We start from the raw sequence: 72,089 nt of genomic DNA, 5'->3' as shown, positions 1-72,089 counted from the left end.
TCGATATCATCATCCGTTAAGCAGCAGCTATGAAAATCTGTTGCTAGAAATGTACAAAGATAAGGGAATATCTTATCTTTCCATTTTTCTGAAACAGGTAGATTTCTGTAAATGAAATCACATTAGGCAAACCACTATTTTAAAAAATGTTTTCTATAGCATTTATCACTTCCTACCACGGTACAGAATTGACATTTACTGTTGCATTTACTGTTTATTGACTCTTTGCATATGGAGGCCGCTGCTGCAGCTGGAGCCAACAGGCCCAGGACCCAGCTAACAGCTCCTGCCCAGGGCTTCCTACTCCACATCTGCAGCCCTTCCTCTCTACCTTCCACTCTGCAGGCCTGGGCGCTAATGCTAACACGTGATTATCTGAAAGGTATTACAGGCTTTCTAGTCCCCAAACAGGGGAAAGCTTCTCCCTTTTACCAGCCCCTCCACCCAACCCTCCATCCCTGGTTGGTGTGATATTTCCCACACACGCCTTGACTTACCATTTCAATCTTAAAATGTCTCAACAACTCATACTTATTGAACACCTACTATGAGCCACACGCTGTCCTGGTTGCTTGGGATACAAACATAGACAAAATAGAACCGCCCCCCCTCCCAAAAAAAAAACTCCTTAATCAATTCAACTAACATTTCTCAAGGGCCCGTTGAAATTGGTCCTGTGGGCAATGCCTCTCCATAAATCTACCCCATATCTCGAACCCTATGTTTTTAGAATCAATCCCACTGAAATCTCAACCTGCACCAATTTCTGGTGTTCGTCTTTAAGATAAGCAGGCAGGAGGGGTTATCAGACTCCACATCTCCAGGGTTTTTATCAGAACATCTGACTTCACGTTTGCTGTAAATGCGCAGGCGCTCACCTCCCAGAGGGCCCTGGGAAAGCGATGATGGAGTGCACACATCACAGGTTGCACAAACCCCATTGTCATTTCAAGGAGACTTCTCACACTCCCAAAGTCCCCCAAACACCGACAGAACAATTATAGAATTCTGGAATCAATCCAACCCTTTCAGAAATCCCTGTCCCTCTGCCTCCTTCTGACCACACTGGTCCACAGCCTACCCAAGGGGAGATCTTGCTCCGGCAAACCACGGGAGGTCTCCAGTCAGAGTGTAATTGATGCGCCACGTCAAAATAACTATCTTGAAAATATTAGAAAAAGTCAATACAGTGAAAAGCTTTCCCTTGTCTCTTTCTTGAAATTCTTTCTCCAGCTTAACCCAATTGCCGAAGTCACTTAGAGGCCTTTCACCAACGTGAAACCCTAATGATGTCTCTGCCATGAATAATTAATTGCTCTCATACAGTCTTCTCAACAAAATCCATTCTCATTAGATTAGGGGTTTCCTCGAGGTATTCGAGTTCATTATGGACATTTTTACCTCCTTCCTGCATCTTCCTTTGTCCATCTCCTCAGTGTCTGTGATCCGGGATCCCATCACCTGGGCAGCCTTCCGGGGGGAACAGTGGGAAGGCTGTTAGAGCCCGGTGAGAAGTGGCCGCCTGTCTTACTGCTGCCAAGCACGGTGGCTTACCCGGAGCTTAAACAGCAGCTGGTGGAGGGCAGGACTCACCTGGGAAGGACAGGCCGGGTCTGTCAGTGGGAAAGGGGGACGGCACAGAGGGTCTGTATGCTTCACCATCCGACTTCCCACCCATGAGTCTCCGTCTTCACCAGGAAGCCTTGGGGAGGAAGGGCCATGAAACAAGAGGGCATCTTGTCATTTCCCTTCAGGTGATGAAACCCAAGGTCTTAGACACGATGGGGACATCTCCGGAGGTCATCTCCCAGTCACTGACAAAGAGCTGAGCACTGCTCTCCGTTACAGCGCCAGCCGCTGGACCGTCCTGACCCTTGTCCCTATCCCCTCCCAGCCCACCTTCTCATCCTCCCCTCCTCCTGCCTCACAAATGCGTTCCGGGCTTCCAACGGAGCTGCTGAATTGTATCCGATTTGTTAATTCTGTGTTCAGATGTTTAAAACTAATCTAGGAGAAAAGGGCCTCATCTATCATTTTAAACATGGCTTCTATTTTCCTCCTAAACATAAGGTTGGACTGTGCCTAAGTTACCATTGTGTTTCAAAGGAATGGTCGAAAGGACACTTGGTGCAGGATGAACTTGGCAGATGCTGGGCACGGGGCTTTTGGTTTCCGCTGTTTCCCACGGCTCTGCTCTCCCCGTACACAGACGGTGGGTTCTGTCCTTCCCCTCCCAGCCTATCAGACGCCCTTCGAGGTTCCGGGATCGGCTTCACACCATCACTTAGGAAAGCCCGTGGCCTTCCATTGAGGGGATATGCCCTGCTTGGATGCAGCTCTTTCCATTTGTCACTGCTAGTTATCACTTGGCTGCATAAAACGTTTCCGACATGTAGGGTTATTTCCACAGGTTCCACTCTTAGAAGTGGAGCTACTGCATCAGAGCGTAGTGTTTGGGTTGCTGAGACATATTGTGAAAAACTTGCCCAAAACACTGCTCCCATTGAAACGCCTACAGCTCATGTTCAATCAACAGGCTCAATTAACCTTTGATTTAAATAGCCTTTCGTCTAAAGTGGTCATAATGAAAATATAATAATCATAAAATAAAGTGGTCATAACATACAGAAAAGAGTGACTTTAAATGTTTGCCATGAAATGAGTCATACATACAGGAAAGTATATAACAGACATACAGTTTAAAGAAAAATAAAATTAACACTCATGCAACCCACCACCCAGTTTAAGAACAAGAATATCGAAAATACTTTAGACGTTGCCTTAGACCAGTGGTTCTCAACCTTGGCTGCACATTAGAATCACCCAGGAATCCTTTTAAAATCCTGATTTCTGGGCCTCATCCTCCGGAAATTCTGTTTCTTTGTTACCAATGTTGTGGCCCCACCCCATAACAAAGAAACAGAATTTCCGGAGATGAGGCCCAGAAATCAGGATTTTAAAAAGATTCCCGGGTGATTCTAAGGTGCAGCCAAGGTTGAGAACCACTGCTATAAAGGCTCCTGGAAGAAAATAAGTGTCTGAGTCATGGTCTGGCTTTAGCTTCCCTGAGAATTTGCAATTGACCTTTGTGGGATGTCAGCGGGCAAGGTCATGAGTGAGTCTTAGGCATCACAAGGGTCAACAATGTTGGAGCGTGTGACAGAATTACAGTTTGGGCCATGCACTGGACGTTCATCAGAAATGTCTTCAGCCCTGGCCAGCTCTCTCAGTGGTTAGAGCGTCGGCCCGCAGACTGAAGGGTCCCAGGTTCAATTCCAGTCAAGGGCATGCACCTCTATTGCAGGCTCCATCCCTCGCCCTAGGCAGGAGGCAACCAATGGGTGTGTGTCTCTCACATCGATGGTTCTTTTTCTGTGTCTCTCTCCATCCCTTCTACTCTAAAAAAGGAAAAAAAAATCAATGGGAAAATATCCCTGGGTGAGGATTATTAAAGAAGAACAAAAAGGCTTCAGAGGCAGGAAGCTGCCCTGTGGCTTTCCTCCCAAATTCACCATCACCCTCAGGAGTGGTTTTCAGCGAACCCGAGCATCAAGGCAGAGAGAACACGCAGAAAGGGTCACGGTCCGTAGCCAACACCAGCCGAGTGCTGAGAAGAATGCGGGCCAGTCCTGACCGGCCCCAAGTCACAGGAGGTGCCAAGGCAGCAGCGGAATTCAGTCTCCACATGCAGTGGCCGCCCCTCTCTGCAGACGCGGCCCTCCTGCAACCTTCCTCAGCCGTCCTAGGCCAGTGGTTCTCAGCCTTCCTCATGCCGCGACCCTTTAATACAGCTCCTCATGTTGTGGTGACCCCCAATGTCATTGTTACAAATTGAACATCATTAAAGCATAGTGATTAATCACAAAACAATATGTAATTATATATGTGTTTTCCGATGGTCTTAGGCGACCCCTGTGAAAGGGCCGTTCGACCCCCAAAGGGCTCGCGACCCACAGGTTGAGAACCGCTGTGCTAGGGACGCCCTTCCCGCTCTCTGTACTGATGTCCTGACCCCAGCGTCCCACGGTGCCTTTTCTTCTTTTCCCTCTTTTGGTTTCCTCCTATTTTTTTCCCTCAAACGCAGTAAGCATAGTTGTTTTAAAATCTATGCCTCTTAACCCTAATGTCTGGAGTCCTGAGGCTTTTCTATTGTCTGGTTTGGTTTTTGTTTGTTTGTTTGTTTTTGGAAACATATCCTTTAGCAGCTTCTTAAGAAAAGATGCATAGAGGTCCCTTTTTTCAGGAAAAAAATATGCATGTTTGGAGTTACAACATAGTCTTCACACCCATCACTTCGAGAGGCGGTATGACATTCCATGGAGCGGGCACACCTCGCTTACCAAGCCAGGCCCTTCCCTTAGACATCTGCATTGTTCCCGCCTCCCTCCTGAGCACTGCGCAATGAGCATCCTTCTGCCAGTGCCCGCTGCGGACCAGGCGTCTGGTGGGCACTGCAGTCACACAGAGCCCAGTGGGCACACACCAGCAGGGGGCAGCAAAGGGAAGGGAGAGGTGTGTCTGTTCAGCCAAGAAACCAGGGCTTGTTTCCCTAAGAGTCTGGGTATAAAATGGCCTTTCTCTGAGGTCTTTTTTTTTTTTTTAGTAATTCTATATTGTTGAAAGTTTCCCCCCTCTTAGAGGTCTTTATTCTAACTTAATTACACATGCAATTTTGCATTTTTAATACATAATTACGTCTGATTGTTTTGACATTAAGTAACACTCTCTTACCTTACACTGGTAAATGACCTCATCTGGCCCCCCTGCTCTGTGAATACCCCCCATCCCCGCGCCCCCCCCCCCCCCCCCCCAACCCGCCTCTCAACTTCCTGTCAAGCATCCAAAGCTGTCCGGGCCCCTGCACCAGAAGTCTGTCTCCTGCTTCCCCTCCCCCCTCAAACCCGGCACATAAAGACCTGAGCTGGTCATCCTTATTCTCCCTCAGCCCGGCCGGGGGGCAGGAGGTAACGTTCCCATCATCCACCTGCCAGGCACCAGCTGACTAATGAGGGGACAGTGTCACTCACCGGGGACTGAATCACCCGCTGCCCTCTGAGGAGTGAAGGAGCGCCCTGGGCCATGCGAGGGTGGCCAGGACCCAGCAGTGCCGTAGGGCTGATCGCGTCTAGAAAGGGGAAAGAACGGGGGACGGGGGATGGTAAGGAAGAGAGAGTCGGACTGGGCTTTCTCCAAACGTGACCTGTCGCAGTGCTGGGCCACCAGGAGCCCAGGCGTTTCGTTTGAGGTTGATTACTTCGTGCCAGGCACTGAGCCTGTTTTCTCTGCTGCAACACAGAACACCATCTGTCACAGGTTCAAAGACGTGGTATTCGTTGTTTAATTTCTTTTTCTCCTCAGATTTGCATTGATTTTTAGAGGGAGGGAGGGGAAGGGAGGGACAGAGAGAAACACTGATGCCCACCCCCCCCACTAGGCATGTGCCCTAACCAGGAATCAAACTGTGACCTCCTGGTTCATAGGTCACCGCTCAACCACTGAGCCACACCAGCCAAGCTCCCCAAGTAGTTTTATTAATTTTTACGTTTTATTAAAGGCAGCTTGTCAGATAGTTGCCAGCACATCAGGGAAGAGCCCTGGTGAATTCTAATCACAGACGATCCCATTACCCCGAGCAAGTCCCCAGCAGGGGCCCGGGGGGCAGAAAAGTCGGTTAGCAGGACCAGGACTTCACTTCCAGACTCAAAGACAAACCGAGTTTTTAAATCTAAGGCCTCCCGGGTACCTAACCTCAGTGCCACGCTCCTCGCTGCCCACACACCTCACCCCACTCGCAGGCACATCTGCTGGGCCGTGTGCCAAGTGCAGCCTCCAGGACGTGGTGGAGACAGTAAACCCCTCGCCTGTCTGAGAAGCCCAGGCTGTCAGGACCGCCCATCCGGGAACTGCTGAGGTCACTGCCTCCAGCCTCCAAGGACCAGAATCCCAGGGCCAGCATGCTGCCCTCCTGTGCCTCCAAGCTGGGAAGGAACCCCGGGACCCACAGCAGAGGAGCTAGGTGGTGTTACAGCGCCATCTGGTGCTGCAAAGAAGAAAGTGCAACAAGCCTGCCCCTGCCTCCAGCCACAGGTATTGGAGGAATGTAGACAACCTGAAGAAGCCGCATGCCAAGATCTCAGCAGCGTACTCTGCCTGCGCAGTGGGATGAGCCACTGTGGCTTCCTGGGAAGAGGCCCTGGAGTCAGGCAGACCAGGGGAGACTCCTCCTCCACTCCCACCCAACGCGACTTGTTCATCCCCAAACCCTATTTTCCTCATATTAAAACACAGGCCCTGCCCGGATCGGTCAGTTGGTTAGAGCATCGTCCAGATACGCCAAGATTGCAGGGGGGACCCCTGGTCAGGGTACATACAAGAATCAGCCAATGAATGCATGAATAACAACAAATCTCTCTCTCTCTCTTCCTGTCTCCATCTCTCTCAAATTAATAAGTAGATAGATAGATAGATAGATAGATAGATAGATAGATAGATAGCTACACTGAAGGTTGTTATCATGTTTGAGTCCTGGGTTCACAGCGGCCCCCAACAAACACACCCCCATGCTCTTCTCTAACCCTGTGCACAAGTGTTTCCATGACAACCTAGAGTCATGAGTGGTATGCTAACGTTTACCCAGAAGTGGGGCAGGCTGTAAAACCGGAGCCAAGCTGCGGTGTGTGGAGCAGGGGCTCTGGCCGTGGACAGCCTGCCTCGTGCTGAGTACCAGCTCTGGCGGCTGCTTGTCTCCCATCTCTAAGGCGGAAACGTGGTGAAGAGTCCTCACCCTAGGGCTGTCGGGAGGATTGAGTAAATGAATGCCTGCAAGCACTTAGCACAGTAAGCATTTACTAAGTGTGGCCTACTATCAACAGTTCTTAATGATGCTGACCCAAATAAGGGGGGTAGGCTCAGAGCCAGCATTTATTTAATTTATAAAATGTTAGGTTTTTAACTTTTTAATTATATTGATTAGAGAGAAACTTTGATTTGTTGCTCCACTTATGTATGCATTCATTGGTTGATTCCTGACCAGGATCAAACCTGAAACCTTGGCTTATGGGGACGACGCTCTAACTAAGCAACCTGGCCAGGGCCAAGCTTACATTTCTTTCCTTTGGAATGCTTGTGCTGCCCCTAAACCTGCCCAGGCACACACTGTATCTTCAGATACCTACTTGAGTCTGGTGCCTCGGCACTGCTAGCTTCCTGGGCCATCACCAAGATGAGCCAAGCCTGGGCGGCCTCTGAACATGACAAGCAGCTCAGCACCTCAGCAACGCCTGTTCCTAGTAAAGTAACCTTCTTGTCAGCATGAGACGGTCCCTGTACCTAGCAATGCTTCTTACCTTCCAGTCTGCTCTAGATACTACACTCCCAAGAGAAGCCTTTTTCCTTCTCTCGGGGTTCAACCTTCCTGCATCGCTCTGCCCTTGGCCTTCCTGTCCTAGGTCCCACACCCGCAGACCCCACACCGCAGACCCCACACCGCAGACCCCACACCTGCAGACCCCACACCGCAAACCCCACACCAGATCCCACACACCAGCCACCTGGGCTCCCAGGACTCTCGGACTTGAGAACAGCACATTCCGGGGCCCAGTGCAGTTCTGCAAAAGCAGCAACAAGTTCCAAATACAACAGGCCCCCGGGTCTGACTTGCCCAGACTTACAGAAACTGGTCTTCAATCAGCACACCTTCGTCTTCAGTGAAGCGACAGCAAAAATGAGGCTCCAAATGAGGCCTTTCCCTCTAATTTGAAAAGCCAGATTTCCACAGGATGCGGGAGTCAGAGCCAGAGGAATTAGGACAATGACAAGTGATGGCACTGAACCAGGCCACTGCACTGTGGTGAGCTGTCTCCCTTCTCCAGTCCTTGGGATCCCCCTTTCCTTTCACCCACCTCCGATCTGGCTCTCACCAGTACTGCGCGATGCAGAAAGCCTCATCTTTCCTGATTGTAAGGCAAGCAGTCCTGGGAAGTGTTTCTAGCCCATGAACCCCTCCCGGTGTTGCCAATTGCTATTTGGCCCAGAGCCCGTGTCTGGGCTTCTGTGATGCACCTTCTGCCACTTGGAAACCATATCCAGGCCACCCCTGCCCTCCCGGCCGCCCCCACTCTCCAGGCACCATCTGGCCCCAGTATGGACACAACTCCTTTAATTATCATTTTTTAAAATATATTTTTATTGATTTCAGAGAGGAAGAGAAAGAGAAGCATCGATGATGAGAGGGAATCGATTGGCTACCTCCTGCACGATCGAGCCTGCAACCCGGGCATGTGCCCTGACCGAGAATCAAACCGTGACCTCCTGGTTCATAGGTGGATGCTCAACCACTGAGCCACGCCGGCTGGGCCTCCTTTAATTATTTTTGACCAAAAAAAAAAAAAAATTACCACAAGTGAGACTAATATGAGGGAATTAGCAATGTACGGAAAACAATTTAAAATCGGGTAATGCACCCTAGCCAGTTTGGCTCAGTGGATAGAGGATCAACCTGTGGACTGAATAGTCCTGGGTTCAATGCCGGTCAAGGGCGCATGCCCAGGTTGCGGACTCAGTCCCCAGTATGGACCATGCAGGAGGCAGCTGATCAATGATTCTCTCTCATCATTGATGTTTCTATTTCTCTTTCCCTCTCCCTTCCTTTCTGAAATCAATAAAAATTGAGTAATGCATTCATTCATGTCCTTAGAACCAGCCGCACCATCCACAACTAGTATTTTCCTCTCCTTAGGCCCAGCCTGCAGCTCCAACCAGATACCTGCTCCTCCGGACGGTGTGCCCCAAGGGCTGCTCCCCACTATGAATTCTGTGGCTCCAATTCTCCCACTCCGACTCCCAGAAGACTAATGTGGTGATTATCTTTGCCTTCTTACTCTGCCCACGGCTCTGCTTTGGATCTGACCTACACAGTATTTCTTCTAGCTCTGATAGCGCATTTAGCTCCCAGGTTAAAGCCCAGACCCTCCCTCTGGATGTGATGAGTGCACCAGCCTGGAAACAAGCCATCCCTAACCATGGACCCGAATGGGAACAAATGTTTGTGCAGAACTCATCATGCTGACTACCAGTCAGTTTGAATGTTTTCCTATTATAAGCAATACAATGAATATCCTAAAAGCTAAATCTCTACCCCTTCAAATGTTTGCTGATCCAAAGAGAGTACATTTAATCACTCTTTCAGTCTTGAACTATCTCTAAGTCTGAAAATACAATAAGGAGCATAAACACACTCCCCAGCCTCACAACCCTGCTATCTTGCAGGAAGAGACAAATAAGGAAATAAACTTAAACTCCAAAAATGTTAAATGCAAACAGTAGTGCGAGGGGGGGGGGGGGCTTCCCTAAGGGACTGGCCATGAGCTGAGGGCTGATAAATGACTAAGTAAGTGTGAAGGAGTTCCAAGCAAAAAGCACAGCTACAGTGTGAAGTCCTGGGGCTGGAAGGAGTGCTGGGGCCGGGAGACCAGCCTCGCTGCAACAGGTAGGTTAAGGGGAGTTCAGACAGAAAGGGGGCAAGGGCCCTGCCTGATCTTGACTCTAGGAACAATGGATGACACTGAATGACTCTGCAATTTTAAAACCTGATACCCTGATACGTCCTGGATTACTTGCTGGTGAAGCTATAGGCCCCGTAGCTTCCCCAGCACTATTACCTTACAATGTTTTAACTTGTAAACATTACTTTTTTCCTGGGGTTATTGCCCATGCTGATATCTGTTATGTACTTAGTGTCTGTGATGCCCCCACATCTAACCCCCAATGTGACAGTATTAGGAGGTGAGGTCTTTGGGAGGTGAGGCAGGAGGTGGAGCCCTCATGAATACGATAGTGCCCTCATGAGAGACAGGAAAGACCTTGCTTCAGCTCTGTGCAAGCCAGGAAGAGGACCTTCACCAAACACAGAATCTGTCCGCACCTTGATCTTGGACTTCCCAGCCTCAAGAATTACTATCCTATCCTATTTAATAAAAGGCTAATATGCAAATTGACCAAACAATGGAACAACTGGTCTCTATGATGCGCAGTGACCACCAGGGGGCAGGCACTCAATGCAGGAGCTGCCCCCTGGCGGTCAGTGTGCTTCCACAGTGGAGAGTGCCACTCAGCCAGAAGCCAGGCTTATGGCTGGCGGTGTTGAGAGCCTCTCCCGCCTCCACAGCAGCACTAAGGATGTCGGACTGAAGGCTTAGGCCTGCTCCCGGTGGCCTAACCCTTCAGTTGGACATCCCCCAAGGGCTCCTAGACTGCGAGAGGGCACAGGCCGGGCTGAGAGACCCTCCCCTGAGTGCACAATTTTGTGCACCAGGCCTCCAATGTTTAAGTCGCCCAGTCTATGATAAATTGTTACAGCAGCCTAAACTGCCTAAGAAAGTATGCTTGTCCATTTCTTACCAGGGTACTATCCTTTTTAAAAAAAGTTTTTTCTTACTGAATGACCTATTTTTTAACTTAATGAATTATCTATTACCTTTTCTTTAATCTTCTTTTCCTAATTGTTTGGCTTTTAATTATGTCAAAACATTACATACATAGCAACCTTTGTTTTTATGGATAAAGTTATTTTCTCACCCCAATATTATATAGGTATCATCTATATTTCCTATTTATATTTTTACTAGAGGCCCAGTGCACAAAAATTTGTGCACTCGGGGGGAGGGGGGGGGTCCCTCAGCCCGGCCTGTGCCCTCTCCCAGTCTGGGACCCCTCGGGAGATAATGACCTGCTGGCTTAGGCCTGCTCCCGGGTGGCAGAGGGCAGGCCCAATCCCTAGGTGCAGCCCCTGGTTGGGCTCAGAGCAGGGCCGATTGGGGAGTTGGGGCGCCGCCCGTCATGCACAGAGCAGGGTGGATCGGGAGGTTGCGATGCCACCCTCAGTCACGCTCAGGGTAGGGCTGATTGGGGGGTTGGGGCACTGCCCCGTCACACTCAAGCCAGGGTCGATGGGGAGGTTGCGGCGCCACCCTGTCACGCACAGAGCAGGGCCAATCAAGGGGGTTGGGGCTCCGTACCCTGTCACGCACAGAGCAGGGTCGATCAGGGGGTTGGGGAGCTCCCCCCGTCACGCACAGAGCAGGGTCGATCAGGGGGTTGGGGAGCTCCCCCCGTCACGCACAGAGCAGGGCCCATCAGGGGGTTGGGGAGCTCCCCCTGACACGCACAGAGCAGGGCCGATCGGGGGTTGGGGAGCTCCCCCATCACTCACAGAGTAGGGCCGATAGGGAAATTGGGCACCGCCCCGTCACACACAGAGCCGGGCGGATCAGGGGGTTGGGGTGCCGTACCCTGTCACACTCAGGGCAGGGCGGATGGGGAGGTTATGGCTCTACCCCGTCACACCCAGAGCAGGGCCTGTGGGGGGCGGTTGGGGCGTCGCCCTCTAGCATCCACAGAGCAGGGCCGATCATGGGGTTGGGGCGCCGCCACTGTCACACTCAGGGCAGGGCCGATGGGGAGGTTATGGCTCTACCCCGTCACACACAGAGCAGGGCCCGTGGGGGGGGGGGGAGGGTTGGGGCGCCACACCCTGGCACCACACCCTGTCACATACAGAGCCGCAGGGCAATCAGGGGGTTGGGGAGCTCCCCCCTATCAGGCACAGAGCAGGGCTGATCAGGGGGTTGGGGAGCCTTCCCTTGTCACAAACAGAGCAGGGCAGATAGGGAGGTTGTGGCCCCGCCCCCTGTCACACACAGAGCCGCAGGGCGATCAGGGGGTTTGGGCGCTGCCCCGTCATGCTGATCCCGGTGCCAGGAGGCCTCGCGGCTCCGCTGATCCCGGTGCTGGGAGGCATATTACCCTTTTACTATATAGGATAGAGGCCTGGTGCACGGGTGGGGGCCGGCTGGTTTGCCCTGAAGGGTGTCCTGGATCAGGGTGGGGGTCCCCACTGGGGTGCCTGGCCAGCCTGGGTGAGGGGATGATGGCTGTTTGCAGCTGGTCACACACCCTTCAGGGTGGGGGTCCCCACTGGGGTGCCTGGCCAGTCTGGGTGAGGGGCTGAGGGCTGTTTTCAGGCTGGCGGGTGATGTAAGCTCCCAACCGCTCCTTTTTTTCTTTTTTTCTTTATTCTGGGCCAGTTTTAGCTCTGGCTCCAGCTCTGAGGCCTCTGCTGCTGAAAGCAGGTATCTGGTTTGTTTCGGTTCTATAATCGAAACAATGTATAACTCCAGCTCTGAGATCCCGGCTCGCTGAAAGCAGGTTTCTGGGGTTTTGTTTAGCTTCTATATTTGTTACAATGTTTCAAACTGCAGGCTCAGAGGCCGGCAAGGCAGGCGGGGAACGTTGGTTTCCTCCGTCACTGAAGCAAGCAAGCCTGTTAGTTTCAAGCTGCCTGGCTGCCGGCCGCCATCTTGGCTGGCAGTTAATTTGCATATCGCCCTGATTAGCCAATGGGAAGGATAGCGGTTGTATGCTAATTACCATGTTTCTCTTTTATTAGATAGGATGGTTCAGCTGCTCATATTCAATCGTGATGTCTTGATTGACATATATGAACAGAAACCTAATTTTACTTTTCAAAAAGTAAACCAGTTATCCCTTGAAATGTCACCATTATCATTATGAGTAAACAACCTAGAGAATAATTCATAGATGCTTCTTAACCTTCCATTTTGTTCTACCATTAACTGTGTAATACATTTCCTGAATAAGTTTGCCCATGGAAAGTCCTCCTATCCTCATTTGTTCAATTTTAATTAGCTTCCCGTAAGAAACTTACTCCTTTCATCTGAAATACTGAATGGGCTCACACAGGGTTTTGTTTTGTTTTTTTTCAGAGCTATCTGAGAACTAGATATCCATCTGAAATGGAACAGGCAAAAATGTCCTTGAAGACTTTAGCAACCCTTCCCAACAACTACTTACGTTTATATCAAGTTTTGTATCTACTGTGTACATTACTGAAGAGTTTAAACAAATATCCCCTAAGACAGTTTAACATAGTTGACCTTTTATTTTAAAAAATTACAGGGAATGATTTCCAGCATATCTTATTTTATAAAAGTACTGCTTATATCAAACATTTTTTATCACTATTAACTCCATTGAAGAGCTGCCTTTTTTTTTTTAAGGTACTAATTCCAATTGATGGGACACTTACCCTTAAAATAGAAAAGTTTCCATTATTTATTCAAATGTCAAAATTAAGATCATTGAGAAGTTTATTGCTTTATGGCTGGGCAAGATGCTACTAGCACATTTTAGGTAAATAATAATCTTTTTAGAAACTATGAGGTCATTCTGTTTAAAACTTTTAGGGTAACTCACAGAAAATAGATATTTATTCAAATTATACACTGGGGCTGGGCTATTTTAACACTTGTATGTGAAGCAGCTCTTTAAAGAAATAAGATGCACATAGAGGCCTGTCTGATTTAATATACATAATTAAAATTAATAAAACCTGGAAGATCAATGTTGTTGCACTATGTTCTGTTAGGATTTCTTTTTTTAATCACACATTTAGTAGTTCATTTGTGCTTAAACTATTCATATGCATGAGAAGCTTAAAGAAAAAAACACCTCTGTACATGATGATGAAAAGGAAGTAATAAATTTTTTTGAAATTGCACTGTTATTTAAGTCACGTTCCTAAAGCCAGACCTTCCTTTGCAGCTGGCAGAGTTTTCAGATCTAATTGGCGACCTGGGGAGGCCCCTCTGGTATGAGTGAAGTGAAGAAGCTGGTGATGAAAGCCCAAGCGGACGCCATGAGTCCAGGCCTGTGGAGTGCACTGCCGTCTTCACCCGCCTCTTCTCCATGCTCATCTTCAAGCCCATCATCCATGAGACGCTCCTTTCAAACAAAACAAGAAATGTACTCCTAAGTGAGTAAGCAGCTAGCACGCACGCGTGCCAAAAAGGAGAGTTAAGTACTTCCCTAGAGAAGGAAGGAACGTGAGAGTAAGAAAATGGTACAGAGCTGGTCATTAGAAATCTTTGTTAAATCCAAAACTGATAAATTCCTTGGTGTTTGAGTTCAAAGGGATAACTGCCAATTTAATACAATAAATTCTCACCATGTGCATAATTTTCTTTCTAGGCTATTTTAAGGAAGAAAAATATTAGTTCTTCCCACTTAATTCTAATATGACTAAGTTCTTCCAGATGAAACCACACAGCTTATATGTTAACTTTTCTTCATGTGCTATTCCTCGAATACTTATGGAACACCCAAGACTGTTTTATCATGTTGCCTCATACAACGCTGAGGACAGATCCACACTGAAAACATACAAAACCTCATTAGCATACCATTTCTTCAAGTTCTAGGTTGTCTGCATTCTGCCCATGATTAACTTCAGCATTATTGTTGGGAGCCTGCTGCTGACCTCCTTCTTGCCTAAAAGGAAACCATCCAGCTTGGTGTCTGTTTGGTAAAATAAAGAAAAAGAAAATAAGTCACAACTGTTTTTCTTTATAAAACTATGAAGCATTAGTGTCCTACAAGAGAAAAATGATTAGAACTATATTACATGAAAGGACCATATTGCCTACTTTAGGCTGAGAACTACCCCTCTCAAAGCAATAACAGCAAAACAGAAACCAATTTAAGGCAAAAAGTCTATCATGGGCTTAATTGCGTTTATGCTAGATATTAAGACATGTCTGGAGTTATAAAACCTTTTTGTTATTTTTTAAAATGAAATTCAACTAGATAATTTGCTTGCCTCTTGTGGCAAGGCAAAGTTAGTCTACTTAGGAAGAAAAAAATCTGACCTGTACCTAAAGGACTTACTATTAGTAACTATAATTAAAAAGAACATACTTGTACAAGAATGAATCATATACTTCCACCAGTTCTAAATATTGTTAATAGCTGAATTAATAGTTTTTATAATTGACAATAAAGGAAAAATTTGCTTCTAGACAATTCTGATAAATGTTCTCACTCAACATAACCTGGTCTGCTTCTGATGCCAGACCTACGAAACCCAACATTCTTATTTCCTCATCTGACATTCACGAAAGACGACCATATGCCAGATTCTGTGCTGACCAGTTTGAAAAAGTCATTAAAAGGAACCACAGAAAGGTAATGAACATCACTCACAAATAAACCAGTAGCATGGCTCCCATGACCATGACAAAGCGACTGAAAGAGGAATAGAAGTACACGATGCTGAGGAGGATGGCGGCTCGTGAGAACGTATACATCCAGTCTAGCCAGTCTCGATTGAAGTCTTCTTCGTTTAGCACCGGGCCTCCCTGGGCATTCATCTGAACATTCTCATTCATGGGTCGATTTTCTCGGGCCACTAAGTTGGGAGCTGGTGGAGGTTCTTCTCCAGGAAGACGTGCCAAATTTAGAGGCTGTGAAGGCGCAGGCTGGGCAGGGGTGGCATCTGATGTGGCCTGAGCTGAAACTGCAGCTTGACTGGAAGAGTCACCAAAGTAAACATTAAAAAGGGAAGAACTTGATCACACTATGTATTTTTTCAAAGCGTCCTGGATAAGCCATATGTGTTTTTCATAAACCTGATATGGACTATCACTACCCCTGCCCCCCATTTTTTAGGTAAGCACAAATTTCAGTGGAAAGTGGGACCAAGATTGTGGCAGGAGTAGCTCAGGGAAGGAGGCTCTCAGCCTGGTTTGGGGGGATGGAGGGGAGATAAGAACAGCCACATGAATCACTCTCTTCTCCTTTGCACTAAATACTTTATAAGGTAACAACCAAATCTCTTTCCAATCTCTTCACTAATGGCCCCTTTTGTCACTCTACATAGTACCCACCCCCTCCCCCTGAGACCCAGGTTTTGAAGGATTTGTCTAAAAAATGTACATTAGTCATGACCCTGTGTCCAGTCAGTGATAAATGATTTGTATTAGCATTTTAAGATATTAACCCTTCAACCCCAATCCTGACTTCTGGGAACTCCATCTGGGGACCACTGATAGAGGTCCTTTATTAACTTGCAAAGAATTGTGGTTCTAAAGTTTGCTTATAAATTAATTGCTGGAAAATCAGGAAAATTTTTCTATAATATGCTCCTAGTAAAATAATATATATAGTATTTAAATTATCCAGCCTAGGGGGAAAGTTATAGAAGATGGTCATGAATTGATAAATGCTGAAATTGGGTGATGGAACACAGTGTTCATTTTATATTCTATCTTTCTATATGTTGAAATTCTTCTACAATCAAAAGTTTAAAAATCAAGATAGCAAAATACAAAATAGAAGTTTCCTAGGCTACAAAAGCCTATTTAAGCCTGTATTCTAAGATCTTGCATCTATACAGGTTTTTGGTTCCAAAACACTTACTACACCTCATATTGATTCAGAAGTTGAGCATCTTTTCATATGTCTACTGGCCATCTATATGTCCTCTTTGAAGAAGTGTCTATTCAGGTCCTTTGCCCATTTTTTAATTTGTTTGGGTTTTTTGGTGTTGAGTTTTATAAGTTCTTTATAAATTTTGGGTATTAACACTTTGTCAAATGTACCAGCAAATACGTTCTCCCATTCAGTGGGCTATCTTTTCAATTTGTTGATGGTTTCCTTTGCTGTGCAAAAACTTTTTATTGTGATGTAATCCCATTTGTTTATTTTTTATTTTGTTTCCCTTGCCCAAGGAGATACATCAGAAAAATATATTATTATGAGACACTCAGTGAAAGGATTGTGGAGAACCAAGATGGCGGCATAGGTTAACGCCGGAGTTTGCTGCTTTGAACAACTACTTCAAAAGTGAAACCAAAAAACGGAAGGGACATCACCCAGAACCACAGGAACGCTGGCTGAGTGGAAGTCCTACAACTAGGAGGAAAGAGAAACGCATACGGACACTCAGAGGAGGCGCAGTGCTGAAGTCAGATTCTGAGGTGCGGAGTGCGCGGAGCGGGCTGGCGGCAGAGGGCGCGGTTGGCGTTTTCAATCGGGAGGGAGTCGCAGACTCTGAGCTCCAGATACGGGCGAGTCTTTAGGGACCCAGACTCAAACGGGAGAAGCGGGACTGTCTGGCTTCGGTCAGAGCGAGTGCAGCTTTCTCTCTGAGCTTTGCAGCGGGTGCTGGGACTCAGAGAGGCAGAGCCCCTGGGGACAGGACTGAGAGCCGCCATAACTGCTCTCTCCGGCCCACCCTGTTGATCCTGTGCGACCCGCCCCGCCCAAGCCCTGCACACAGGCATTTGCCGGATAGCCTCAGGCAAACGCCAGATTAGCACCTCCCTAGAGGACAGAAGTTCTCTCACTGCTGACACAGCTGATTCTCATAGCCACTTGGCCTGGAGGTCAAACCCTCCCTGGAATTAGCTACAACAATCAAGATTTAACTATAAGACTGCGAACAAAGACCACTAGGGGGTGCACCAAGGAAGCATAACAAAATGCGGAGACAAAGAAACAGGACAAGATTGTCAATGGAAGATATAGAGTTCAGAACCACACTTTTAAGGTCTCTCAAGAACTGTTTAGAAGCCGCCGATAAACTTAATGAGATCTACAAGAAAACTAATAAGACCCTCGATCTTATATTGGGGAACCAACTAGAAATTAAGCATACACGGACTGAAATAACGAATATTATACAGACTCCCGACAGCAGACCAGAGGAGCGCAAGAATCAAGTCAATGATTTGAAATGCGAGGAAGCAAAAAACACCCAACCGGAAAAGCAAAATGAAAAAAGAATCCAAAAATGCGAGGATAGTGTAAGGAGCCTCTGGGACAGCTTCAAGCGTACCAACATCAGAATTATAGGGGTGCCAGAAGATGAGAGAGAGCAAGATATTGAAAACCTATTTGAAGAAATAATGACAGAAAACTTCCCCCACCTGGTGAAAGAAATGGACTTACAGGTCCAAGAAGCGCGGAGAACCCCAAACAAAAGGAATCCAAAGAGGACCACACCAAGACACATCATAATTAAAATGCCAAGAGCAAAAGATAAAGAGAGAATCTTAAAAACAGCAAGAGAAAGAAACTCAGTTACCTACAAGGGAATACCCATACGACTGTCAGCTGATTTCTCAACAGAAACTTTGCAGGCCAGAAGGGAGTGGCAAGAAATAGTCAAAGTGATGAATACCAAGAACCTACAACCAAGATTACTTTATCCAGCAAAGCTATCATTCAGAATTGAAGGTCAGATAAAGAGCTTCACAGATAAGGAAAAGCTAAAGGAGTTCATCACCACCAAACCAGGATTATATGAAATGCTGAAAGGTATCCTTTAAGAAGAGGAAGAGGAAGAAAAAGATAAAGATACAAATTATGAACAACAAATATGCATCTATCAACAAGTGAATCTAAGAATCAAGTGAATAAATAATCTGATGAACAGAATGAACTGTTGATTATAATAGAATCAGGGACATAGAAAGGGAATGGACTGACTATTCCTGGGGGGGAAAGGGGTGTGGGAGATGCGGGAAGAGACTGGACAAAAATCGTGCACCTATGGATGAGGACAGTGGGTGGGGAGTGAGGGCGGAGGGTGGGGCGGGAACTGGGAGGAGGGGAGTTATGGGGGGAAAAAAAAAGAGGAACAAATGTAATAATCTGAACAATAAAGATTTAATTAAAAAAAAAAAAAGAAAAATATATTATTATGAGAAATGTCTGAGATTTTACTGCCTGTTTTATTCTAGGATTTTTATGGTTTTGAGACTAACATTTAAGTTCTTAATCCATTTTTTAATTTATTCTTGTGTGTGGTATAGGATGATCTAGTTTTATTTTTTTTGCGCGTATCTGTCCAATTTTCCCAACACCATTGATTGCATAGACTATCTTTATCCCACTGTGTTTTTGCCTCCTTTGTCAAATATTACTTGACTATAAAGGCATGGGTTCTCTATTCTGTTCCATTGATCTGTATATCTGTTTTTATGCCAGTACCATGCTGTTTGGTTACTATGATCTTCTAGTATAATTTTGTTCTTTCTCCAGATTGCTTAGACTATTTGGGGTCTTTTGTGGTTCCATATAGATTTTTGGAATATTTGCTCTAGTTCTATGAAATACGCCATTGGTATCTTGATAGAAACTGCATTGAATCTTTAGATTGCTTTGGGTAGCATGGACATTTAAATGAAGTCAATTCTTCCTATCCATGAACATGGTATACTAGATGCTCAGTGCATGGATTCGTGCACTGGTGGGGGGCATGGCCTGCAGGGATCGGCCTGCTGTGGGGGCGGCGCTCATCCCGATCAGCTGAATGGCACTCCCACTGTGGGAGCACACTGACCACCAGGGGACAGATCCTGTGTTGAGCGTCTGCCCCCAGTGGTTAGTGCATGTCATAGCATCTGGTCAACTGGTCGTTCTGCCGTTTGGTCACTGGGCTTTTATATATAGAGAGGCTTCCACTTGCTTGTATTTTCTTTAATTTCTTTCTTCAGTGTCTTGTAATTTTCTGAGTTCAGGTCTTTTACATCCTTGGTTAAATTTATTCCTAGGTATTTTATTCCTTTTTGAAGCAATTGTGAATGGGACTGTTTTCCTTAGTTTCCCTTACTGATAGTTCACTATTGGTGTATAAAAATGCAACTGAGCCCTAGCTGGTTTAGCTCAATGGATAGAGTGTCAGCCTGCAGACTGAAGGGTCCCAGGTTTGATTCCGGCCAAGGGCACATGCCTGGGTTGCGGGCTCGATCCCCAGTAGGGGGCATGAAGGAGGCAGCCAATCAATGATTCTCTCTCATCATTGATGTTTCTATCTCTCTCTCCCTCTCGAAAATCAATAAAATATATTTAAAAAATAATAGTAATAAAAATAAAATTAATTAATTAAAATGCAACTGATTTCTGGATATTTATTTTGTATCCTATTTTACTGAATTCATTTATCAGTTCTAGTAGAATAAATCCAACTTGATCATTATTTTTAATGTGTTGCTGGATTTGGTTTGCTAATCTTTTCTTGGATTTTAGCATCTATGTTCATCAGGGATATAACCATTTGATTTTTTTAATAAGTATCTGCTGAGATGTTTGTGAACTCCTTATAATAATTTTTAAAAGTTAATGTAATACATCAGTAAATGTAATCCCAACTCAAGTTACTTAGGATAAAAGCAGAAAATAAAGTAAATAACACAGTGAGTTAAGATACTGAAATTCACTTACTATTGCATATAATACTGATGAGCATACATCTGCTGCCACCACAGCACCTGCAATGGGCTGAATGCGGGGTACACTGGGAATCCGGCTGGAACAGCTTGTCCAGGAAGCTGGTTGTCTACATTTCTGCCATAAAGAGATAAAGAAATGTCTTTGAATGCTCCGGAATTGAAAGCATTTCTCTAAATTTTCATTTCTGAACTACAAGTCATCCTACTGAATCAGAACCTGCATCTACACAAGATCCCCAGGTGATTAGCACAAACATTAAAAACTAAAAAATACAGCCCTAGATGATTCTGATACATGAGCAGCTTTCAACATCACTGCTCTACTTCACCTTCTAATTCTCAAAATATGCACTCAGGTAATGGAATAAACTTCAAATGCACTCTGATCACTGCAGAGGGCTACCATGGAAGTCAGGAGAAACAGATTTCGAAGAGGCCCACGGCTGCCAGGTGTTCACTCACCCTTGCATTACGTATGGGAACTGATGACTCTGTGCGGGGTCGGTCTGTGCTTGGGGAAGGGAACGCTGCCTCAGTCCTTCTGAGGAAGAACTGACAGCTAACGGCAAGGTCTCTTGACTGGATGATGGAGTTCTTGATCCTGACTGATCTGAACTCTACAAACAGAAATGTAACTATTTTTTCAGGAAGATTTAATTCATTGCAATCATGAGGTTATAGACACCGTGCTAAAAACGTATTGATGAAATCCCTCTGCAAACAGTGAATTTTAGGAATTTACTCATTTGAATCTTGTGCCCAGCATAGTAAGAAGATACTTTAATTCTGATGAGACTAAAGAGTTCAGAAAAATCAAAGCTTCTTAATTACACAACAGTTCAATTATCAACTAGAGAAGGCTAAGTAGTGAAGTAATTGTATACAAAAAGAGCATACAAAATTGTGAGGATTAAATTACATGAAAAGTTCTTTTCATGATGCCATAAAACATAGAAAGTGCTCAATAATGGTACCAATTACTGTGCCGTTTCCTATGCGCCAGGTACTGTATAATGTGCTCTTAGTAACACACTGTTTTAAAATTATGAGGAACATGCTAGAAATCAGAAGATCTAGAATCTGGTATTATCTCTGACATTAGCAAGGAACATGACCTTAAAATTTCACTTAACCTCCGAGTCTCAGCTTCCCTACAAAAAATAAGATTGAGCTACATTTTCAAGATTCCTTTCAGTTCTAAACTTCTGTTAGTTTAAAGATACCAAAAATATTGTTTTTAAAAATATGAACAAGGTATCAATCAGGATTTTAAAATTTTCATGTTTCAATGATGTCAGTAACTCACCAGACTCAACAGCTTTAAACAATATAACGCCTTGAAGACCGTCCATTTGTTAGGATTTGAAAATAATTTATCATGTCCTATGCAAATGTGAAACGCAATTATATTTTATATAAATGATAGCTCTTCCATTTAAAATACCTGGGTACAATATAATCTGAACATCCTTCCAGGTTTGCTAACGCTGTATTTTAGCTGCACTGCCTTCCTATTGACAGGATGTCTTTTTAGCGTATGTACCCGTCCTACGTCCTGCCATGTAAAAGGTCCCAAGAACACTGGTCTTTTGCAAAACTAACACAAGCTTTCTTTAAGATGTTATTCCACACAAAACAGATACCAAATAACTCACTATGGACTCTGATTCTTAGGGACATTACTCGGAAAGGCTTCTTTTTTGACAAGATTTCTCATTAAATGAAGCATAACAAGGTGGTTAATTAAAAGTTAATAGGAGAAAGGCCTAGCCATTTGGCAGCCCAGCCTTATTTCTTTAGAACTCAGGATTTCTGACCTTATTAGATAACTCTCTCATGATTAGATTTTTAAGACATTTTCAAATCCTACTGAAATTTCTTAGTCATAAAACATTAAGGGGAATTCAACTTAATTTTCCTTTGACACATTTCAGATTTTCATACTACACCTTGAAAACTGAACATATATATACTAATGACAGGAAATCATGGCTGAGGAACCACTGGACAAGTAAAGGATTCTAAAAGTAAACTAAACAAAAACTAAACCAACACAACTGTGCCAAAGACTACATAAACTTCATGCCACTGCCAATGACTGCCCTTCTGGTCCAAGGTGGGAAACAGATCCAGGCCCTTAGGTTTATTGACAAAACATATTTCAGTTTAATATAAGCTAAATTCCCACAACTGATACTACAGAATACTTACCATTGAGGACATATAATTAAATACAGCAACTAGAGGATCTAGATCTTAAAGAAGCATTTAACTAGCATCTACTGGAAGATCTTTCATCTAGTTATCATCTGCCACTCATCCCCTTCCTTAGAGTTTCGGCTCAATTCTTGACAAGAAGGAAAGTATACTTAGAGCAGAGGTCCTCAAACTTTTTAAACAGGGGCCAGTTCACTGTCCCTCAGACATTCCACACATGCGCCCTGCGGGCCCGGGACAAGTCGGCTGCTAAGCAGGACAGGCAGCGGCGGCAAAAACACCCGGCAGGCCGGATAAATGTTTTCGGCAGCCGCATGTGGCCCGCGGGCCATAGTTTGAGGATGCCTGACTTAGAGTATAATAGTCTCTGCCCAGGAAGTTTAAAGCAAGCTTCCACTCATCTAATCCTTTTCTCTCACCTTCAAAGCTTTTATGGGAAACCAAAAATAATTTAAGGTAAAAGGATTTGGGACAGTGTCTTTCGTACATGTAGAGAATGCCTAAGTTGAAAAGTTTAAGAAAAATTTCCTGAACAATTTTAGGTAAATGAAAAACCAAGGTAGGAGAAATGAATACCCAAGTCTGAAAGAGCTGAGTAGGTTAAGTAATTTTTCCTCCTGCAGTTGGAATGTATACCCAAATCTAGTCATTTTTTAAAAAGTAAAATTCTTGTCCCAGACAGTATGGCTCAGTAGATTGGGCATAATCCTTTGCACCGAAAAATTGCTGGTTCAATTCCCCATCAGGGCACATGCCCGGGTTGCAGCTTGACCCCCAGTAGGGGGTGTGCAGGAGATAATTGGTCAATGTTTTGTTCTCACATAGATGTTTCTTTCTCTTTCTCTCCCTCTCTCTCCCCACTTCCTCTTTCTCTAAAAATCAATAAAAATCTTTAAAAATGAAATAAAATTCTTGACCAAGCAATCTACTTCAAGAGGATTTAGCATATTTAAAACTGAAATAATGTAATCCACCTTGAATAAAATATACTATATTCAACACCTTATTTCTGAAATTTTACTGGCCTTGGAGTTTATATTATATAACATATGATAATTCTGTTTTCTTGGAATTTTAGTAATTAAACTCCTGACTATTACTGACCTGCATACAGGGGAACAGCCTTCAAGGAAAAACACTGTATAATGGACTTCTAAAAACAAAGTTTAAATCCCTAACTCAAAACATCATCTCACAACCCACAAGCTCCAACTGATCTGTTTTTTGTTTTTTTCAATTAATTTTTAGAGGCAAAAAAAAATATAATGAGAAATCATCATTTACTCTTCCCAAACAACTCACAGAACTGCTGCTGGATGCCAACGCTTCGCGACCTTCTCTACTGCTGCTGGGCTTTGGAGAACTGGGAGGAGTCCGGGAAGTACACACTAGATGGACCATATGATACTCATCTTGCTAAAAGTAAAGAAGGTTACATTGAAAGGGTAGTACTGGAAATGTACAGTCAAAATGTCAATAGCAACTAAGCTGAAATACTTGACTCAAAACTTAAGTTCCTTTCTGGCATAGCCATTTATTAGTAAGAAATTGTTGTCATTTGAAAGTAAATTTACCATTTTAGAATTTGGAGCCCTTCTGAATTCTACTTTTTCTCCATGCCTGGAAAATGGTCTAAACCAGGGGTGGGCAAACTTTTTGACTCAAGGGCCACAATGGGTTCTTAAACTGGACCGAGGGCCGGAACAAAAGCATGGATGGAGTGTTTGTGTGAACTAATATAAATTCAAAGTAAACATCATTACATAAAAGGGTACGGTCTCTTTCTTTTTTCAGTTTTATTCATTTCAAACGGCCGGATCCGGCCCGCTTTGCCCGCGGCTGGTCTAAACACTCAGTAATTGCTATATGAAAAAATGATTACTTTGTATACAAAGGAGTCTTGAAGCAAACATTGCTGTAAAGCTGTGTCATGCAACCTATTATTTCAATATAAAAACATCTAGCACCTTAATATCAGAACGGCAATAGTCGCTGAAGCTTAGCCCTGCAAACTTTGAGAAGCAAAAATATTTTCATTACTTAGACTTTGCAACTATAATAAAGAAACTCAAATAATTTCACCATAATCTCATTTGCCTTAATTTTAGCAAGGTGATGTATAGGTGTGTTGTTGTTTTTTTAAGTCAAAAACTGGTTTTATCTATAATACTTATATTTAAGTAAAAGCATATGTTTGAACTATATTCTATAAATATTTCATGTGTTTCCATAACCTGTTAACTATGAAGAAAAAAATTCTAGAAATGATTAGGAATGACATTTTAGCTTAGCAATTACATGAGTATATTTATACTTAGGCATGAAGCAAGCAAATGAGACAGAGAAAGGAAAGAGAATAAAGAAGGGCAGAGAAGCACACAGGACAGCTCAGCCACTCATAAAAAGAAAAGAAAAAATGAAGTATGATAAAGGAAAGGGGCAGGAAGACAAGGGAGATGCCCAGTTGTGAGAAAGAGAAACAAAGCTACTGGAAACTAAGAATTTACCCACTGCCAACCATAAATCTAGAATTGTGCTGAATTCTGAGGTGAAGCCCAGAAAGGTAAGAGTCAGCCCCTCCCCTAAAGAGGCTCATGACACTGTTAAAAGATCAGACGCGCGCATTAGAGCACAATTAGAGAACTATACGAAACAGTCTTCTGCACAGATGGAGGCGCACAAACTACCAGCTCTAGGAGTTTAAAGAAAGAAGTTAATGGGGGTGGCTAGTAGAATGCTAAGAGGAGGAACTTGCAGAGATAGTCTGACATGAGATGTGCCCAGTAAGGTAGACAGAAGGCACTCCTGATTTACAATATCCCCCGTAGCTTCAGAACACAGAGCATTAAAAAGCATCAAGTACAAGATATTTACCCTTAGAAACCAAGTTTCAAAGGTCATACTAATCAAATTAACTATAGCATTTGTTCACCTTTTGGGAATGTTCCTGTAAAACATTTTATAACTAAGTAGGTAAAGCTAATGGCAGCACTTAATTGAAAAAAAGAAGTGGTTCACTGACTTTAACAAAAACAGTTCAAAGATCTATTCATAATGTAAACATATTATTCAAAATGTTTTATATAAGAGGCCAACAGTCCTTCGACTGAAACATTTTTATTTTAAGTCTTCTGGTCAGAAACCATTTCTGGCAGCAAGAACTTTTTTAAAAAACAGTCCAGTGCAAACTAGCTATCTTTGGGTTAAAATAATAAAATAAATATCTACTTTGAAGAGGTGTGGCACTGAGGATTTTTAGGGCAGTGACACTATTCTGTACAAGACTATAATAGTGAATATATGTCATTATACATTTGTCCAAACCCACAGAATGTACACCAAGAGGGAACTCTAATGTAAACCACAGGCTTTGGGTGATAATGATGTGTCAATAATGTAGGTTCATCAACTGTAACCAATGTTCCACTCTAATATGGAATGTTGTTGTGGGGGAGCCTGTGCATGGGGGGCGGGGGGGGGGGAGTAAAAGTGAAATCTCTTTACTTTCCACTCAATTTTGCTATGAACCTAAAACTGTCTTTAAAAATAGTCAATTAAAAAGAGAGAGAGAAAACCTGCTGCAAATTCCACTATTTTCGAGAAAGAAAGAAGTTATTAAACCACCTTGGCAAACTGAAACTACATAGTTAAAATGAAAATGACAGCAAGAAGTCACACTGGCAGAAAACGTCATCTATCTGAACAGGAGGAATATGCTGGTATAAGATGTCTTAGTTTCCCTAATGATCACAAACAAAAGGAGAGGATGCAGATTTCCTAAATCGGTCCAGACAACATTAAGAGTTAAGTCAAAGATCTAAGGCAAAATATCAAAGCTATATATTCACAACCAAAATGTAGCATCACAAATGCAGAAAAGTTATAAAAGTATAAATTCCACAAATAATCATGAGTTAAAAGTTTCCGTTAAAAAACAAAACAAAACAGTATTCCAGCTGATTATCAAAAAAGCTACACTGAAATATATTTTAGCTCTAAGCACCAGCCTTCAAGGTTGCTAACTGATGGACCAATAGGGCTTCCTTCTATTTCTTGCCCTGAAATTAAACTCCTAACCCAAGCAACTTGTATTAAAATGTCATACAGTTTGGCCAAAGGGGATATAGGAGAGGAGACTGTCCTCAGTGAAAATCCTGCACCACTCCTTGAACTCTCCACTCCTGCACTACTAGTACGTTGATTGAGTTTTCCTACACAAAATGCCAATCACCTGAACACAATATGTAATCTTAGTTAGCTATCAGATAGATATACAAAACTGCTACCTAAACTAACTGGAATCTATCATTATGTTTTTTACTTTCTAGCTCATGTTTACATGTTATGCTACCCAAAGGGTTGATTTTAAGTATCTGAAAACTGAACTGGTTGGATATTGATAAAATTTCAGAACAACTCTCCGATCACACTCTGACTGTGACTGGTACCGAGTAGTGGTAGAAATCTGCTTACTTTTCTGAGAATGTCTTTCAGCTGCAGATGATCGGGAAGCAGTCTGCCCGAATACACCAATCTCTGATCCTTCGTCAACTAAGAAATGGGACAAAGAAAATAATTCAACTTTTCTAATTATACAAAATAAAGGTTGGGAATAACATGCCTAAATATGGGCAAAGTAAACTCCCTTTAGGCATAAATAAGCAGAAAACTGACATATTTTAAGAATTTTGTTTTTCCAAATTCCACTTAAGACATTAAGAGCTCAGCAAATGGTAGCATATTTATTATAGATATAATACAGATAATTACCAAATTTCCAAATGACATTAACAAACAAAATTTGCCATCAGCAAACTTACGTATATGCTTTATCCTACTATATACAATCTCAAAATAAGAATAACAATATTGGATGAAGTTTACCAGGTCTTGTGGCTTTCTTCTGTCCTTACATATAGCCCACTAGAAATACATAGTTGAAATATTGTTTCAAAATTACTTGGGATAATTCTTCTTGCAGTTATGTCACCATTCTGACATGAAGTTACTAAATTATTGTGTTGCCATTTAAGGATTACTTTTTTCTACTGAATTTTTAAAATTATATGGCAACAGAGTAAAAATTATAGAATGAGATATGTTCAGAGAGGTTTAGTTTATGTCCCTGTTCCCTCCCTACCTAATTTTTTAAAGTATGCTTTTATTGACTTCAGAGAGAGGAAGGGAAAAGGGGAGAGAGATAGAAACATCAATTTTGAGTTTCCCTTCCACCATTTCTTTTTAACAACACAACAAATCTGAATATAAACAAGTATCTCCCTTCTTTTCTCACATAAAAGCTAGTACACTCTACCTAATATTTTGTGCCTTGTCCTCCCACTTAGTATAACCTGGAGATTATGCCTCAGCACTATTACGATGTCTTCCCCATCCGTCTTGACAGTTCGCGATGCTCCATTACATAGAAATGCTACCGTTTACTAATAGGTATTTCAGTAGTTCCAGGCTTTTGTTATTACTCACAGTGTAATTCATTCATACTATTCTATTTATTTCTGTACTCCCTGCAACATGGAGATCCCTAGTGGTCTTAATAAAAGCAATCTTGGTGGACAATAGGGTAAAAACTTATTTGGGATGGATATGAGAGAAAAGGAGAGGAGTACAGTTAGAAACATCTTTTAAAAGTGTAAATCAACCCTGTCACTCGGCTGGATTCCCACCACACTGGGTGTAATTCTAATGCCTTACCATCGCCAGACAGGCCCAGCAGATCTGGTTTCTGTCTCTCTCCAACCTCCTCCGATGGTATTCTTTCCTCCTCACTCACTAGCCAAACTGGCGTTCATTGAGCTCTCCAATAAGCTAAGCTCCTTCCTGACTCAGACACCCTACCTGCATATCCTTCCCCAGCGCTTGCATGGCCATCTAAATTACCAAGCTGGAAACATTCTGATGGTGGTCCGCACAGGCAGAGAGAGAACTACACCACCCTAACACACAGCTGCTTGACCAGCTGACCCCAAAACTCTGCCACCCACTAAGCAGACACTGCTAACAAACCAAGGTGAGGAAAGCTCGCCGGCTAGTCAAAACTGCAAAGATAAATCCTAAATTGGGGAAAGACCTTTCTCTTTCTAAAAGAGTTACATATTATTATCTAAAGTGACTGACTTCTCAACATTTAATCAGACATCAAAAACAGATAAAATACTATATGCATCCCTAATGGATTTTAAATATTCACAAGAGTTTGGTAGTTGACTTTTACAAAGTCAGCAATACTTTACATTTCTAGAAGTCACCTAGTTGGTATCAAAAGTTTAAATTTTTTATGTGAAGAACTAAGTGAGTCTCATAATTATGCATGGCTTTAAGAAAGCATGTCCTTAGTATATCCAACTTCAAAATAATCAAATAGCTCAGTAAAAGCAATCTACAACTTATATGTTAGTTCAAAGAACGCTAACCAGAGTCCTCTGAGAGTAGTAACTGTTAACATTTCAGTACTACTTGCATACAGCCGTCACAAGGGTCAAATAGCTTTGAAGAGCTGGTTCCCAAGACATGCACAAAACATCATTTCTGTGGGAAATGAGTGGTGCGGATCTGTACTGGAACATATCCCCCACTCCCACTAGATTCAGCCCACCTAAAGCCCTAGGAAATTCACAAACACTATAAATGGAAGCATAGTTTACCCAAACTGTCTCTAAACCTTATCTCCTTGCAACAACTGTAAGCAACACCAGCACACAGAGCTTACAGAAGAATTTCCTCTAGAACTCCACAGGGACATTCCCTGCTTAACTGTTTCCACTCACAGGCCATGCACAAATCAGGTATAGATACAGCAGGGACTGCCAAAGTACATGCCTGCTACGGTTCACACAAACATGCAGGAATGTGAGAAGATAGGGCAAAGCAATGTGCTTTGAGGTCTTAAGAGAGTATATCCCCCATTTACCCCATCATTTATCAAAATCAGCAGAAGTAACCATACACTAAGTTGAGATGCATTAGAACAGTATTAAGGTTATGCAACCCATTCACCTGTAGCCATTAAATGACAAACCATCTAAACACATACACCTCTTTTTATAGTTCTTTTAATTTGCAAGCATACAACTGAGATGGCCAAGTCCCTAAAATTCAAATTCTACTACATAGAATTCTATTAACTTGGGCAAAAAAAAAAAAAAAAGAGCTAATAATAAAACTTAACATCATAAGGTATCTCTAAGGCATAAAAGTGATAAAACAGACAAAGTGCTCAGCAGAATATCTGGTACACACGGTAACCACTTAGTAAATGGCAGTTAATATAGTTAAATAGTAGTTAACTATTATTTAGTTATACAACTATAATAGTTAAATAAAAGCATTTGAGGCCATCAAATGAGTATGTACTGCCCTGGCCGGTGTAGCTTAGTTGGTTGGGCGTTGTCCCCTGCCCCAAAACGCTGCAGTTCGATTGCAGGCAGGGCACGTGCCCAGCTTTTGGGCTTGATCCCCAGTAGGGGCTCGCAGGAGGCAGCAATCACTGTTCCGCTCTCACACTGACGTTTCTCTCTTCCCCCTCCCTTCCTCTCTAAAAATCGATTAAAAAAAAATCTTTTTAAAAAAAATAAAACCTTTTAAAAATTAGTATGCATTTATTATGTAAAGGAGAGAAACATAAACTGAAGTTCTGGAAAAATCCTATTTTAAAAAGCACTGATTCATGATTAAACGAACTTGTACTGTTATTTTCCCATAAAGACATTAGGAAAAGGCTACAAAGGAATTACATAAAACAAATTTTAACCCACATTCATTCAAAACTTTTAACTTTTCATCAGCCTTCACACTCAATTTAATAAAGTTTTTAAAATGTGAACTATACTATGTGACATGAAACCCTCTTAAACCTATGTACTAAAATTTTATGATAATTGTCTTATAATTTTTTTAAAAGTGTGCATGGATTACAGCCCCTCTGAATCAGTTCAGAGGTGGTTAAGCAGATAAGATTCTTAAATGACCTGCCTAAATAAGATAATGGGGAATTACAAAATTAAGAGACATAACCTCAAATTATATTACACAAGCTATTTTCACTGATAATTAAAGTCAGATGTTCATCTCAATTGTAGGCAATTTGGTTCTGAAATAGAACTTACACAGCTGGTTCTATTCCTGTTTTCTTTATTTCTAACAGAATCTCAAAGTGAAGGAACAATTTGAAAAACAGCACAAACCTCCCTAGCTAAGCAGGAGAGCTGGAAGGCCTACGTAAGAAATTGACTGCTTTAACAGTCTGAAGCACCAAGACACAGGAAATCTACCCTGTACTGAGGGGCATGTTCGGCAGGCATTCGGCCTCAACACTGAAAAGTGGAAAGCCAGGCATACAAGCTCCAGGAAGGTTTGCATTCAAAACTGAATTCACTGTGAGGTCCATCTTAGTAATTATGTACGTATGAGAAGAGTAAAAGAATGAGAGAGATAACGAGAAAGGTGCCTAATGGATTTAGAGATTCTTATTTTTCAAGTTTTCTCCAGGACAGTGCATTCTACTGGATAATATGGAGTTCAACCATTTTGATATTTACATCTATAAGCTACAAAAAAGTCTGAAACTACTCAAGTAAAAGGGGCCTTCTTCACAGGCAGCTTCACCCCTTAGTAGCAATTACCAAAATTTCAGGATCTCAAAAATCTAAAGTCCTGAAGCGATGACAAATGTCTTATTAGAATAATATCTACATACACTATCAACATGAATTGGTACACTTCCCAGTTCTAAACCAATAATCAACACCATTCAAAGTTAAGCAAAACTCCAAAAAGCTCAATTCTATATCTGAGGTTGTTAATAATGACTTTGTAACGTTTGCATAAATATGGCAACTGCCTTACTTCCTACCAGGAAAACACCTTCCCCTGTGTAGCCCATTATGGATCCATAATCTTTTTTACATAGTACCATCACACTAAGTAATCCTATATAATAAAAGGGTAATATGCAAATCAATCGAACAGCAGAATGACAGGTCCCTATGACACGCACTGACCACCAGGGGGCAGACGCTTAATGCAGGAACTGCCCCGCCCCCTGGTGGTCAGTGCGCTCCCACAGGGGGAGCGTTGCTCAGTCACAAGACGACGGGCTGACAGCTGGCAAGCACAGCGGTGGTGGTGGGAGCCTCTCCTGCCTCTGGGGCAGCTAAGGATGTCCGACTGTGGCTTAGGATGTCAGTGGGACCTCCCCCGAGGGCTCCCGGACTGCTAAAGGGTGCAGGCCAGGCTGAGGGGGACCCACGGAAGTGCACGAATGTTGTATACTGGGCCTCCAGTAAAGTATATAAAGTACTTAGAATCAGTGCAACATGAGCTCTGAGAGAACAGGCTTTTAAAAAGCTTTCATCTTGCCCTAACCGGTTTGGCTCAGTGGATAGAGAGTCAGCCTGCGGACTCAAGGGTCCCAGGTTCGATTCCTGTCAAGGGCATGTACCTTGGTTGCGGGCACATCCCCAGTAGGGGGCGTGCAGGAGGCAGCTGATCAATCTCTCTCATCAATGTTTCTAACTCTCTATCCCTCTCCCTTCTTCTCTGTAAAAAATCAATAAAATATATTTAAAAAAAAAGATAAAATATCCATGTGGAGATTATCTATGATTAAGTCAAGCCAATATCTGTTAAAACTAGAATTTTAAGATTTTACACACTGTTGCTGAATGCCATTAATAGTGTGTAGACACATGACCTATCTCTGTAGAGATCCTAAGAGGCACAACTTCAAGTATCCATTCTTCTCCCTCCATCAGCTTCCATTTATTTTCCTATAGGCCACTGCCCACAGGGACCAAGGCCTTCCACCTACCGGTGAACCATCACACCCAGCAAAGAGCAGCGTTGACCAGAGCCGTCAACTCTTCTACCTCTTACTGGGGGACAAGTGCTTCTCCAAGGCACTGGAACCCCACTCTGCTGCCAAGCCCCCACCCCAGCAGGCAGATGTGCACAGAACCAGGCATAAAAATGACCTCTGTTAAACACCAAAGCGAACTTGAGACACTTACCCGCAGAATCAATGTTAAGTAATCACTGTGGGTGGTCCCAAGAACCTAAACTTCCTGTGTAATGTATTAAGTTGTCATGTAACATTGTTTATGTTGCAAAATGTTCTCTGTTCTAAATAACAGCCTGACAAAGAAAACTTTTGGAACTCCACTTCCCTAGACTGAGGACTACCTATGGCGTTGGGGTATTATTTAACAGTTGTTCTGCTTAACAACGGTGAAACTTCAAATTCTCATGTGATAACTAAGTTAGACTGTAAGCCTGTCAAGTCCAATCACCATACAAAGTTTTCAGTGAAGTTCTATGAAAATAAACACATATGACTCCCCCAAGGCCCACCCACTCTCATTAACCCAGAAATAACCTTCAGATAATGCAATTCAGTTGGAGAAGACTTGCTGGAGGAGGAAAAATGTCAGGTTTGCCACAAAACTAGGCAGTCAGGCAATTACTAGGTTGCATATCATGCTACAGCCTGCGAGAGTCTCCAGGCAGATAAGGAGGGCGGGTGTGAAGAAGTTTGTAACTGCTGTCTCCAGCAGCTGACGCACCCAGGTGAGCGCTGGCAGCCTGCACAGGTGAGTGCTGGGAGGGCGCAGGTAAGGCAGACCGGCTTCACATTCCTCACTTAGAGTCTTCACAAAAGAGAAAGTTTTAGAAAAGCAAGAACTCTTGGTCTATCAGAGTGCAAACCGAGTTCCTTTTGACTTGGTTTAATCATATAATATAAAGAACCTCACCTAAGTACATACTTGAGAGTATGTACTGGGACGTGTATTATTTAGGAACGGTACTCAGGCTATGTTATGAACAGTGCTATGGAAATCTATGACTTTAAATTCTGACTGTTCTGAAAAGCTATTTTCTACTTCGAAATTGTGCAAAAACGAATCACATGCAATAGGAAATCTTTCGTAAAGCATAAGTTTTTAAAACAAATTGTTACCCCTTATGTAAAATTTAACTTTAAAACAAAAGATCTGAATAAATGAGAGTTCCAGCTAGTTTGTTCCAAGTCCTTAAATACCTCTGGGTTTTTATTTCCTGTACTAAAAATATTTGTATCACAAGGTGCTGACAAACACAGCTAATGCCAAGTGAGAAATGTTTTTCTAAACCTCCTATTCTTGCAATAACCGCAGGATTTCTGTAATTATTTCAGAAATCTAAAACTACACTTGATACAGTAACGCCAAAACAGTCCTAATTCATCAACATCTGGATGTGGATCACATGCCTTCTTTACTTATCAAGACCTAACTACCAACTATGTCCTTTCAAAGCTACCTTTGGGGACAGATGGAGCTGTACTCTGCATTTTATTTATTATCTTTGCAATATCCAGATATGATTCAGAATGGAAAACACTGCCACACTGATTTACAAGTGGCCATATGAAGGGAATAAAAAAATGCACCAAATGGTGGAGGGGGTGGAAGGATTGTTCTCTTCCCAATCAGTGAAATGTCTGTGTCCTGGTCCAGCAGAAAAATGAGGGAGGTAGGGAGGGGCAGAGGAATGTGAGTCTAAAACTCATACTTCTTTGCTTCTTCGAAGATATATACTAGTCTTGAACATGTAACTTTCACAGGGGTACATACTTATTTCCAAGAAAAGAAACATTTGCCCTTCAACATTGATGAGCAACTTCCTGGGCCAGTGTTGAAAGTAAAGAGGAATTTTAGTCTAATAAGCAATAGGAGCTTTAACATGAATCGTAGTGCTTTTTTTTTTTTTTTTAAAGAATGCATCTGTCATCCCATATTAGGTTGATGACTTTTAGTCCAAGGAAAATGGTCTTTTGTTATGCCTGCCTGCAATTCCTATGGCCCTTGATATTTCTGTACTCTTACTAATTACCTGAACCTCATCAGGAAGATACTGAAGGTGGTTCGGACACTCAAGAGACGCACACAACCTCGGAACGCACAAGCCCTCCCAGTCTACCAGCCTGATGGCGGGGGAGGGGGGAGCCCAGGGCAGGCGGCTGCGCCGGGCGGCGGGCCCAGCTGTCAGACACTTACTGGTTTGCTAGGGTACACGTTAGAGAGGTGCGTTTTTAGTTTCCCCACGGTCCAGTTCAAGAAGCAGCTAATGGTCTGGTCACTGTATTTCTGATTCGGTGCCTTAATGACGAGGGTCACAGGAACCTCCATCCCGCTCTGGTCCATGGTGCCCCCAAGGCGGCAGAGTGCAGAGGGGCAGCAGGTAAGAGCCCGAAGGAGCCGGTGCGGCCGGGATGGGGACGAAGCTAGTGGGTCTTAATATTCCGGGTCCAAGTCAGTCACAAGTGCACCGGGCGATGCAAAGGCCATTGCCGGGACCAAGGATGGCGGGCGGTGGCGGCGGCGGGGTCGAGGGGCCCGGCCGCGGGTGCGGCGTTCCCCGCCAGGTCCGGGCTCCGCTAGGCTCCGCCGGACTCCGGACTGCGGAGGGGGCCGGGGGGAGAGAGAGAGAGAGCTGTGAGGAGGGAGGAAGGGAGGGGTGGGGGCGCTCCGGCCCGAGCCGCCGCCCCGTCCCCGCCGCGACCCCAGAGCTGAAACGCAACAAGGCCCCTACGCCACGGCCCCGCTTCGCGGGCAGGAGAAAGGCCGGGCTCTGGGCGGCCGCCGGGCAGATACCTGAGACGGTCGCGGGGCCCGCCACCGCCGCCCTCCGCGCCCAGGCAGGGCAGCCGGCCGCACAGTCGGGCCGGGCGTCCTCCGCCGCGACCGCTCCCTTCCTGCTGCTCTGCGCGGCCGCGGCCAGCGGGTCTCGCGAGGCGGCGCGGGCGCGGCGGGAGGAGTTGGCCGAAGGGCGCGGCCGGGGTCCGCGGCCCCGCGGGGCAGGGCGGGGGCGGGGAGCCGGCGGGGTGGCCGGCGAGGGCCAGGAGCGGCCGGGCGGCGGCAGGTGGCAGGTGGCAGGAGGGCGGGGACTGGAGCCGAGGCGCCGCCGCCCGCGCACCCGTTTTGTTGTTGTTGGGAGCCAGGTCCGGGCCCTTTAAGCCGGAAGCCGCAGGCCGGAAGTGCGTCACGCGCGGCCCTACCGACGCCCCGCCCTCCGGACCCGCCGACCACCCGCGCCGGGTTCCCCCAGGCCAGCCCGGACGCAGTTCCCGGCCGCCTCTGCGCCGCGGGCGCCCGCGGGGCCTCACGCAGGCCTCACCGATAGCTTAGCGGGCGTTACATGTCCTGCTTGGACCAGACCCCGAAGATTTGGGGCGGGTTCCTCCATCCTAAGAGTTGTCTCTGGTAAAGTCTGATGTTAAATCCGACTTCTCAAAATGGCTAGTGTCGACTGTCTGCAAAGCAGGGTTTCCGCAGCTTTGGCGGAGGGACCGTGGGGCACATTGCATAAGGCGCAGAGGCTTTCCGATCACCCTGAGGTCTACCTCCTAGTGTGACTGGTTAACCTTCCTGAGCCTCAGTTTACTCCTGACTGGAGCCCGTGATGCCTACCTGACTGCGTGCTGATGAGTCCGTGAGCGATGTATGGAAACCGTCTGGTACAGGCCTAGCGAGTGGCAGTCTCCCAAACACACGTTCATGTCCATTTCCTTCCTCTTGGTCCTTCGCAAAAATTGACAAGTGTGTCCTGAGCACCTACTGTGTGTTCAGCACCGTGTTATTTTTCTGTTTTCTGACTTAAACGTGGGAACGCAAAGCTTAAGTGCAGTGCCCCAAGCTGACTCACTCCCTCTCCGTCTTCTGCACGAGTTTGGGGGCCGGTGCAGTAAGTTAAAGTTGGTATCCCATTTTTGTTAAATTATGTATATATGTAGAACCATGTATGAAAGTGGTCCCCAGAATACTGACAGTGTTTAACTTGGAACCTCCAGTAGAAAAAGTAGATAGCAGCCCCACCCCTCCCTTCCTCCCTCCTCACAGCGCTCTCTCTCTCTCTCTCTCTCTCTCTCTCTCTCTCTCTCTCTCTCTCTCTCTCTCTCTCCCCCTCTGGCCCCCTCCGCAGTCCGAGTCCGGCGGAGCCTAGCGGAGCCCGGACCTGGCTGGGAACGCCGCACCCGCGGCCGGGCCCCCAGACCCCGCCGCCGCCACCGCCCGCCATCCTTGGGCCTGGCAATGGCCTTCGCATCGCCCGGTGCACTTGTGGAGTCCGCTTCAGAGGATGCAAGCAGATGATGTAGGGGACTCTGGGGAGCTGGTCTCCTTTTCCTGTTTCAGGAGGGGTAGTGACGGTTCGCTACCACTGTGTTCGTGACCAAGGGCAAGTTCTCCCGCTCAGCCGCGCACGCAGCAGGACGGGTCCCTCACGCCTCTGCTCCTTTACCTGGCCCTTTGCGGTAGGACACCTACCCCATCACCCATTCCCTTCAGTGCTCTGCTGAAATGAGAGGAAGTCCTCTTTCTTGTCATGGGACAAGGACAGCTTGCTCCGGTTTTCTGCAGAAGTCCCTGGTCTTTTTCTGACTAGTACCTAATGGAACCTTTTTTTCTAGCTGAAAAATACTTTTTTAGACTCCCATATATCTAAGGGCAGCCATTTAACACAACTTGGCCAATAAGATGAAAGTTGAAGCTGCTGCTGGGGCTTCTGGGGAGGATGGACATGTGCAGATCGGGCTCATCCTTGCCCTACACCTGTCTCTCTTCCTGGAGGAGTGGAGGTGCAGCAACCACAGTTTAGTCACAAAGCAACAAACAGAGCAGAACAATTAAAAGACGCTGGATCCTTTATGGCACCATCGTGCCCCCATATAAGCCCTAAACTGTCATCTCTATGGCTTCTTTATTTTTTTGTCTAATTCCTATTTAAGTCAGGAAGTCTCCACAACCACCCAAACCTGCAGATCTTGTCACTTATGCTTGTGACTCAGACTTCAGGAAGCCTTTAGAGCAGCGGTTCTCAACCGGTGGGTCGCGACCCCTTTTGGGGGTCGCCTAAGACCATCGGAAAACACATATATCATCACATATTGTTTTTGTGATTAATCACTATTCTTTAATTATGTTCAATTTGTAACAATGAAAATACATCCTGCATATCAGATATTTACAACACGATTCATAACAGTAGCAAAATTACAGTTATGAAGTAGCAACGAAAATAATTTTATGGCTGGGGGTCACCACAACATGAGGAACTGTATTAAAGGGTCGCGGCATTAGAAAGGTTGAGAACCACTGCTTTAGAGTAATGGGGTCCTCTCACTTGGCACTGTGAAATGTACATTATTAATGAGATATACATTAATAAAAATATTAAAAGAGAATGTACACCTTACTATGATAAGCACTATTCTTTTTGGCTGTTAATTCTCACCAGAGGGTATTTTCCCATTGTTTTTAGATAGAGAGAAACATCCATGTGAAGAGACACATCAATTGATTGCCTCCCGCATACAGGTACGTGTACTTGACTGGGAATTGAACCCAAGACCCTTCGGTGCACGGGCCAATGCTCTAGCCAGGGCTGATGAGCACTATTTAAAGCAGAGCCCATCAAAGGTTCACTAGCATGGACAAAAATACTTTAAAGTGTAATGAACATTCGAGAGATTAAAATACATGTATATAAAAATGATATATATAGGGTCTGAAAAGTGATTTTTTACTTTATAGCCACCTGAATTAAGTACCTAAAAATGCTTTTGATGCTGTTGAACTTGGTCACAATAAAAACTGTACGTAAATATCCCATTTTTGTTAAATTATGTATATATGTAGAACCATGTATGAAAGTGGTCCCCAGAATACGGATAGTGTTTAACTTGGAACCTCCAGTAGAAAAAGTAGATAGCATTGAGGGGATGCAATTCAGCAGTCACTCAGAGGCTGGTGTGGGCCTTGGGTGCCTAGTTCAGTCATTGTGTGCGTCACAGATAAGAAAAGGAAGTGCAGCCGGACCGGCGTGGCTCAGTGGTTGAGCATCGACCCTTGAAACAAGAAGTCACCATTCGATTCCCTGTCAGGGCACATGTCCAGGTTGAGGGCTCCATCCCCAGTATGGGTCATGCAGGAGGCAGCCAATCAATGATTCTCTCTCATCATTGATGTTTCTATCTCTCTCCCTCTCCCTTCCTCTCTGAAATCAATAAAAAAAAATGTATAAAGACAAAGAAAAGGAAATGTGAAAGAAGGATTGCATAGCTCAGCTTCCATTTGTTACTTAAGGACAGCCTGTAGTGAGAGTGCTTAAGAATAGGATGCTAATAGATAACAAAGAATTTGTGATCGTTAAGACTAAATCTACTTTTAAGACTATTAACTAATTCAGTACACGTCATCTTAGTGGCTAGTTCAAGAATTTGGGTTGATATGCCATTACAGTAGCTTTCTTTGTTAACAAATAAAAACAGCCGAAACTGGTTTGGCTCAGTGAATAGAGTGTCGGCCTGTGGACTGAAAGGTCCCAGGTTCGATTCCGGTCAAGGGCATGTACCTGGGTTGTGGGCACACCCCCAGTGGGAGATGTGCAGGAGGCAGCTAGCTGATCGATGTTTCTCTCTCACTGATGTTTCTAACTCTCTATCTCTCTCCTTTCCTCTCTGTAAAAAATCAATAAAATATTTTTTAAAAAACCCAAAGATTTAAAAAATCATTTGTAAATAATAAAAACTGACTTATTTGTGAGGTGTTTATTTACTTCCAATTATTGTAATCTTTGGGGTGGGAAGGGCAGCTAGAAAAGCCTATACTGACTCAGTCTGCTATATTCCAATTTCTTTTACTATTTTAAAGAAAATAAAGGCCTTGTTACTGGGGTTTGTTTGTTTGTTTTTTGCTGAAATTTGGAATACCTTTCAGGAAGGCAAAATACTTTATTGATATTGAATAATCTAGTTTGTGGTATTTTGGCTTTTGTTTTTGGTGTGATTTTTTTTTTTTAAATAAACTCTTGGGAGGAAAGACTTTAGTCAAGTGATGATCTTGCAGTTGCAAATTTCAAAGATGATGTTGGCCATCTGGCTTCTGATTCCTTCTATTTCTACACACAACAAACTTGTCTTTTCCCTTTAAAAAAAAAAAAGATGCTGTGCCACAAAGCATCTAATCAAATATTAATCAAGTTTATTATTTGAAAAACAAATGAAATCCTACAGCTACAGCCTAGGCGAATTAGCTCATTTCAACATTGCACTCTCAAAATCTTAATGGGTCCCAGGTGTTTGATTATGAACCATACCATTGAAAATGGAAGAAAGAAATCCACATATGCATCAAAAGGCACGTGAGTGATTTGATGAAACTTCAGAACAACCCTCAAAGGTAGTAAGGACAGTGAAGCTTGGAAATGCTAACTGTCTTGCCCACAGTCACACAGCTAGTAGCTTTCCAATAGAGTCCCGATTCCTCTGTGACGCACACACTTCCCACTACCCTGCCTTCTTATTTAGAGATGCTCGTGCGTAAGAAGACACGTTTAGGAGGGAGAGGCTTTCAGGCACAACAACTTCAGGTCCCCTAGCTCAGTTTCCCAAGTACTGCCGGGATCGCTCTTACCACATCTGAAGGGCCATCGGCCAATCTCGGATTAAACCCATCCAAGGAGAGGAGATGCCCTCATTTTCACAGCAGCATGGCCCTTTGCTCAACAGCTATGGTTCTAAGTGAAGTAGAAACTGCATTCGTATGATTTCTCATGAAGCCACTTTTCTCCTCTTGACCAACCCAAAATATAACTCTTATTCCACATGCCAGCCCTTCAAATGTATACCTGTTAAATGCCTCTCTCTCTCTCTCTCTCTCTCTCTCTCTCTCTCTCTCTCTCTCTCTCTCTCTCTTCTCCAAATTAAAGAGCTCCAGATCCTTCAACCATCCTCCAGCACAGTTCCCAGCCCCTTCAGAATACTCACTCACCTGGGCGCACACTATTTTGTATACCTTCATCATTATGGCAGCCCTAATGAGCATTTAGACACACTGTGATTTTAGAACAATCTTTATAAGGACACATCTGTTATTTCTATAAATCTCTGCATCAATAGAAATCTTCATAAGCTGGTTTAGCAATTGGATTTCCTGCTTTTCAGAAACTACATGTCCAGTCAGTACTTAGGCAGGGATGGGGAATGTCTGGCCCTCGGACTGCATAAGGCCTGTAAAATCATTTGGTCTGGCCCTGCCAAGGCATTAGGGTGAGTTAATGAAATGTTTGACCAAATTTGGCAGGCTAATTTTTAAGTTGATAGATTTGTACGGCCCGCGAATTATGTTGTCAATATCCAAATGGCCCTTGGCAGGAAAAGCGTTCCCCACCCCTGACTTAGAGTGACCATTTGGCTAACACAGAAGTCTGTGATTTCTCTGATGATTCTACCGAGTGACTTATTTATGATAATGCTTGAAAAAAACGTAGCTAAATAGCTATACTGACTTCTCCTTCAGGTGACCAGAGAGACCTGGGGGCGGGGGGAAGGCCCAATCCTTTATATTTTTCACCCTTTAGAGAATTTTGACCTAAATGTATACATTAGTTGTCTATTGCTGCAAAACAAATTACCCCAAAACTGTGGGTCACAACATTGGGAGCAGCTTAGCTGATGGTTCTGGTCCGATGTCTCATGACACTGCAGTCAAGATTGCAGATGGCATTCAGTTATCTGCAGGCCCAGTGGGACTGGAGGATCTACTTCCAAGGTGGCTCTCCATTAGGCTGGCAAGGCAGCTGGTTCTTGGTGCGAAGTCTCAGCACCTCTCCCTGTGGATCTCTCCACAGCACTGCTTGAGTTTCTCACAACATGGTGGCTGGATTCCCCCAGAAAGAGATCCAATGGACCGAAGCAAAAGCAGAAACGGCATTCCTGACTTAGTCTCGGAAATCATCCGGTCACCTGCACGGTGCTCTTGGTCACAAACACCAGCTACGCGTCGGTGTGGGAGGAGAGAACACATGAGCTTGAACACCAGGAGGTAAGGACCATCGTGTCGTGTTGGAGGCCAGCTGCCGTAACGTACCTTCCCAAAGCACAGCAGGTCAGGATAGATACCCCGTTCCGTCTACAGGCCACTACCCAAGTCCAAATCCCACTGGTGGTCTTGGAATTGTTTCACAATGCTTGCCTTTCCTCTGGTATTCAGCCTCTCTCTTCCAGATAAATTTCACCAAGTTCCTCCCCCCAAAATAGAACTATCGAGCACTATTGGCTATGTTTCTCAAATGTTTATCTTTGTGCTGAAAGCAAACATAGTTGAGTTTGGGATATTAAATTTGTTACTCTAGGTGCAAATAAATAAGTCACTGATTTGAACATGGGCAACAGCCATTGGCCTAACCAGGGGTTCTTAATCTGGGTTCAGACAGTTACTCTGGACTGCCTATGAGACTGTACGTATGCACACGTGTGCAGTTATCCAGAGGGAGAGTCCATGGCTTTTATCAGCTCCTCAAGGGACCATTCGTAACAACTGCCAAAGCCCCAATAAAATCCAGTCTTCCCTGTAAGGTTTTCCCAGTTAAAGGACATAGATTTATTGAGCTGATTATTACATTATTGCCTAAAGGAGTCCCCAAATAGTTCACTGCCTGCTTTGTGATAATAGGGATAAATTCTTTAAATAGTTCTCCTTTTCAAGTTGTGCTGAAATAAGCTCTGACAGTGGAAGGAAGAGGAGGGACCCCGAGGAGGGAGAGATCCCCGGCCTGAGCATGCAGTGTCCTCTTAGGCCAGTGGTTCTCAACCTTCTGGCCCTTTAAATACAGTTCCTCATGTTGTGACCCAACCACAAAATTATTTTCGTTGCTACTTCATAACTGTAATGTTGCTACTTGTTATGAATTGTAATGTAAATATCTGATATGCAGGATGGTCTTAGGCGACCCCTGTGAAAGGGTCGTTCGACCGCCAAAGGGTTCGCGACCCACAGGTTGAGAACCGCTGTCTTAGGCAGCTCTCCCAGCCATGGCTGCTGCTGTGGCCCCTTCCGGCCATGCCCAGTGGCCAGCAGTACGCAGCCCCTTCCATGAACAGCTTCTCCCACAACCCCTCCAGTGGCACCCCAGTGAGGACCATCAGTACAACTCCCTCCATGAACAGCTTTCCTTCACCACTGTAGCAGCTCTGCACCCTCAGGGAACTTCCCTGATGTGAGATGAGTCACAGTCACCAGACCTCTTCAAGGATGGTCTGTCTCAGCCCTCAGGCAATAGCTGGTCCCTCTATCTGATTTTCTTACATTCCTCAGCATTCTCTTTGCTCCTTACCTGCCATCTCCCTACCTTTCCAATTCCCTGTTATGGGTAGGAATCTTGTATTTAACCTTCCATATTCAGCATATTGTTTCTGTCTCCTAACTGGCCCCTGACTGACACAGAATTGCATCAGTAGTGATCCTAGGAGACAGACACACAGGCACTTGGAGGATTGCTGTGGCCGTGCCCTTTGGCCGCGCTCCTCCCCAGTGGGAAATGAGGTAGTTCATCCAACTCTCATCTGTGGTTAACAGCAATGATGAGCCAGCTGAAGCCAGGGATTGCCCAAGCGGTGGCCGCACTGGACCATCATGGCAGTTAAGGTGTCTATAAGGACAGGGGTAGGAGATCGATTCTTCTGAGAGCACCTTAGTCCTCATAGGAAGAAAGTGACGAGCTCGTGTCTTTCAACTCTCAGCTCAAGTCACAGTCAGAGACCAGAATGCTTCCCTGACAGTCCCTGACAGCTATAAGGAACCATTTAGTTCTCTCGGGCACAGCAGTAATATCGTTGAAAATCAAGCACAACATTTTAACTTAAGGGTTGCTGAATTACAGCAATAATTGAATGCACAGACCCATCACATTTTCGTGACAGGGTATTACACAGGGAAGACTGGGATCCTGATCACTGGAGTGGGGACATCTGCTTGGACCCAGATGACACTGACAATCTGGAAACTACGTCACTCTCAGCCTCTTCTGTCAGTGGATGTAGCCAGCCCTTTGTTGGAAAACTCTGTGATAACCTCACTTGGGGGCAGTTTCTTAAAAGAGGATCTTTATTCTCCTCCAGACCCACCAGCCCTATAACCTGACTTAAATTTCAGCATGCTCAGGGGCAAGTGCACACTGTGTGTGACCCAGGAAGAAATAGCTTACACAGAAAATAATGGTAAACTCTGCTAATATGTCTCAGCAGAAATCAGGGACCTGCGTGGCAATGTACTCTGAATGTGAGATCGAGGAGGGTGACATATGACACTAGATTGGGGCAATTAACTGATACGAATACACTTACTAGAGATTCCAGATTTAATGTGTTAGTTCATGAAGCTAAAGGTAACTTAGAATTGATTGACTGACTGACTGATTGATTGATTGGTTGACTAAGTCTGGGACCCATGGCCTACATGTAATTTAACTGCGATACCAGAGTTTTCCTGACACAATGTAGATCAAGGAATCCCGGGGCCAGGCAGATAGGCATGTTAAACCGAACCATGTGTGTTACCTGCACATCCACTCTACCCCGCCAACATTCCATGAGAAGACCCAGAAAATATGTTAGTGAGGGGAGTACCCCATCCTTATGGAGCTCTGGGGTTGCTCTCAGTGGCAGGCCTGGTATGGCCAAAGGGGATGCTGCCATTGGGATGAACTCCCCAGTTGAAGTGCCAGTTGGGAGACATAGCCGGAAAGGGTGGGGTCTGTTTTATAGGATGCCCTGTGTGCTTTCAGTCAGAGACCATTACGTGCAGAGAGGCATGTGGGTCGTTAGCTCAACTGCAAAAACACTCTGTCCACCACTGGCGTTAAGAATGGCTGTGCTGTTCACTATTGCGGAGGACACAAAGAGTAGTAAGATGTAGCTGCCTCCAAGGAGTTTGCAATTTAGTTGGAAAAAAATAAGCATGTAAGTGACTGTAAGAGACAAGGGAGTAAGGGAGGTGCCCCAGGCGTTTCTGCGACCCAGCTCATCTCAGCCAAAAGCAGAGGAGGAAAGTGAGGGGAAGTGTGTCATCTGCCATGTCAAAGTGGGCTGGGCGATGTGCAAAAGGCAAATAGTAATTTACATGATTCTTGCTTTCCTTGGCCTTTTCCAACCTTTCCTTACACTTCCCCCAGAGTTTCTGTTCATCAAAACCCCACCCCTGCCCTTCCCCGGCCCAGCTGGGATGCTCAGTTCAGCCTCCAGCTGCGCCGAGGAGATAAGACAGGCCCCACACTACCAGGCTGGCATGTGTGCCTTCTCGAGGCCTGCCTTTCACTGCGCCATTCTTTTTTTTTTTTAATTGATTTCAGAGAGGAAGGGAGAGAAATGGAGAGATAGAAACATCAATGATGAGAAAGAATCATTGATGGGCTGCCTCCTGCATGCCCCCTACTGGGGATCAAGCCTGCAACCCGGGCATGTGACCCTTCCGTCCTCAGGCCGACGCTCTATCCACTGAGCCAAACCAGCTAGGGCTCCCTGCGCCATTCTTAAAGAGCCTCACCCTCACCCACTTTCCACCATCCTGCCAGGTTCACCTCCAGTAACTACAATTTTGTTGTTGTTGTTAACCTTCCCCGAGGATATTTTTTCCCCATTGATTTTTAGAGAGAGTGGGAGGGAGGGAGGAGGGGATAGAGAGAGAGAGAAACATCGATGTGAGAGAGATACAATTGATTGGTTACCCCCCGCACGCGCCCCAACAGGGGCTGGGGATTAAACCTGCACCCCAGGTACATGCCTTTGACTTGGAATTGAACCCGAATCCTTTGGATGCAAGGGCAACGCTCTAACCATTGTGCACACCGGCCAGGGCAACCATTTCTTTATGTTAGTAGTGCCTTCTTTATTAATTGTGTTAAGATTCCGAGGCCAGATCTTGGATCATGAGAATAATGGATTGGTTTGATTGACAAGGAAGAGGGAAGAGGAATGACAGCTAAGTCAAGTACTTTAAATACTGTACACTAGAAACCCATTTCACTCACTCATTTATTCATTCATTCATTCAAAGCATTTTGCACTCCAAAGATTTTATGCTTTTAATGTTTTATTGAAAAATATTGCTAAGATCTGGAAACAGCCTAAGTGCCCATCAGTAGAGGAATGGATTAGAAAACTGTGGAACATCTACACGATGGAATACTATGCTGCTCTAAAAAGGAAGGAACTCTTACCATTTGCAACGTCATGGATGGAACTGGAGAGCATTATGCTAAGTGAAATAAGCCAGTCAATGAAGGAAAAATACCACATGATCTCACTCATTCATGGATAATAGAGACCATTATAAACTTTTGAACAATAATAGATACAGAGGCAGAGCTGCCTCAAACAGATTGTCAAACTGCAGCGGGAAGGCCAGGGAGGGTTGGGGGGCAGGAGGTAGGGGGGTAAGAGATCAACCGAAGGACTTGTATGCATGCATATAAGCATAACCAATGGACATAAGACACTGGGGGTTAGGGGAGGCTAGGGGACTGTCTAGGGCGGGGGGAAAGAATGGACACATATGTAATACCCTTTGTAATACTTTAAGCAATAAAAAAAGAAAGAAAAATATTTCCAAACTTTATGCCTAACAATTTTTAAATAGTTGCATAATTGGTCAAGAGAAAAGGCCAAAGTTCTTAAGAAAAATCTTGGCTGACTTCACATTTCTTTCCCCTTCTTAATTTCTTTCTTTGTGTATTACTCCTCATGACTCCCTAGGGTTTGAAACTAGGTTGAGTCTTTGAAATAGCAAGCTGGCTTTGACCAAGAAAACTTGTTAAATTCCAGGCTTTAGGGAGTCATGGGACAGCTTCTTGAGTATAGTCTCTGTAATACTCATTGGTAAAGAATGCAGGATTTTATCTCCCCGAAGGGGTTTATGTTTCACAACTTTGACGTTGCCCAGTGCAAAATGCTCAGTTCTGTTGCAAGAAGCTGCACCTAAGATCACTCCAGAAGGAAAGCAACACAACTTAACATTAGCAGGGTGCCTATTACCAATGTGGGGGGTGCTAGGTGCTTTCATCTAGTGAGCTCTTTGAATCCCTTCAAGATAAACCCTAAGCCCCCACTTTCAAACTCACCCTGCCCCATCCTTAGCTGTTTTCTCAATGCTTCCCAGTGACATCTACTGCATTTACCATGTGGTAATTGTCTTTCTGTAAGTCCGTCTCTCTCACCAGACTGTGAGCTCCCCTTAACCCTATTTTCATCACTGCTGCCCAGAACAATTTCTGCTGTATAATAACAATAAATATTATTGACTAGATGATAATACTCATTTTACAGAGAAGGGAAATGAGCTATAGAGAAGTTAAGTAATGTGCCCAAGGTCACAATAATCGATAGAGCTGTTGATACAAAAGCCCACAAAATTGATGGCATTTCTGTTTGTTTCTATTTAACACTGCCTCTAGCTTCCGTTTCTGTAGGATTTTGGTGTTACCGTCTATGTCCTCTTTCATGGTGCCGTAATAGACAGCGGAGTATCTGGGAGAACTCCCAGATGGAAACCTGGCCACACTGAGGAGCTGTATCCCGGGGTTAGCAGAAACTGTTGGGGGAGGAGCATCATTCTTCAGACATCTGCTAGGAATCCCAGGTAGCTAAAAGCAGCATCCCCCAATTAACTTGCTGGTTATCCACCCAGAAGAACAACCACAGGAATCTCAGCATTGTGCCTGATTCTTATCTCTAATACATTTTCTCTGTCATTTAATAACTGGCCATATTGCAGGCATTTTCCTGCTAACTCTTCAGCCAAACTCAGTATTTTAATCTATTATTTATTATTGCACAAATGACTGGAATCTCCTATAATTATGTGCTTATAGCTTTTTATTTTGTCTATGAAAGTCATTCTTTGGTTAACATAGCCATTTCTTATTCACTCTTGTCCCAAATTGCAGCTTATAGAGTAGCTCTTCAGGAAGGGAAAATCGTGGGGCTCCGCCCTTATAAACCCCTACATTTGTGAGGACGCCAAGGGACCTACGAAAATAAAGGAGCTTCAGGGAGGAAAAGAAAGCCCAGCATAAGTGGGTGCTTTTTCTCTGTTCAAATGAGAGATGATCTTTGCTCCCCACCATTTTTGTATCTATGGAAGCTTCTATTTTATTTTTATTTTTTTTTTTTTATTTTTTTTTATTTTTTTTTTTTTATTGCTTAAAGTATTACAAAGGGTATTACATATGTGTCCATTTTATCCCCCCGCCCTAGACAGTCCCCTAGCCTCCCCTATCCCCCCATGTCTTATGTCCACTGGTTATGCTTCTATGCATGCATACAAGTCCTTTAGTTGATCTCTTACCCCCCTACCTCCTGCCCCGCAACCCTCCCCGGCCTTCCTGCTGCAGTTTGACAATCTGTTTGAGGCAGCTCTGCCTCTGTATCTATTATTGTTCAAAAGTTTATAATGGTCTCTATTATCCATGAATGAGTGAGATCATGTGGTATTTTTCCTTCATTGACTGGCTTATTTCACTTAGCATAATGCTCTCCAGTTCCATCCATGACGTTGCAAATGGTAAGAGTTCCTTCCTTTTTAGAGCAGCATAGTATTCCATCGTGTAGATGTACCACAGTTTTCTAATCCATTCATCTACTGATGGGCACTTAGGCTGTTTCCAGATCTTAGCTATGGTGAATTGTGCTGCTATGAACATAGGGGTGCATATATCCTTTCTGATTGGTGTTTCTGGTTTCTTGGGATATATTCCTAGAAGTGGGATCACAGGGTCAAATGGGAGTTCCATTTTCAGTTTTTTAAGGAAACTCCATACTGTCTTCCATAGTGGCTGCACCAGTCTGCATTCCCACCAGCAGTGCACAAGTGTTCCTTTTTCTCCACATCCTCTCCAGCACTTGTCGTTTGTTGATTTGTTGATGATAGCCAGTCTGACAGGTGTGAGATGGTACCTCATTGTTGTTTTGATTTGCATCTCTCGGATGATTAGTGACTTTGAGCATGTTTTCATATGTCTCTTGGCTTTCTGAATGTCCTCTTTTGAAAGGTGTCTATTTAGGTCCTTTGCCCATTTTTTGATTGGATTGTTTATCTTCCTTTTGTTAAGTTGTATGAGTTCCCTATAAATTTTGGAGATTAGGCCCTTATCGGATATGACATTGGCAAATATGTTTTCCCACACAGTGGGTTTTCTCGTTGTTTTGTTGATGGTTTCTTTTGCTGTGCAGAAGCTTTTTATTTTGATGTAGTCCCATTTGTTCATTTTCTCTTTAGTTTCAAGTGCCCTAGGAGCTGTATCAGTGAAGAAATTGCTTCGGCATATGTCTGAGATTTTGTTGCCTTTGGATTCTTCTAGAATTTTTATAGTTTCCTGTCGTACATTTAAGTCCTTTATCCATTTTGAGTTTATTTTTGTGTATGGTGTAAGTTGGTGGTCTAGTTTCATTTTCTTGCATATATCTGTCCAATTTTCCCAGCACCATTTATTGAAGAGACTATCTTGGCTCCATTGTATGTTCTTGCCTCCTTTGTCAAATATTAATTGAGCATATTGGTTCGGGCCGATTTCTGGGCTCTCTATTCTATTCCATTGATCTATATGCCTATTCTTGTGCCAGTACCAGGCAGTTTTGAGAACAGTGGCTTTGTAATACATCTTGATATCTGGTATTGAGATCCCACCTACTTTGGTCTTTTTCAGGATTGCTGCAGCTATTCGATGTCTTTTTTTATTCCAGATGAATTTTTGGAGAGTTCGTTCTAGATCTCTGAAGTATGCCGTTGGTATTTTAATGGGAAGTGCGTTGAATTTATAGATTGCTTTGGGTAGTATGGACATTTTAATGATGTTGATTCTACCAATCCATGAACACGGTATGTTCTTCCATCTGTTTATGTCTTCCTCTATATCTTTTTTCAACGTCCTGTAGTTTTCTGAGTAGAGGTCTTTTACCTCTTTAGTTAAGTTTATTCCTAGGTAGCTTAATTTTTTTGGTGCGATGGTAAACGGGATTGTTTTTATAATCTCTCTTTCTGAAAGTTCACTATTGGTGTATAGAAATGCCTCGGATTTCTTGGGGTTAATTTTGTATCCTGCTACATTGCCAAATTCATGTATTAAGTCCAGTAGCTTTTTGATGGAGTCTCTAGGGTTTTGTATGTATAATATCATGTCGTCTGCAAATAAGGACAGTTTTACTTCCTCTTTTCCAATTTGGATGCCTTTTATTTCTTCTTCTTGCCGAATTGCAATGGCTAACACTTCCAGTACTATGTTGAACAGGAGTGGTGAGAGGGGGCATCCCTGTCTTGTTCCTGTTCTTAGGGGAAATGGTGTTAGTTTTTGTCCATTGAGTATGATGTTGGCTGTGGGCCTGTCATATATGGCTTTTATTATGTTGAGGTATGATCCTTCTACTCCCACCTTGCTGAGAGCTTTTATCAAAAATGGGTGTTGAATTTTGTCAAATGCTTTTTCTGCATCAATTGATATGACCATGTGGTTTTTTTCTTTCAATTTGTTTATGTGATGTATCACGTTTATTGATTTGCGGATATTGTACCATCCTTGCATCCCTGGGATAAATCCTACTTGGTCATGGTGTATGATCTTTCTGATGTACTGCTGGATCCGATTTGCTAAGATTTTGTTGAGGATTTTGGCATCTATGTTCATGAGGGATATTGGCCTGTAATTCTCTTTCATTGTGTTGTCTTTACCTGGTTTTGGTATTAGGGTGATGCTGGCTTCATAGAATGAGCTTGGAAGTGTTCCTTTCTCTTGAATTTTTTGTAGTAGTCTGAGGAGGATAGGTTTTAGTTCTTCCTTGAATGTTTGGTAAAACTCCCCTGTGAAGCCGTCTGGTCCTGGGCTTTTGTTTGCTGGAAGGGAAGCTTCTATTTTTAAAAGTTGCTTGTTCACAAATTCTTCAGACTTTTATGTGAAGAATCTGAGAGTGATATTCAAGTTATGGATCTCCTATTTACTATTACATTATTAAATTTCTTATTAGAAGTGCTTAGTGTCATATTTTCAAGAGGAAATATACACAGTTTGTAACACAGGAAACGGACGAAATGCACCAGGAAACTCATCATTGCTGTGGTTACCCACTCGGCCACTGGGTGGCTCCACTGCTTCACTCCACTCTCTGTCTCCCATGGAAGTTTCCAGGAACACAGAGGAAGAGCAAGGCTTTATTTACAGAATGCTTAACTGGGAAATGATGCAGCACTTACATTCTAGATATTTTATTCAGAAGCAGTTCTGCTCATGTATGCATTATTTTCTTACGCTCTTTGATAACTGGGCGTTTGACTTGCCAAGAAGAGGGGCAAACCTCTATTTGTCCCTTAATATCTCATAATTTCCTATTCCAATGTTTTCATCAGAAACAAAATTTCTTCCTGTGTGACATCTTGGCTAGCTTCAGAGCTGTCATTTCCAGAGTCCTAAAGTAACTCAAGTGAAAACAACAACAAAACGTTACCATTAGCCCTAGCCAGTTTTGCTCAGTGGATAGAGCCTTGGACTGCAGTCCCAAGGGTACTGGGTTTGATACCTCAGTTGCAGGCTCCTCCCAGGCTCTGGTCGGGATGCATGCAGGAGGCAACCAATCAATGTGTTTCTCTAACATTGATATTTCTCTGTCTTTCCCTCTCTCTTCCATTCGCTCTAAAAATCAATGGAAAAATATCCTCAGGTGAGGATTAAAAATAATAATTTTTAAAGTTATCTCTAGACAGGAATAGAATAAATTCTCCTTTTGGGAAGGTGGAAAGTTGTGTTGGCGTTGGCCTCTCCCTGTACAGATGTCATGTGCTCTGGTAGGGGCTAGTGAATAGAAGAAAGGCAAAGTAACCCACACCACAGATGTGCAATTGGCCTCAGCGTAAGGGTTCTTTAAGGCTACTTCTCCCTAAGGTCACAGATCTACACCTTGGGTCTGGCCATTATTTAGAAACTTGACCTCCATTTATATTTCAGTATGCCATGACACTAGCATTTTGTGCCTTTATGATAAACTTTTTCTCCATCCTGCCTTCTTTTAGTGTAATATTTCTCCCCCAAACCTACCGTTTTCTTCTGTGTTCTTTGTTCCATTTGCAATCTCTTATCCCCATTTTTAAAAATATATTTTGTATTGATTTTAGAGAGGAGAGGAGAGGGAGAGAGAGGTAGAAACATTGATGATGAGAGAGAATCATTGACTGGCTGCCTCCTGCACACCCCACACTGGGGATCCAGCTGGCGACCCAGGCATATGCCCCAAACGGGAATCAAACTTTTACCTCTTGGTTCATAGGTCAATGTTCAACCAGTGAGCCACGTCAGCTGGGCTCCTATCCCCATTTTAATTTTTTTCTTTTTTGCCGTCCCTTTTCATTTGCTAGGTTGAATGTATAATTTTTGAATGAGAGTCATTATTTAAAAAATTCTATTTTAGCCCTGAATCATTCCATCAGAGGACAGGAATTCCAGAAATCTAGCATAAATGGTTCAGAATTTGAGGCGCCCCTGGATGTGAATACAATTCAATACTTGAGCTAGGAATCACTATCATTTAATAAATTAGCTGTGTAACGGGTTTACTTATCTTCCTGGGGAAACTAATGAATGGTGGAATCGGATGACAAACATTTGAATTCAAACAGCAGTGAAATTGGAGAGAGATCATATTTTTGATTCTACAAACTATAAATAGAGGAACTAAAATCTGAACTTGCTGTAGATGATAGAACTCTGAGTGAAAAAGTAGAATTTAAATATCACGTTCACTGTCTCAGGAAAAAAATGGTCGTAAGTTAGAGAATACATCATATTAAATATATTCAAGTAGGTAAGGAAGAAGAAGTAATGGGGGATCTTGAGTCTCAGGGTTGGGAATGATTTAATGTCATGGAATTCACAGAGTTCTCTGCAGAAGGCGGGGGAGAGGAGTAAAGAATATAATTGCTGACCAGGGAAAGGGGTTAATCTCAGCCATCATCAGACCAAGAGAAGATAAATCTACAAAACCCTAAAAGCCCAGGCAGCTCACAGCCATCCTTCAGGTCGGTCAGATCCCTTTTCTGTCTGTCCCATATGTCAATAGTGCTCTCTCTCCTGTCAAAAACAGGGATATTTCCAGAGTGTGGGATCCAAGCGGCAGCAGCTACCCCCACCGCAGCGGCTTCCCTCTCTCCCAAGGCTGCTGGGGTTAGACATGTGTTTTTTTCAATGAGACTGGGCCCCACGGGACACTAGGTTATATGTAGGTTACATTTGAGTTATATTTGAGTCTCAGATAGGGCTAAATCTGAAATACTCTTTGTCCATAAATAGACTTGTGTCGATAAAGATTTAGATTAAAAATATACTTAAAGCCCCGGCCAGTGTTGCTCAGTATGGCCAGCATTGTCCCATGCAACTGGTTCAATTCCCAGTCAGGGCACATACCTAGGTTTCGGATTCGATCTCTGGTGGGGCTCATACTGGAGGAAACCGGTTGCTGTTTCTCTCATATCAATATTTCTCTCTCTCTCTCTCTCTCTCTCTCTCTCTCTCTCCCTCCCCCTCCCTCCTTCTCTCTCTCTCTCTCTCTCTCTCTCTCTCTCTCTTTCTCTCCGAAAATCAATAAAAACATATCTTCCAGTGAGAATATTTTAAAAATGTATTTAAATATTCCCAAATAATTAATGTATCTGTGCAAATATGCAGGCCCGTCTTGCAGCAACTTGAATCCACTGTTCTTCCTTCCTCTTTATTTTAATAATGAGGTGTTTCCAGAATGCAGAAAACTATAAAGAATTTTATAGCGAACTTGCAGGTACCTATCAGCCAATTCAAAGTGTAACATCTTCCTTATTTGCCTGAGCACCTTGCTTTGAATTTTTAAAAAACAATGAAAATATTTCAGGTGCAGATGAAATCCCAGTGCCCTCTCTCCCAAGCCCAGTCCCCATTATCCTTCCCTGTAAGTAATCACCAGCGTGAATCTGGCGTTTATCATTCCGTGTATGTTTTTATAGTTTGACAACAAAGGCATGAATTCCTAAACAACATATATATATATATATATATATATATATATATATATATATGAAAATATTTTAACCTTTTATAAAATAGCAACATACTGCATATAGCCTTCTGCAATTTGCCTTTTTTTTTTTTACTTAACATTGTATTTTTAAAGTTGTCTGTTTTGTGACATTAAACTTCATCCATTGCATGTGAAAGGCATGTTACTAATCAAATAGCAGGGCTCTGAGTCGGTAGATCTCATGGCCCAGCAATACTCACAATCTCTTTCTCACCTCCCCGCCCCCCCCCCCCAGTCTTTCATTTCCCTCATATTTATTCTTACCTCCTCCTACTCAGAACTCCACTCAGATTCTCTCACCCCATCTCCTTCCCCATAACTCTTTCCTCACCATAAGTGTCATCTTTCCCACTTACATTTACTTGCAGCTACCCTGATATGTAGGCTTATTTTTTTAAATATATTTTTATTGATTTCAGAGAGGAAGGGAGAAGGAGAGATAGAAAGATGAATGATGAGAGAGAATCATTGATCGGCTGCCTCCTGCATGCCCCACACTGGGGATAGAGCCCACAACCCAGGCATGTGCCCTGACTGGGAATCTAACCGTGACCTCCTGGGTCACAGGTTGATGCTCAACCACTGAGCCATCCTGGCTGGGCTGTAGGCGTATTTTGCCTTAAACCCTGGGCAGGTGAACAGAGGCAACACTATCCACCTGTCCAAAAAGATAAGAAGGGTAGATAAGCAGGTGGTGACAGAGCATCCCAGTGAATCTGGACCAGGCCTGGGGACCTGCTGGGCACCCCGGCCAGAGGCGGAGGAGAAGGAACATGGAGGGTGCTCCCTGGAGGCACCAAAGGGAAATGAACTCCAGAAAAGAGTAGAAAACCAAGACTGGAATCCCAAGGAGATCATGTGCCAGTGCCACATCCACGGGGTCGGAGGCAGGACCGAAGTCAGCCTGGCAGGGCCACGTTGACCTTGTGTTTGGTTCTATCAGTATGTGGCTCATGCAGGTGCCAGCAGCTGAGCCGAGAGCGGCCAACACAGGCAGACAGACAGCAGGAGGGTCGGAGAAAAGGTGGTGGCAGAAGGAGACGCCATGGGAGTGGTTGAGGCGTGGGTTCGTAAGTAGCAAAACTGGCAGAGACTGTTGGGCGGAACCAGGCCCCAGGAATGACAGGAAGGCTGGCACAGGTGAGTGTCAGCTGCTGAGCAGGACGGACCAGGTTGGCCAGAACTAGAGCTGAAGTCGTGTTGGGCTTTGACTCAGGTGGAGGAGTTAGGAGAGAGTAGAAGAGATGCAGTAGCAAGCCAAGGCAGTGAATGGTCAGCGTGAAGCGAGACAGGGCAGGCCAGATGGCTGATGCTGTGGAGCCAACTTTCCGGCTGCAATCCAAGAACCAAAATAAACGTTAAGTCCAGCCTGGGGTGTAGCTCAGTGGTGGAGCATCGACTTATGAACCAGGAGGTCAGGGTTCGATCCCTAGTCAGGGCACATGCCAGGGTTGTGGGCTCGATCCCCAGTGTGGGGCGTGTAGGAGGCAGCCGATCAATGAGTCTCTCTCATCATTGGTGTTTCTATCTCTCTCTCCCTCTCCCTTCCTCTCTAAAATCAATAAAAACATATTAAAAATCAAAACAAAATGTTAAGTCCATTTAAGTCAAGGCCAATTTTAATCTGTGCTTTGCTGGTGATACAGGACCTGTAGCTGTATCAATAATGCCCATGCGAAACCCACTCTGAAGTGGGGGCAATTGTCTCTGTTACTATTAGTCTGGCTAGGTTCAACCAAAAGGAAAAGATGAAGGCGGAACCACTCAACACTATATTTTTAAACTGATGCACATTAATCCAGTTTAGGGGATCTTGAGGAAATGTAACTGACAGTGTTGAAATTCACAGAACTTTTCATTGAGACTTCATTTTCCAGGAATAGCATTTCAGTTAGTCACATTTTTATCTTCCACTAAAGTGTACATTTAATTTAGTAGAAATAACTACCAGTTGAATACTAATATAATCTTGTTCTGTATACACAAAATAAAGAAGATGATTATGCATCAAGACTGAATCAAACATAGGTTAAAGTCTTTGGCTAAGAACAAACAATGGGCAAATTCTTAAGTTAGAATTTGTAATTCCATTGTGAATTTAACTAACTTGTTAGTGTAACTAAGAATGTCAGCACATAAAAAAGATAACCCTGGGCCTGGCCGGGTAGCTCAGTGGGTTAGAGCATCATCCTAATATGCCAAGGTTGCGGGATCCATCCCTAGTCAGGGCACATACAAGAATCAATCAATGAATGCATAAATAAGAGGAACAACAAGTCAGTGTTTCTTTCACTCTTTCTCCCTTCCTCTATCTCTTTAAATCCATAAATAAATAATTTTTTTAAAAAGATAACCCTGCCAGGCCAGTGTGGCTTGGCGGTTGAGTGTCAACCTATGAACCAGGAGGTCATGGTTCAATTCCTGGTCAGGGCACAATGCCTAGGTTGTGGGCTTGATCCTCAGTAGGGGGTGTGCAGGAGGCAACCAATAAATGATTCTCTCTCATCATTGGTGTTTCTATCTCTCCCTTCTATTCTCTGAAATTAATAAAGACATATTTTTTTAAATGATAACTGGGTCTCAGTTGTAGCTATAGATTGTAAATTTTGTGTCAGATCAAATTTTTGCCAACAGATACTAATGACTTTACTGAAAACGGGATAGTTAGAATGGAATTGAAAGTGTAAACACACCTAAGTCCATAATGATGTTAGCAAATAACTTCCTTATTATGATATTAGCAAATATTCAGTCTTTAAAATGATCCCTGATATATTCAACAGTTATCACAGAAGCATAATTTTTTAAATGATTTGTCCATGGACATAAGACACTGGGGGGTAGGGGAGGCCAGGGGATTGTCAAGGGCGGGGGGAAAAAAAGGACACATATGTAATACCCTTTGTAATACTTTAAGCAATAAAAAAATTATCTAATTAAAAAAGTAAAATAATTTTTAAAAGAATGATAAAATAAATAAATAAATGATTTGTCCAAAGTTTCTATTCATCCATCCTAGCAATAGAGCCAAGTGTCTGAGATACAACAGCTGCCCTGGGAATCTTGTCCAGCGAGCAAGCTCACTGCTATCCACAGTTATATCTGGTCTTTCCCACCCCCAAGCACACACAGAAGATTGTTGTCATTCTTGGCACCGGGCAGTAGAAGTAGCAAGACATGCGGGCCAGGCGCCAGAGGCGGAATGTCCCTCCACCTGTTTTGTGCTGTAAGACAGACTTCCAGGGGCGAGGCGGTCGGGGGGCTGTGTCCTGGAGCGGCAGCTGAATGCGCCAGCAGGACCCTTGGCAGCAGGGCCTGGGCACTGAGGCTGGGCATTCAGGAGAGCTAAATGCAGAAAAGAAACTTGAGCAAACTGCTTCCTGGTATGCTGAGGACCTGAATGGGAAATGAAGACGTACCAGATTCTCGCTGTTCTTACACAGCCAAGGTCAGGTTTCCAACTCCGATTTATTCTGATATTTCCGCCCAAAAGTGCTTATGGCAATGTACAAAGGCAATAAAAACTCTCTTTTTTTTTCTTTTAGAAAAGTGTTACTGCTGTGTTCCGCTCTCGCTTGCAAAGTTCCCCCCTCCCAAAGTAACAGCTTCATACCACAGTCCAGCACACCCATGGCGGAGCGGTTCCTCTAGGAAGACGGGTGACTTATTCTAAATCTCCAAGGGACAGCTCCTTAGGTGGGAGGGCGGAATGTGCCAGCGCGCTTGTTGACCATGTCCCGTGCGATGTCATGTGAACAAAAAGCTGGGGCTAAAGTCTGGCCTCTCCAGCCTGGCACACACAAACCCCGCCACTCAGCGGGCCCCCTGGCCTGGGAGAACTTGTGGCAGGAAGGGCTCCTCCAGACTTGAGCACGCATTACCTGAGGAGGTGGGCAGGCAGCAGGAGGGGGAGCAGGCGCAGGCTGTTGTGAATTTTGTGCTGTGTGCCCATTGCCTTCTGGAACCCGGGATTACAACCTAGAAGCCTAGCAGTTTGGGAGAATTCCTGCAGCAACTTTCAGTTTTTCAGGAAGCACAAAAGTAATTGTTTACTCAAAATGAAACCTCAAGGATGACTTTTAGTTAGAAAAAAAAAATCTTGACTCTGGCTTCCTCTTAAGAAAATAAATTCGTTATTATGGAACAAATGTGTTTGCCTGTAAACAAAGTCTTTCAAAACAGACCTTCTATGGGGACAGTCCTTTTAAAAGGGGTTTTCAGTGGGAAGTGGAATAAGACATACTGTCCTAGAGAAGTGTTTAAGGGGTGTAATTTTCCCAATTATTTTCATTAAAAACTGACAAACAGTGGCTAACCTCCCATTATACTCCGCATCTAATTCATGGAAGTCCTGGAGACTTGGAAAGACTGCCCGGGAGAGGCCATGGAAAGTTCCAGGCCTCTGCGTCCGCAGGGACTTCCTTGCGGAGTGTCCCGGATCCGAGACCTTGCCTCTTGGCCCGGGCTGCAGGGAATGGTAGCAACCAGTAGAGGCAGACCTTGCTGGGCTGGGAGCTGGGAGCGCTGTCATGGAGCCTGAGCCCCGTCCTGGAGCCTGAGCCCCGTCCTGGAGCCTGAGTCCTGTCCTGGAGCTGGGAGTCCTATCCTGGAGCCTGAGCCCCGTCCTGGAGCCTGAACCCCGTCCTGGAGCTGGGAGCCTGAGCCCCATCCTGGAGTGGCAGATCCTCTAGAGCCCAGGCAGAGCGTGCACCTCACTTCCACGGGGTCGAGAAATGTGGACAACAGCATCTATTACCAATCTCCCTCATTTTGTTGGCAAGAACAAGTGAGCTGTTTCAATGGGCACAGAAGTGCATTTGCTCATTAAACCGGCAGCACTGCTCAGAGACCTATCCTATGCTGGTTGTGTGCTCAGTGCTGCGGTGTAAAGGTGAAGGAGACTCATGGGCCCACAGTCAGGACTGTCCAAAACTGACGTAGGTAAATCATTCTGGACAACAACCCAGCTGGGACCCGGGTTCCTCCCCCTCCCACCAGGGGTGTTGCACCCAAACTTTGCAAGGGACCCGTGTCTCCCTTCCATAGGACCCAAGAACCCCGGGTGCTGGACAGGGAAATCCTGTAAGAAGCTAACACCCAGCCCCAGACTGGATGATTCCAAGAAGTCCGACCACATCCTACCAGCCACGTCTTTCTCATCCGCAGGTATCAGCACCGCGACCAGACACGATACACCTGCTTGCCTCTGTGGATACGGTTGGGACCTTTTGTGACTTGGAGTGTAGCCCCAAGTGTAGTTGCTGGGATGGCTAAGAACCGAGGAGGCATGAGGGATGGTGCTAGGACTCTGGTTTTAGGACTTGGTGTTAGGCCCCAGTGCTTAGATGGGGGAGGCCCAGAAAGTAGGGAAACATCACACAAATCTTCCTCTCAGTCCTAAGCATCGCTGCTTCAGATCCCAGGTGACACAGCAGAGCCCAGAGCACAGGAAGAGGCCCTCCCCTGTCTGGCCATGCTGCTCTGACCCCCGCAGCAGTGACAGCCCTGCCGTTGTCCACGGGGCCGCGCAGGAAGCAGGCCTGACGGAGCCAGAGCAGGAGAAAGGAGCAGGCGAATCTGAGGTTACAGCAGTGGGTGTGTGAGCAAGAATGACACATCCTGCTGGGGACGCCCAGAAGCGGCTAGAGGACACAGAGGTCGAGCGAGCGGAGGTCTGTTGTTACCTCTATAACTTGGACGTCCAAGGAAAGGGGGCCTGATTCACGGAGTCCGGGAGACCTGGACATGCCGTAGCCGAACTGTAGTTGCAATTAATAGGCTAGTGTATAAGTCACCTAGCCCACAGAGTAATGGTGGCTTACAATAAAACAGGAGAATATTGCCATTGCCCAGACTGAGACACAGGCCAAAGAATCTGTATTAGGTTATGCAAAAAGAGAATAATACAGAACGTGAGAAGAATGAAACTTGCTTCATGGGTAGTTTTTTACCACAGTCCCAGCATGTTTTTCCAAGAACTCGGGAGGAAATATGGATGAAAAATAAATGGAGGACTTGTCTTGGGCATTTCCACTGTACTTAAGACTGAGAAAATGTCAGTACCAGTCCAAGGATGAGGGGTGGATGGACGTGGGTACTTTGGGACCACTGCTGAGCCCAGGGTGTCCTTAGCTTTTGAGCCATTTCCAAACCAGTCCTGTCAACTCCCACAGGACACATGGCTCCCTCTCCTCCAAGTAAGAGCCACCTGGGGTGCAGACGATGGGTCGCACATGTCAGAAGGCATGGCTACAGCCCTGGAAAACCCTCCAGCCCTCTGGCATCCCACTGTGGGTTCAGATGAGAAACAGCTTCCAGCCAGCTCTCTATTGTGAGAGCAGCTTCCCTGAGAACAGAAGCAGGGGAGCACTCAGCGGCAGCCCAGCATTGCCATCCCACAGCATTGCCATCCCACACTGTTTGTCCACTTCCCTCTCGCAACTACGCTTTCTCTCTCATCCTCCGGCTCTCGGCTGGTAAGTGACGTCCTCAGGAAAGCCTTCCCTGACTAGGCTAGCCTTTCGTTGCCCTCTTTACTTCCTCATACGTACCATTAGTTAAAATTGAAATAATTGTGTGCTGAACTACTGTAGGCAATACGGACCAGGATCGTGCCCATATTGTTCACCAATGGACCCTCGGTGCCTGGCACGTGGTAAATAAAAAGTATTTGTTGCATGAACGAAAGTTGACGACATCTGCAGAGCTTCCCTACATGGCCTAAGGCTTCAGCTAATGCACTTGATGTTTCGCCTCATTTGTCCCACTTCTGCAATAAATATTTTATTGTTCTTAATCCTCACCTGAGATATTTTTTCCACTGATTTTTAGAGAGAGTGGAAAGGAGGAGGGAGGGAGGGAGAGAGAGAGGGAGGAAGGGAAGGAGGGAGAGATAGAAACGAGAGAGAGAGAGAGAGAGAGAGAGAGAGAGAGAGAGAGAGAGAAACATCAGTGTGAGAGAGGGACATTGATTGGTTGCCTCCTGCATGCCAATTGAACCTGCAACCCAGGTACATGCCCTTGTCTGGAAATTGAATCCGTGACCCTTAGGTGCACAGGCCACTGTCCAAACCACCGAGAAACACTGGGCAAGGCTGCTATAAATATTGTTTTAATATTATATAAGCAATAAGTGAGTACATGATCTCTAAAATATTCAAACAACACATACACATAAATATGAAAGTGATGGTCTTATATATGTAAATTATGCCACAGTCAAGCTATTTTTAAAAAGGTGTAACACATTCAGAGTGTTTTGGTGAGAGTCTAATCAGAAGGCAGAGGCAGTGATAGATGTTGCAGAGGGAGTTTAATACAGGTCATGGACGAGGTGAGAGGCCAGAGATAGCCCACCATCAACCTGAGGCTCAAGGGACGAAGGAGAAGGCAGTGTTACTGGAGCCCCAGTGCTGACGCTGTACAGCAGGGCTGGGGACATAGACAAGATGCTGCCTGACACCATCAGAAGCAGAGAAGGGGAGAAATAGCCTGGCTTCTCCCCTCCTCTCATTCTCAGTGTTCCACCACGGGCCAGCTCTGTAAAGGCATCTAGGAAACAGCTCCCAGGGATGCACAGCCCAGATTGAGGGTGGCAGAGAATAGATCTGAGAGCAAACGGACAAAAACCCAGCAGGTGCAGTTTAAAATAAAATACATAAATAGCATCAGGATGTATGCAGTGTTCTAAATGTATCACATCATTTTTACAGGGATGAAATCGAGCTAAAATGCCGCGGAGAGCAGCTTGATTCACCGAATCTGGTACAGCAGCGGAGCACAGAGGGGGGCAGCAGCAGAGAGGTGTGTGCAGGAGAAACGCACTTCCGGCGGAAGGAAAGGCGGGTCACAGTGGTAGCTCAGAGGACAGGTGTGGGTGCAGGTCTGGTTCCAAGGCAGCCAGGCCAGGCCTGCTCAGCGATGAGTGGGAAGGGAGCAGGGTCATGGCCAAGGAGTCAGAGATTTTAGACCTCAGAACTCAGGTTTCAACTCATGACTTCTGCAAATGAGGAACCAAAACGCAGAGAAGTGATGGGGGAGGACCCAGCAGCCCATTTCTTGACATCTTTTGCTCCCTGGGGCCTGGCAGGGGAGGCTTGGAGGACAGTTGAGCACCAAGCAGCCCTGCAGAGAAGCTCTGGCGAGAAAGGAGGGGCTCTAGAAGCGGCTGCTCCGCACAACCTGGTTTGTAGTGTGTGGGCGCCTGGCATGTCTTACAGAGGGATGCGCCAAAGGACACCTTTTCCTTAGGAGCTCCTCTAGCCTCCAGAGTCTGGATTTAATGGCCTTTGGCAAAACTGTGGAACCTCCAGCATGTGCTAGACACAAAGATGAATAATGTGTTAAGGCACGAGCCTGGGCTTCCAGGAGTTCTCAGTCTCACGGGGGATCAGGAGCGATCCAGATGATTATGCTGCAACATGGTAAATATAATGAGATCTGTGGCATGGAGGAGGAGTGAGTCATTGCTGGGGGAGCGCAGCTCAGATGCGGGCACAGAGAAGGCTGCACAAGGGGGACATTAGAGAAGGTATAGAAGGAGGACTAGGAGCTCCAACTCCAATTTTAAAACAGCAGCATTAACCAGCCTTGCCTGAAACACCACTGTTATTCCTCAACGATTTACAAAGCAACCATTCTTGCCCTACTTACCCTACTTCCATGTGCAATGGAAACCACACATACCTAACATTTTTTAAAATGACAGATAAAATGAATCCACTGGCCCCATGCATCAGGATCAGCAGGGCCAGATTGACCTTCAGAGACCAAAAAGATGATGATGATCCCCATGCGTAGTTTTTGATTGAATATATTGGGATGACATTGGTTAAGAAAATCATACAGGTTTCAGGTGTGCAAGTCTACACCATCTGTATATTGTTCCCCACGTGTACTTTAATATGAAAGCTGTGCCCTCAGGTGCCCCTGAGGAAGTCCAGCAAAGTTTTGTCTCTTCCCACACACCTCCTTTTATATGTTTTTGCAACTATCAAAGAGCCCACCATTACCCACATAATGTTTTTCTCATCCTTTGGGTGCCCCTAGCATTGGGGGTGCCCCACACATGTGTTGGCTGGCCTGCAGGTGATCCTGCCCTGAGGGGGCAGCCCCTTTGCACCCCACCAAGACACCCAGCTGAGGCTGTCCTCAACAAGTTCATGGTCCTATTTTTAACCAAGTGGACTTAGACCTGTCCCTTCACTTCCCCACATAGCACATGCACTGCGATTCTGATCTTTATCTCTTTCTGTCAATACTCTCACCTTGCAACTCAGGAAGGTCATCTGAAGGCCTGGGGGCCTGGTTAACCGTAAAGGAAGGCTGACGTGAGAAACGATTTCCTTGTACTGGCTTCAGCAGCTCGCAGCAAGAGGAAGCCATGTCACAGCGGAGTGGTGAGGAACACGGACAGGCTTTTGAAATAGACGTGGCTGGTTCGACTGTGGCCTTTCATTTGGCCCGTGATCTTGGGCAAGTTACTTTACACTGCTAAGCCCAAGCTTTATCCTCTATAGAATGTGGCCATTCTACAGAGGTCGTTCTTCCAACCAACGTCAGATATATTCCTACCAAGTGCCAGGCACTATTATTGAAAAGAGAGAGAGCAGTGAACGAACAAAGATTCCTGTCCTACATAGAGCTACATTCCAGTGGAAGATGACAACAAAAATGAACAAGTAGATTACATATTATGTTAGAAAGGAAAGGGGCTGGGCAGTGTTGGCAGGTTCTGTTTCAGATGGACTGACCAGAAGAGGTGATTGTGATGTAGCAGCAGGTGGACATGCAGGGGGGCAGCCTTCCAGACAGAGGGACACCCTGAGGCAGAAGCAGATCAAGTATGTTTGAGGAACAGTGCGTCTGCCAGGGAGGGTGGGGACATGTGGAGGGAAATGAGGTCAGAGAGTGAGAGCCAGGGAGTGGCATCTCTGACTCACATTTGAATGGGATCACTGGGCTGCTGGGTTGAGGACAGGCTTAGGAGGGCGAGGGAGGAAACCAGTTAGGAAGCCATTGCAGTGAGCCAGGTGAGAGATGAAGTATGGGATGTCCTTAATGTGGTGCCTGACATGAACCAAGTCTGGGACCTGAATCCACACAGAGGGAAGATCTGTCAGGGAAGACCTCAGCTTGGTTCTTCCTGCAACTTTCTCAGCCATCCGTCTACTGCCGTCATCACGTCTTCCTACCACTCTGCTCTGGATCTTCTTCCCCCTTCCCTCTCTCTCTGCCTCCTGCTCAGTCTTCTGTCTGCCCTTTCTTACTCTTATGAATGGTCTGTTTGTCCAGGGCACAGTCCTGGGGGTTGGTCTTGAGTCTTGGGGAGAGCAGTGTACATCTTGGCTTTTGGTTCCACAGGGCACATCAGGACGAGAGAGACAGGAACAGAAGGTGCCCAAGAGAGGGCTTTGCAAGAGGGTTGCACTGATGCCACAGCAGAATAACCTGCCCAGAGTTGAGCCAGGAAAAGGGAGCCCCTCTTAGTGTTTCAGGGAATTCCTGAAAGGTTGCTGTGGCAGGGAGTTCGAGGCTGACACAATCACTGGTTAGACCAGGAGAGCAAAGATCAAGAGGCCATTTGGAGGAAATCAGGAAGTATAGGCAAACCATGCCAGTAACCCCACAACCTTCAGCACCAAAGCAAAAGATTCTCAGAAGAAGCCTCATTGATACTAGCCGCCCCCTGGTGTCATTATACGGGGTAAATTGTCACAGAGGGGGAGAAAAATAAAAAGAGGCTGGCGTGGCTGGGGCAGCTCCCGGGGAGGTCGGGGGTGGAATGATAGGAACAGGCTGGCAGACCTGAAACCAATGGGGGCCCCAGAAGGTTCTGAGGAGGGAAGAGAAATGGTGCAGATGGCATTTTACACAGATTGCTCCGGCTGCAGTGAGAATATTGGGTTACCTGGGCTGCTTTGCAGAGCTGCATCCGAGTGACTTCCCCTTTCTCACCCTCCTTTCCGGTCGCCACGGAGATCTGAGTAAATGCGCCCGATAGGCAGTTAAAAGCGCTCCAACAATGGAGGGCTGTGTGCTTGGAGGAGAGCACGCGGTGCCCCAGCCAGGCAAGGCAGATCACATCTCCCTCCACCTCCTGCCGGCCGGGCGCACCCAGGGGCCACTCACCCTCTCCGGCACCCACTTCCATCCAGCCTGTGAAATGGGGAGAGTGATGCGTCCTCCACTGCGTTGAAGGAGGAAAAGAAAGAGTGTGTGCAAATTACCTGGCAGAACACAGGACACACCGGCTGTTATTGGAAGTAACTGCAACGTGGTCGAGCCAGTCAGAGGAAGATTTCTAACCAAAAGTCATGCCAGCGAAAACACTGGGCATGGAGCACAAGCTCGCCTACGAAAAGCATATAAGTATGCGCATTATTATATACATTTTTTATAGACAGCTGTCTAATGAAATCTGCTAACACTGGTGTTGGAAAACAAGCCTATATAACGTATGCAATGAAGATATATACAATACAGGTTAAAATTTGTCTCAATAAGCTCTATCGCACATGAACTGCCTTGTCTCTGTCTTTTCCTGTAGGAGTTGCTCTCTGGAGACACTGAAAGCATCTGTTAGCCTGTCCATCCTCCAGGCTGCACAGCACTAGCGTCTCAAGCATGATTTTACCGATCTGTCTCTGCAGAGCCTACCAGAAAGCCTGGCACTCAGCAGCAGGTGCTCATTAAATACTTACAGAAAGGAAAAGTAAAGAATGAATGAATGTATCTAACCTCTGAGTCTGACAACTGTATTTTATGAGCCAAAATCAAGACACGTTGTCTGTTCTACAGAATATGAGTGTCTTAGAGAGACTTGGCATGAACTACTTGAAATCCAGACCGACCTGGAAAGTTCAGGATAGATAATCAGCATATACCTCAAAATAACTGTGTCTTGTTTTAAAGGAGCAACGACAAGTAGCTATAACGAGTTCCACTGTGACCTTGGGTTATGCTGGTTTTTCAGCATGAACGCTGTTCCAAGTCCTTTGCTCATAGTAGAAAGAACAATCTAGAGGATTTTAAAGGCTTTCTGTTCAACCACTGCCACAAGGACCCTGGATCAGCTTTTCTCTTATCTCACTCAGTATAATTAATGCGTTGCCCTGATCAGACATCTACTGGCACAAAAAGAGCAAGTGAAACAACCATACATTTTGTTTGTTACGCGCAGCTGAGCCCAGCTCAACAGAGTGTCAATTCAAAAGAGGGAAATTAAATATGCAGCCGAGTTGGAGGACGAGGAACAAAGAATCCAGTATGACAATTAACAGGGGAGCTGAACACACTTTCAGCCCACCGTCAGGAAGAGGCTAGAGAGAAGAGGTGAACTGGAGAAGGAAGCCTGAAAGGAGAGAAGAGACCAATCTTAATTAAGACTTTATTTTAAAGAGTATTTTTTAAAGTCTGGTTTATAGGAGTATAACTTCCACAATAAAACATACCCTCTTAGTGGAGAGCTCTATGCATTTTAAACATCACATCCAGTTGTGTAGCTACCATAACAAAGATATACAACAGTGTCATCATCCCCCAAGTGCCCTCCGGCCCCTTGGTAATCAATTTCTCCCTCACCCTGAGCTCCTGGCAACCACTATTCTGTTTCCTGTTCCTCTAGTTTTCCCTGCTTTAAAGATATTTAATTTAGCCCTGGCCGGTTTGGCTCAGTGCAGAGCATTGGCCTGTGGACTCAAGGGTCGTGGGTTCGATTCCGGTCAAGGGCATGTACCTTGGCTGCGGGCACATCCCCAGTGGGGGCTGTGCAGGAGGTAGCTGATCGATGCTTCTCTCTCATCAATGTTTCTGACTCTCTATCCCTCTCCCTTCCTCTCTGTAAAAAAATCAATAAAATGTATTTAAAAAAATAAATAAAAATAAAATAAAAAGGTCAAGAAACCAATGTGAAATTTATTTATTTATTTATTTATTTATTTTTTTAAAATATATTTTATTGATTTTTTACAGAGAGGAAGGGAGAGAGATAGAGAGTTAGAAACATCGATGACGAGAGAAACATCGATCAGCTGCCTCCTGCACATCTCCTACTGGGGATGTGCCTGCAACCCAGGTACATGCTCTTGACCGGAATCGAACCTGGGACATTTCAGTCCGCAGGCCGACGCTCTATCCACTGAGCCAAACCGGTTTCAGCCCAATGTGAAATTTAAAAAAAAAAAAAAGATATTTAATTTAATAACAAAACTTAAAATGGGGAAGATGGAGGAACTGAGATTTTTTCCTACCTCCCACTCACTTCCTACACCCTTGAATAGCATCACTTAGTGAACTTATAGATATTAAGGATCTATTATTTGCCAAATCTTTTACATATATCCTCTCTGATTTTTTTCAGCTTGTCCACGAAGGAGGCTTCCCAATTTCCCAGGTGGGGAAGACACTCAAACAGTTATCAGGTTGGTAAGAGGCAGAGGGCAGATTCAAAATCCAGTTGACAAAAAATATTACCATGGCTTACCTTGGGGTGTTAGATTATAGCTAATTTGCGCTTTCTTCTTTATACATTATTTGTACTAGCAAGGTTTTCAACAATGAATTTATACTACTTTTATGAGAATATATAAGTAAGTATATAAATACATACTACATACATACATACATATATACAACATCTATTTCCAAAGCTCTTTGCTGAGCAAGGAGAGAAAAATAGAAAAAAAAAAGTTTAGAAGGGGATAAAGGAAAGGCTCCTCTTAGCCACTGGTACCCATTCAGAAATGAGAAACCAAATTTACCAAAAGAGCCGAGCATAGCTTTGCTCTGTCTCCAGAGCTCATGAGAGTCTAACAGTGGTTCTCAACCTTCCTGTGGTTCTCAACCTTCCTAACGCCGCGACCCTTTAATACAGTTCCTCATGTTGTGGTGACCCCCAACCATAAAATTATTTTCGTTGCTACTTCATAACTGTAATTTTGCTACTGTTATGAATCGTCATGTAAATATCTGATATGCAGGATGTATTTTCATTGTTCGTGACCCACAGGTTGAGAACCACTGGATCTCTACCTTCAAAAAGATGAGCCCTGTTGGCCTATAGACACCTACTGAGATTGCTCCAGACCCCACAGGCAATCCTATTCCTCTTCCTGCCTCATCTCCATCCCCAAACACCAGGTAGGAACAAGCTAACCATCACGGGCAAGTGAGTACACAGCAGCCTCTCCCCACTTCTGAGACTAGCAAGGCCAAGGCGAAAGGGAACACAGAGCACTTTTTACTGGGAGGGAGGGGGCACATTTCGACATGGCTATGCTGAGGGAATATTACTCATCACCGCGCTCAAGGGGATTCATGAGGCCATCCTCTGGCCGTTGGGCAGAATCCATTTATTGCTTGTTCCAAAAAACATTTGCGGGATCTTACAAAAATGTATATAATACATTTATAAATAGATGAGGTACTAGAACTGGGTACCCAAAAGGAAAAACTATGAACCATGACCCCCTACTTCCCATGATAATTTAAGAGGGATTACAGGCCTAAATGTAAAAATGAAAACATAAATCTCTGGAAGAAAAAGGGAGGGAATCTTCACAACTTAGGGTAAGCAACAGCTTCTTAGGATAAAAGGAGCAATTACCATTTCAAAATTGAATGACTAGGTTATACCAAAATGTAAATCTCTTGCTTATAAAAAGACAACGTTCATGAAATACAGAAGAAATCCACAAACCAATATACAATATTTCACAAACATATATCTGACAAGAAATTAGTATCTAGAATATGTAAAGAACTCCCCTACCTCAAGAATTAAAAAAAACACCTCAATGTGGATTTACTTGAACAGACATTTCACAAAGGAAGAGTTGTTTAAAGATGCTCAATATCATTATTCATCAGAGAGTTACAAATTAACGCAGCAATGAGATACTGCTACCCACATGAGTGGCTGAATTTTAAAAAAGACTGACAGCATTAAATGTTTGGAGGACACAGAACAACCTAAACTCTCATACACAGTGGTTGATGATACGATCACTTTGGGAAAAGGTCTGACAGTTTCTAGTAAAACTAAACATGCACGTACCCTCTGGCCTAGAAATTCCAGTCCTAGGTATGTAGCCAAGAGCTATGAGCGCATTACCACAAAGAAACTTATACAAAACATCCAGGGCGGCTCTGATTGCTCAACAAACTGGGTATATTCATAAAATAGAATACTTACCGACACAATAAAGAACTAATTCTGAAACCCCTAAGAGTGTGGAGGAATCTTTAAAACATTGTGCTGAGGAAAAGATTATATAAGAGTACATGTGCGATTCCATTTATAGGAAGTGCTAAAACAGGCAAAACTAATTATGGTGTGAAAAAGAATCAGAACAGTAGTTGCCTCTGAAGTTGTGGGGAAGGAATAAGAATCATGAAGGAACTTGCTGGGTTGATGGGAATATTCTGTATCTTGATAAGGATTTGTGTTACACAAGTGTATCCATTTGTCAATTGAATGGTACATGTGAGGTGTATGCACTTTGTTGAATGTAAAATTTACCTCAAAAAAACAAACAAAAATATTGAACTTTAATGATGTGCATACTAAAATGTATAGGGGTAAAGTGTATAGATATTTTCAATTTACTTTGAAATATATAAAAGAATAATTGATATAACTGTCTAATAATGAAAGTACAGGAAAAGGTTAACTATGGAATCCAGATGGTGGGTATATGGGTGTTAACTATAAAAGTATTTCACCTTTTCTAGTTATTTAAAAATTCTTATAGTGAAACATTGGAAAAAAATAATTGTATCCAAAGATAGATAGACCCTTGAATATCTATAAGAAATATTCTATCACTTGTCTTATTGATCTACTTTAATGTATCTTGCTGAATCCATTCCTCTCTGAACATGTACCATATGCCATGCACCATACAGAATGATAATAATAGCTCTCTTATACCATATTTTAACTATTCTAAGATGCATAATTTCTTTTCACATTTTAGCATTCTGAAATTGGAATGGGCTTTATAATCAATGGCATATCATAATTGGTGGAATTTTTTTCTCAATGGAACATAAAATAATAGTGTTTCTTAAAATCAATGGCATGTTAGATTTAATAAAACACAATATCTAGTGCTTCATGGTTCAAACTATTTTCATCTTATTTGGGTCTCACAATATCATATTTTGTGAGATGAGTAGTTATTCCTATTCCAAACATAGAAATTGAGGTTCAGAAAGTTTAGATGTGCTCCTTCTCCAAAGTTCTCAGCTAGACTATGATGAAGCCATAACTTTAATCTGAGCTCTCTAAATTTGAAATATTCTGTTTTCTCCCAATGTCACATAAAATATTTAGAGAATGAAATCTCCTTGGAGATAGGGACTTTGTTTTATTCACTACTATAGTACCAGGGTATACAGCATTGCTTGGCACATAGCAAGTATTTAATAAATATTTACTAAATGAATGAATATTACAGAAGAGAATAAAAGGTCAGAGGGGGAAGGCCCAAGGGATGTAGTAAGGTGGAAAGTTTATGACTATCTTGCCATCTCTTATCTGCTTTGATGCACTTCTCATTAATCACTCAAATAGCACATACTCCAGATGCCATCTCAGGTTAAACTAAATATATCTGCTCCCTAATGACTTGAAAGGCAATCTAGTATAATGCAAAGTGTACTCATATTTGCATGAGAAGACCTGGGTGTAAATCCCTTTTTATTATATTTTAACCACCTATTAGCATAAAACTTTGGGGAAAATTACTTAACTCTCCTGAGTTTCAGTATTCTTCAGAATTGGAAATAATAAAACCTACCAGGTTGCATCACTGTGAGGCTTAAATGAGACCAGATACATACGTGCACCTTACCCATAGGAGTTCTATAATGTTAATTCCTTTCTCTTTCCTACACCATGCTCCACTTCAACTTGGTTTTGTTACTGGTGATTTCGGCTTTTGGTTCTTGAGTTTGGCAAAGAAAGAATTCAGAGCCAAGAACTCTAGCGCAAAGAAACTTCATTTAGTTTGCAAAGCAAAAGTTCACCAAAAGAGAAGATTCGAGGGAGCTGTTCAGAGAACTGCCTTGGCCTTTTAGAAAGAAAGTCACAGAGGCAGAAGTGAGCCAGCTGGGTTGTGTGGACTCAGGGAACAAGTTACAGAGGCAAAAGAAGGCCCCTTGGAGACAGGTTTAGAGGGTTAGCCCAGGATGAGCTGCCACTGCCCACTGCTCCCCTGGTTGCAAACCTTGTGGGAACCTTTTGAGCTTAGGAGAAAGAAAGCAAAGGTGTTGTGGGTGTGCTCTAGAGACCGAGCATGCACTGGGTCCTTTGTCTTAACAGTTTTTATCCATTTTCTAAAGGCAGGGATTTTAGGGGAGCCCTCAAGGGAGGATCTCAATAAAATATTCATCAGCTTTCTAGGTGTGTTATTTAATATGCTGATTCATAAAAATAAGGGGATAGAATCAGGGTCATGGTCTCTACTAATTGGTCAGTCAGCACGAGGCTTCCGGGTAGCTGATCAGTGCATCTGGTCCTGATGTCAGCAATGGTGTGGCTTCATCTGGTTTTTCTGCTTTTCTGAGCCTGGAGCTGAAACACAAATGAGGCCTAGATGCTATCTCTATTTTGACCAAAACTCTGTCTCTGTGGTCAACAATCCCAAAACTTTGTTCCTACAATTATTTGATGCTGATCAGGACCTCGTTGTCCTAAGGGCTTAATGCTTAAAGGAGTGGTTTGTACAAGGGAGAAGGAGGCAGGTGAGTCAAGGAGCTGGATGAGGCCAGAGTTTGAATCAGCTATCTGTCTCAGTTTCCCCATTCTACTTGTCAAGGAATTTTCCTGGCTTCTTACTATCCTGCCTCAGTTTCATTTTTTGCAATTCTCATTTCCTACCCTCACAAGATTGTGGATTTCTAAAAGAACTCCATTTGGCCCAGCTGAGTGGCTCAGTTGATTGGAGCATTATCCCGTACAACAAAAAGGTTGTAGGTTCAATTCCTCGTCTGGGCACCTATGTAGGTTGTGGGTTTGATCCCTGGTGCAGGCACATATGGGAAGCAAACAATCAATGTTTCTCTCTCACATCCATACATCTCTCTCTCCCCCTACCCTTCCTCTCTCTAAAGTCAATGGGGGGGGAAAAAAAAACTATCCTTGGGCAAGCATTTTTTAAAAATAAAATAAAATAGCCCTACTGGTGTGGCTCATTGGTTGAGAGTTGACCCATGAACCAGGCAGTCACAGTTCAATTCCCGGTCAGGGCACATGTCCAGGTTGTGGCTTGATCCCCAGTAGGGGGCGTGCAAGAGGCAACCGATCAATGATTCTCTTTCATCACTGATGTTTCTATCTCTCTCTCCCTGTCCCTTGCTCTCTCTGAAATCAATAAAAACATATTTAAAAATAAATAAATAAACAAACAAATAAATAAAATAGAAGAACCCCATTTTCATTTCTATCCATCTCTATAGGACCCAGGAGAGTGCCAGCCACATGCTAAATGCCCTTAAATATTCTCAGAGTTCCTTCATCCACTCACTTAATTCATAAATACTGATTGTCTGCCTGTTCTGTGCCAGGCCCCCTTCTAGTTGGTGAGGATACAACAATGAACAACATTAACAAAATCCCTGCTCCCAGGGAGGCCTATGGACAATACATGAATAAATAATGTGTGGTGATAAAGCAAGGAATGGGGATAGGAAGTGGGGGGAGTGGAGGCAAGATGTGACATTTGAGCAGACTTCCAGGAAATGAGGGGAAAGCCACATGCAGCTATCTGGGTTAAATTTGAAGAGCAATATAAATATTTGTAGGAAAAACAAATGGAAAAAAGTAGACAGAACATTCCAGAATGTGGGAACATTTGACCAAAAAA

At 44.2% G+C, this 72,089-nt stretch overlaps 1 protein-coding gene and 1 long non-coding RNA gene across 4 annotated transcripts; one reads left to right on the top strand and one right to left on the bottom strand.

Moving 5' to 3' along the window:
- Positions 1–12,943: 12,943 nt before the first annotated feature.
- Positions 12,944–35,296, bottom strand: HERPUD2 (HERPUD family member 2). 2 transcript variants are annotated; one of them, XM_036327338.1, is made up of 9 exons: positions 34,955–35,295; positions 34,358–34,759; positions 26,781–26,858; positions 23,610–23,723; positions 20,553–20,707; positions 20,083–20,205; positions 15,058–15,381; positions 14,259–14,373; positions 12,944–13,800 (listed from the first exon to the last, which is right to left on the bottom strand). In XM_036327338.1, the coding sequence occupies exons 2-9, from the start codon at positions 34,502–34,504 to the stop codon at positions 13,639–13,641; spliced, it is 1,218 nt and encodes a 405-aa protein (XP_036183231.1). In that variant the 5' UTR covers positions 34,505–34,759; positions 34,955–35,295; the 3' UTR covers positions 12,944–13,638. The 2 variants fall into 2 exon arrangements, with proteins under 2 accessions (XP_036183231.1, XP_036183232.1); XM_036327339.1 differs by lacking the exon at positions 26,781–26,858 and having other exon boundaries at positions 34,955–35,296.
- Positions 35,297–37,621: 2,325 nt separating this feature from the next.
- Positions 37,622–58,486, top strand: LOC118665932. 2 transcript variants are annotated; one of them, XR_004970777.1, is made up of 4 exons: positions 37,622–37,675; positions 40,989–41,182; positions 46,602–46,771; positions 52,048–52,351. It is a non-coding gene; the product is annotated as an uncharacterized LOC118665932 (long non-coding RNA). The 2 variants fall into 2 exon arrangements; XR_004970776.1 differs by lacking the exons at positions 46,602–46,771; positions 52,048–52,351 and adding an exon at positions 56,766–58,486.
- Positions 58,487–72,089: the final 13,603 nt, after the last annotated feature.

The sequence above is a fragment of the Myotis myotis genome, unplaced genomic scaffold (genome assembly GCF_014108235.1).
Source record: "Myotis myotis isolate mMyoMyo1 unplaced genomic scaffold, mMyoMyo1.p scaffold_m19_p_11, whole genome shotgun sequence".
NCBI classification, from domain to species: domain Eukaryota; kingdom Metazoa; phylum Chordata; class Mammalia; order Chiroptera; family Vespertilionidae; genus Myotis; species Myotis myotis.
This window is presented reverse-complemented; position numbering and strand designations above follow the sequence as displayed.

Coding starts and splice junctions, on each gene's coding strand:
- HERPUD2 (XM_036327338.1), bottom strand. CDS start 34,504: ATGGACCAGAGCGGGATGGAGGTTCCTGTGACCCTCGTCATTAAGGCA. Junction 23,724..26,780: donor TGAAAGACATTCTCAGAAAA/GTAAGCAGATTT, acceptor CTTTACTTTTAG/CAAGATGAGTATCATATGGT. Junction 15,382..20,082: donor CATCAGTATTATATGCAATA/GTAAGTGAATTT, acceptor TGACTCTTCCAG/TCAAGCTGCAGTTTCAGCTC.